General features: G+C 48.3%; 2 protein-coding genes and 1 long non-coding RNA gene across 10 annotated transcripts; 2 read left to right on the top strand and 1 right to left on the bottom strand.

Moving 5' to 3' along the window:
* The first annotated feature begins 29,361 nt into the window (after positions 1–29,361).
* Positions 29,362–38,781, top strand: ZNF687 (zinc finger protein 687). Of its 4 annotated transcripts, XM_078072448.1 has the most exons (10): positions 30,073–30,222; positions 32,748–32,856; positions 33,229–35,351; positions 35,497–35,675; positions 35,992–36,168; positions 36,257–36,419; positions 36,576–36,908; positions 37,002–37,114; positions 37,359–37,500; positions 37,646–38,781. In XM_078072448.1, the coding sequence occupies exons 3-10, from the start codon at positions 33,246–33,248 to the stop codon at positions 38,141–38,143; spliced, it is 3,711 nt and encodes a 1,236-aa protein (XP_077928574.1). In that variant the 5' UTR covers positions 30,073–30,222; positions 32,748–32,856; positions 33,229–33,245; the 3' UTR covers positions 38,144–38,781. The 4 variants fall into 4 exon arrangements, with proteins under 4 accessions (XP_035974610.1, XP_035974608.1, XP_077928574.1 ...); XM_036118717.2 differs by lacking the exons at positions 30,073–30,222; positions 32,748–32,856 and adding an exon at positions 29,362–29,550; XM_036118715.2 differs by lacking the exon at positions 32,748–32,856 and having other exon boundaries at positions 30,071–30,222.
* Positions 38,782–39,029: 248 nt separating this feature from the next.
* On the bottom strand, positions 39,030–64,681 carry PI4KB (phosphatidylinositol 4-kinase beta). 5 transcript variants are annotated; one of them, XM_036118720.2, is made up of 13 exons: positions 64,261–64,681; positions 56,182–57,118; positions 51,611–51,655; positions 48,984–49,211; positions 47,665–47,892; positions 45,997–46,106; positions 45,384–45,488; positions 45,039–45,162; positions 43,998–44,263; positions 41,352–41,484; positions 40,985–41,105; positions 40,273–40,335; positions 39,030–39,882 (listed from the first exon to the last, which is right to left on the bottom strand). In XM_036118720.2, exons 2-13 carry the CDS (start codon positions 57,088–57,090, stop codon positions 39,701–39,703), a joined length of 2,514 nt encoding a protein of 837 aa, XP_035974613.1. In that variant the 5' UTR covers positions 57,091–57,118; positions 64,261–64,681; the 3' UTR covers positions 39,030–39,700. The 5 variants fall into 5 exon arrangements, with proteins under 5 accessions (XP_035974613.1, XP_035974616.1, XP_035974617.1 ...); XM_036118723.2 differs by lacking the exon at positions 40,273–40,335 and having other exon boundaries at positions 64,261–64,677; XM_036118724.2 differs by lacking the exons at positions 40,273–40,335; positions 51,611–51,655 and having other exon boundaries at positions 64,261–64,675.
* Positions 64,682–64,737: 56 nt separating this feature from the next.
* On the top strand, positions 64,738–68,255 carry LOC118552351 (uncharacterized). The gene is made up of 3 exons (XR_004925490.2): positions 64,738–64,797; positions 65,144–65,338; positions 67,988–68,255. It is a non-coding gene; the product is annotated as an uncharacterized LOC118552351 (long non-coding RNA).
* Positions 68,256–70,037: the final 1,782 nt, after the last annotated feature.

Raw genomic sequence — 70,037 nt, 5'->3', positions numbered from 1 at the left:
ACTCCCCACTGAGGAGGGAGCCTGACGAGGAACTAGATCCCAGGACCCCAGGATAATGACCTGAGCCGAAGGCAAACGCTTAACCAACTGAGCTACCCAGGCACCTTAAAAGATTGTATTTTTAAGTAATCTCTACACCCAATGTGGGACTCCAATTTACAACCTCAAGATCAAGAGTCGCACGCTCTTGGGGTGCCTGGGTGGCACAGTTGGTTAAGCATCGGATTCTTGGTTTCCACTTAGGTTGTGATCTCAGGGTCATGAGATCAAGCCCTGAGTTGGGCTCTGCGCTCAGTGCAGAGTCTGCTTAAGACTCTCTCTCCCTGGGCGCCTGGGTGGCTCAGATGGTTAAGCGTCTGCCTTCGGCTCAGGTCATGATCCCAGGGTCCTGAGATCGAGTCCTGCATCGGGCTCCCTGCTCCTTGGGAGCCTGCTTCTCTCTGTCTCTCTCTCTGTCTCTCATGAATAAATAAATAAAATCTTAAAAAATAAATAAATAAAAGACTCTCTCTCCCTGAGAACCCTCCCTCAAAATCAATAAAAACAAGTCAACACCCCGACGTATATTAGTGAAACTTGCAAATCTCGGAGACAAAGAGAAAATCCTGAAAGCAGCTTGGGACAAGAGGTCAGTAACCTACAAGGGTAGAAACATTAGATTGACAACAGACCTATCCAAGAGACCTGGCAGGCCAGAAAGGACTGGCATGATATATTCAGGGTGTTAGTGAGAAAACTATGCAGCCAAGAATACTTTAGTCAGTTAAGATGTCATCCAAAATAGAAGGAAAGATTAAAAAAAAACTTCCAGGACAAACAGCAACTAAGAGAATTTGTGATCACCAAACCAGCCCTACAAGAAATATAAAAGGAATCCTTTAAGGGAAGAGAGGGTCCAAAAGTAACATAGACCAGAAAGGAACAGAACAATATACAGAAACAGTGACATTACAAGTAATACAATGGCACTAAATTCATATCTTTCAATAGTTACCCAGAATGTAAATGGGTTAATGCCCCAATCAAAAGACACAGGGTAGGGGCGCCTGGGTGGCTCAGTTGTTAAGTGTCTGCCTTCGGCTCAGGTCATGATCCCAGAGTCCTGGGATCGAGCCCCGCATTGGGCTCCCTGCTCCTCGGGAAGCCTGCTTCTTCCTCTTCCACTCCCCCTGCTTGTGTTCCCTCTCTTGCTGAACTCTCTCTGTCAAATAAATAAATAAAATCTTTAAAAACAACAACAACAACAACAACAACAACAAAACCCACAAAAGACACAGGGTATCAGATTGGATAAAAAAGCAAGACCCATCAATATGCTGTCTGCAAGAGACTCATTTTAGACCCAAAAGACACCTCCAGATTTAAAGCGAGGGGTGGAAAACCATTTACCATGCTAATGGACATCAAAAGAAAGCTGGGGTGACAATCCTTACATCAGACAAATTAGATTTTAAACCAAAGACTGTAATAAGAGATGAAGAAGTACAGTATATCATAATGAAAGGGTATATCCAACAAGAAGATCTAACAATTGTAAATATTTATGCCCCTAACATGGGAGCAGCCAATTATATAAGCCAATTAATAACAAAATTAAACACATCAATAATAATACAATAATAGTAGGGGACTTTAACACCACACTCACTGCAATGGACAGATCATCTAAGCAGATCAACAAGGAAACAAGGGCTTTGAATGACACACTGGACCAGATGGACTTCATAGATATATTCAGAGCATTACATCCTAAAGCAACAGAAAACACATTCTTCTCTAGCACACACGGAACATTCTCTGAATAGATCACATACTGGGTCACAAATCAGGTCTCAACTGGTACCAAGAGATTGGGATCATTCCCTGCATATTTTTAGACCACAATGCTTTGAAACTGGAACTCAATCACAAGAGGAAAGTAGGAAGGAACTCAAATACATGGAAGCTAAAGAGCATCCTACTAAAGAATGAATGGGTTGGGATGACTGGGTGGCTAAGTCGGTTAAGCAGATGCCTTCGGCCCGGGTCATGATGCCAGGGTCCTGGGATCGAGTCCCACATCAGGCTCCTTGCTCAGCAGGGAGCCTGCTTCTCCCTCTCTCTCCCTCTGCTTGTGCTCTGTCAAATAAATAAAATCTTAAAAAAAAAAAAAAGAATGAATGGGTCAACCAGGAAATTAAAGAAGAATTAAAACAATTCATGGAAACAAATAAAAATGAAAACATAACTGTTCAAAACGTTTGGGATACAGCAAAGGCGGTCCTAAGAGGGAAGTATATAGCAATACAAGCCTTTCTCAAGAAACAAGAAAGGTCTCAAATACACAACCTAACCTTACACCTAAAGGAACTGTATAGAAAGAACAGCAAATAAAGCCTAAACCCAGTAGAAGAAGAGAATTAATAAAGATCAGAGCAGAAATCAACGAAATAGAAACCAAAAGAACAGTAGAACAGATCAACAAAACTAGGCGCTGGTTCTTTGAAAGAATAAGATTGATAAACCCCTGGCCAGACTTATCAAAAAGAAAAGAGAAAGGACCCAAATAAATAAAATCATGAATGAAAGAGGAGAGATCACAACCAACACCAAAGAAATACAAACAATTATAAGAACATATTATGAGCAACTATATGCCAACAAATTAGGCAATCTGGAAGAAATGGCTGTATAAACTAGAGATGTATAAACTACCAAAACTGAAACAGGAAGAAATAGAAAACCTGAACAGACACATAACCACTAAGGAAATTGAAGCAGTAATAAAAAATCTTAACAAACAAGAGTCTAGGGCCAGATGGCTTCCCAGGGGAATTCTACCAAACACTTAAAGAAGAAATAATACCTATTCTTCTGAAGCTGTTTCAAAAGATAGAAATGGGAGGAAAACTTCCAAACTCTTTCTATGAGGCCAGCATCACCTTGATCCTAAAACCAGACAAAGAACCCACCAAAAAGGAGAATCACAGACCAATATCCCTGATGAACATGGATGCAAAAGTTCTCACCAAAATACTAGCCAATGGGATCCAACAATACATTAAAAGGATTATTCACCACGACCAAGTGGGATTTATTCCTGGGCTGCAAGGGTGGTTCAACATTTGGAAATCAATCAATGTGATACACCACATTAATAAAAGAAAGAATAAGAACTCTATGATCCTCTCAATAGATGCAGAAAAAGCATTTGACAAAGTACAGCATCTTTCTTGATTAAAACTCTCCACAGTGTACGGATAGAGGGAACATACCTCAATATCATAAAAGCCATCTATGAAAATCCCACAGTGAATATCATTCTCAATGGGGAAAAACTGAGAGCTTTCCCCTAAGGTCAGGAACATGACAGGGATGTCCACTCTCACCACTATTGTTCAACATAGTACTAGAAGTCCTAGCCTCAGCAATCAGATGACAAAAAGAAATAAAAGGGATCTGAATCAGCAAAGAAGTCAAACTCTCACTCTTTGCAGATGATATGATACTTTATGTGGAAAATCCAAAAAACTCCACCCCAAAACTGCTAGAACTCATACAGGAATTGAGTAAAGTGGCAGGATATAAAATCAATGCACAGAAATCAGTTACATTTCTATACACCAACAACGAGACAGAAGAAAAAGAAATTAAGGAGTCGATCCCATTTACAATAAAACAAGATGAAATCAGAGAGGGAGACAAACCACAAGAGATGCTTAATCATAGGAAACAAACTGATGGTCGCTGGAGGGGAGGGAGGTGGGGGGATGGGGTAACTGGGTGATGGACATTAAGGAGGGCAGGTGATGTAAGGAGCACTGGGTGTTATATAAGACTGAAGAATCACTGACCTTTACCTCTGAAACCAATAATACAGTGTATGTTACTTAATTGAATTTAAATAAAAAAAGAAAAAGAAAAAGAAATAAAAACAAAAACAAAAAAAAGACTCTCTCCCTCTCTCTCGGCCCCTCCCCCACCCTGCTCCCATGCTCTCTCTCTCAAATAAATAAATAAATCTTAAAAAAAAAAAAAAGAAAAAGACTTGCATGCTCGTCGGACTGAACCAGCCAGGCGCCCCAGTATTCTCAAAAAAAATTTTTTTTAAAGATTTTATTTATTGGGGCGCCTGGGTGGCTCAGTCGTTAAGCGTCTCTCTTCAGCTCAGATCATGATCCCAGGGTCCTGGATCGAGCCCCTCATCGGGCTCTCTGCTCCGTGGGAAGCCTGCTTCTCCCTCTCCCACTCCCCGGGCTTGTGTTCCATCTCTTGCTGTGTCTCTCTGTGTCTCTCTGTCAAATAAATAAAATCTTCAAAAATAAATAAAGGTTTTATTTATTTATTTGAGAGACAGAGAGAATTAAGTGGGGGGGGCATAGGGAGAGGGACAAACAGACTCCCTGCTGAGCAGGGGGCCCGACTTGGGGCTTGATCCCAGGACTCTGAGATCATGATGTGAGCCAAAGACAGACGCTTAACCAACTGAGCCACCCAGGTGCCCCTCAAAATTTTTGAGATGGATGAGGATACTAATTTTTTTCTACTGTATATCAGAATTGTATATTGTAATGTGCCAACATTTGAAATATCTGCATTACACATTGAACCAGTTTCCTCCAAATGATCTGTTTGAAATGCAATAAAAAGCAATGGATCCAAATATACGGATTACAAAGTTTATTGATATGGCCTCAGATTCTATGTTGCAACTAACATTTAAGAAACACTATGTGTCGGGATGCCTGGGTAGCTGTTGGTTAAGGGGCTGCCTTTTGCTCAGGTCATGATTCTGGGGTCCTGGGATCAAGTCCTGCATTGGGCTCCTTGCTCAGTGGGGAGCCTGCTTCTCTCTCTGCCTGTCGCTCCCCCTGCGTGTGCTCTGTCTGTCTCTCTCTCTGACAAATATATAAATAAAATCTTAAAAAAAAAAAAGAAACTACTATGTGTCAAGTTTTGGTATAGTATAAAAAAAGATCCACAGTTATCTGAAAAAGCTATTGAAATATGTCTTCATTGGGGCACCTGGGTGGCTCAGTCGTTGGGCGTCTGCCTTTGGCTCAGATCATGATCCCAGGGTCCTGGAATCAAGCCCCGCATCGGGCTCCCTGCTCCGCAGGAAGCCTGCTTCTCCCTCTCCCGCTCCCCCTGCTTGTGTTTCCTCTCTCGCTGTGTCTCTCTGTCAAATAAATAAAATCTTTAAAGAAAAAAAAAAGAAATATGTCTTCATTGAACCACTAAATTGTACACCTGAAACAATGCAACACTATATATCAACTAACTGGAATTAAAATAAAAACTAAAACTAAGATATATGTCTCCATTTTTTTCAACAGCATATTTGTGAGACCAGATTTTCTTTATATTCTAATCCAAAACAACATATTGCAACAGGTTGAGACTCCAGTTGTCTTCCTCTATTGAAGAGATTTGCAAAAATGTAGAAATGCACACCCATCTTGTTAAATGTTTGTTTTGGAAAATACAGTTATTATTTTTTTAATAAAAACTAAGGTAAAGGGGCTCCTGGGTGGCTCAGTCGTTAAGCGTCTGCCTTCGGCTCAGGTCATGATCCCAGGGTCCTGGGATCGAGCCCCACATCAGGCTCCCTGCTCTGCGGGAAGCCTGCTTCTCCCTCTCCCACTCCCCCTGCTTGTGTTCCCTCTCTCGCTGTCTCTCTCTCTGTGTCAAACAAATAAATAAAATCTTAAAAATAAATAAATAAATAAATAAATAAAAATAAAAACTAAGGTAGGTTAACATGTAATGTGTTTGTTGTGACTTTAAATGGATTAATATTTATTTTTTTCTGTTTTAATTCCTAATATAGTAAATATCTATATATATAATCTACATACACAAAAGCCTTCAGGGAATCTTCAATTTTTAAGAGTGGAAAGAGATCCTGAGACCAAAAAGTTTGAGAACCACTGCTCTACAGCTTGGAAGTGATGGAGCAGAGGACAGTACCCAGGAAGTTTGGCTGTAGAGTCCATGCTCTTTTTTTTCCTTTTTTAAGTTGGCTCCATGCCCAATGTGGGGCTGGAACTCATAACCCCAAGATCAAGAGTCACATGCTCTATGGACTAAGCCAGCCAGGAGCCCCTGTAGAGTCCATCTCTTAAATGTTTCATTATACCTATTGTTTCCCTCTTTTTACAATCACTGGCAAGAAATAAGAGAAAATGTCGTAGTATTTAATTTGTGGGGGATAGAAATTTGCAGTGCAGTAAAACATGTAAAAATAACTTCACTTCTTTGAAAATAACTTCCTTTATTTTCTTTTACTGTTAGCTTCTTCCTTCTTTGCTTCATCTCTAATGAGCAAAGAACTCAAAATCTATCATTTCAACCACCATCTTGGGCGCCTGGGTGGCTCAGTCAGTTAAGCATCTGCCTTCAGCTCTGGTCCTGGGATCGAGCCCCAAGTTGGGCCCCCTGCTCAGTGGGGAGTCTGCTTCTCCCTCTGCCTCTGCCTCTCCCCCTGCTTGTGCTCTCTCTCTCTCTCTCTCAAATAAATTAAATATTTAAAAGAAAAGAAAAATCAACAGAGTATCTACCAAAGAACAAAAAAGGGGAGCCTGGCTGGCTCAGTTGGTAGAACATGAGACTCTTGATCTTGGGGTCATGAGTTCAAGCACCACATTGGGCATAGAGCTTACTTAAAAAAATAAGTAAATAAATCTTGAAGAGAAAATATAAACAGGGTACCTGGGTGGCTCAGTCGTTAAGCGTCTGCCTTTGGCTCAGGTCATGATCCTGGGGTCCTGGGATCGAGTCCCACACCGAGCTCCCTGTTCTGCAGGAAGCCTGCTTTTCCCCCTGCCTCTGCCTCTCTCTGTCTCTGTCTCTCTGTCTCTCATGAATAAATAAATAAAAACTTAAAAAAAATAAACAGACTCACAACAGGCTTCTAATCAGCAACAATAGATTAAAAAAACACTGGAATTGTATATGAAGTCTTTTTTTTTTTTAAGATTTTATTTATTTGACAGAGAGAGACAGAGCGAGAGAGGGAACACAAATAGGGGGAGTGGGAAAAGGAGAAGCAGGCTTCCCCCAGTGCAGGGAGCCCGATGTGGGGCTCGATCCCAGGACCCTAGGATCATAACCTGAGCCTAAGGCAAACACCTAATGACTGAGCCACCCAGGCGCCCCTGTGTCTGAAGTCTTGAGGGAAGGGTGCCTGGGTGGCTCAGTGTGTTGAGTGACTGACTCTTGGTTTCAGCTCAGGTTGTGATCTCAGGGTCTTGAGATCAAGCCCTACATTGGGCTCTGTACTCAATGTGGAGTCTGCTTAAGATTCTATCTCTCCCTCTGCCCCTCCCCCTGCTCTCTCTCTCTTAAATAAATAAATAAAAATCTTTATAAAAAATAAAGCTTTGAGGGAAAATAAATGTCAGTTTTTTAAAGTATATTTTTTCCTCAGATTTTATTTTATACTCCATTGTCATATTTTATTTATTTATTTTAAAGATTTTATTTATTTATTTGAGAGAGAGAATGAGAGACAGAGAACACGAGAGGGAAGAGGGTCAGAGGGAGAAGCAGACCCCCCGCTGAGCAGGGACCCCCCCACCCCCGATGTGGGACTCAATCCCGGGACTCCAGGATCATGACCTGAGCCGATGGCAGTCGCTTAACCAACTGAACCACCCAGGTGCCCCTCCATTGTCATATTTTAATCAGTACTTGTGAGGTATTCTTCTATTGAACTTCCTGAGAATGAAATGGGGTTAGAAAATGAATAAACTACAAGGCCATTATCTGATAAGTAAGTATAGAAAAATTAGAGTAATATGAATACTAAGTTAAAACTATAATGATAAAACAACAGAATGAGATATTATTTGAAAGAATGATAGAATCAACAGTACCTCAGAGCTATGAGAGAAAAGTAACTTCCTATCCTGAGAGGATAAATTTAACGCAAAATAAATTATTGTAATTGAAAATACCTTAGTGTAATCCAAGATGTGTTTTTCTATTAGATTCCATTAGGACACCTAAAAATCAGTGGGGCATTCAGTCAGATGTCACTGCTGGATCTCAGAGACATACTGGTTCAGTACATCTTGGGCAGGGTAATTAATCTGCATTTTAAATCATCATCTCTGGTAAAACTGACATAAGATGTTTCAAAGATCACACTATTTTCATATTATATGAGAGAGGAATGGACAATATGTACACTTTTAATAGATACTTTAATGTACATAGAAACCTCTATGAAATGTTATAATAAATGTAGAATATTTCTGCATTTTTTAAAAGATTTTATTCATTTATTTGACAGAGAGAGAGACACAGCGAGAGAGGGAACACAAGCAGGGGGAGTGGGAGAGGGAGAAGCAGGCTTCCCGCGGAGCAGGGAGCCCGATGCGGGGTTTGATCCCAGAACCCTGGGATCATGACCTGAGCCAAAGGCAGACGCTTAACGACTGAGCCACCAGGTGCCCCAGTATTTATTTATTCTTTTAAAAAATATTTTATTTATTTATTTGATATATATATAGAGAGAGTATGAATGGGGGGAGGCGCAGAGGGAGAAGCAGACTGCCCACTGAGCCCCAACTCAGGGCTCTATCCCAGGACCCTGAGATCATGACCTGAGCCGAAGGCAGATGCTTAGCTGACAGCTGCCCAGGTGCCCATTATTTATTTTTATATGGTTATGACTATGTATATTTTGTTCACAGTTAAGCCAAATAATTATGATTAAATTTGCCTCATATAAATTTTTGTTTTTCCTGAAACTTCCCATTGCCTTGGGTTTTTTTGTTTGTTGGTTTTGTTTCATACACTGTCAGAAGTGTAAACCTCTTGGGGAGCCTGGGTGGCTCAGCTGGTTAAGTGTCAGACTCTTGGTTTTGACTCAGGTCATAATCTCATGGGTCCTGAGGTAGAGCCGGAGGCAAGCCCCTAGCCAGGTGGAGCCCTGAGTGGAGCCCTGCATTGAGCTCCAAGCTCAGCCAGAGAATCTGCTTGAGGATTCTCTCCCTCTGCCCCTCCCCCCCACGTGTGTGTGTGTGTGTGTGTGTGTGTGTGCGCGCGCGCGTGCGCGCGCGCACCTGCTCTCTCTCTCCCTCTCTCTCTCTCAAATAAATAAATCTTAAAGAAAAAAAAAAGAAGTGTAAAGCTCTCAAGTTGGTCAAACACAGTAGGTAACCTGTTGACTTCATGTGATATCAAGCTGGTCTGGTGGCAGGAGGCCTGTTGCAAAGCTGTCCTGGCTCTTCCCTACACTTTCATCCAGGGAATCCCTTTGTTTCTCTTCTGTGTGGATCAACTGGTAATTTCCGGGATACCGTGTGTTGATTTTCCCTGGCTTCATGCTCTGTTTTAGTACTTCATCATCCACTAGCTTCCTGAGGAAGGGAGCACAGAAAGAAAATTTCCTGTCTTTGCATGCCTGGAAACACCTTAGAGGAAGGAGTATAGGATTCTAGATTAAAAATAATATTCATTTAGAATTTTGAGGGCATTGTCCTCATCATTTTATAGTTTTCAGGAGTATTATTAAATCCAATGCCATTCTGTGTATGCAACTGAGTATCCCTTGTATGCAACCTGATTTTCTCTCTCAAAGCCTTTAAACAGTTTTTTTTCTTTTTTGAGAGAGAGAGAGAGTATGCGCATGAGATGAGCAGGGGGAGGGAGAGAGGAAGAGGGAGGGAGAAAATCTTTATAGGCTTTGCCCCCAGTGATCATGACCCAAGCCAAAATCAAGAGTCTGACGCTTAACCAACTGAGCCATCCGGGCGCCCCTCTCTAGAAGCCTTTAAGAGTTTCATTTAATATTTACTATGAAATTTCATAATGAAATACCCTTGGGTGTTTGATTTTCAAAAAAATGTTGTTTCTTTGTTTTTTAAATTTACTGTGTTAGACCCTTTCAATCTGGAAACTCATGTCCTTCAGTTCAGGAACATGTTCTTGAATTATTTCTTTAATAATTTTCCAGCAACTACTCAATTTTTTCTCTTTCCAAAATTCTTATTTTTTAAGATTTTTTATTTACTTATTTTTGCGAGGGAGAGAGAGAGAGAGAGCATGAGAAGGGGGAGGGGCAGAGGGAGAAGAAGATTCCCCACTGAGCAGGGAGCCTGATGTGGGACTCAATCCCAGGACCCTGGGATCATGACCTGAGCCAAAGGCAGATGCTTAACTGACTGAGCCACCCAGGCGCCCTCCAAAACTCTTATTAATCAGATATTCTGTCTCCTAGATTAAGCCTCTAATTCTTTTTTTTTTTTTAAGATTTTATTTATTTATTTGAGAGAGGGAGAGAGAGAGAGCTCAAGCAGGGGGAGTGGGTGGCAGATGGAGAGGGACAAACAGACTCCCGGCTGAGCAGAGATCCCGATTCGGGGCTCAATCCCAGGAGCCTGGGATCCTGACCTGAGCTGAAACCAAGAGTCGGACACTTAACCAACTGCTGAGCCACCCAGGTACCCCTCTGAAGATATTTTTTTTAAAAGATTTTATTTATTTATTTGACAGAGAGAGACACAGGGAGAGAGGGAACACAAGCAGAGAGAGTGGGAGAGGAAGAAGCAGGCTTCCCACAGAGCAGGGAGCCTGATGCGGGGCTCGATCCCAGGACGCTGGGATCATGACCTGAGCCGAAGGCAGACGCTTAACGACTGAGCCACCCAGGCGCCCCCCCTCTGAAGATATTAATTGAAGTTTTTTGTAATTGTCTTCTGACCCCTTCATTATCCGTTACCCTCTTGGTTCCTTTTCTTGTCTTTCATGTTTGAGGTTGCCATCAGCTTTCTGTTGATCCTTGACTATCTGTTCTGACTTAAGCTGAGGTCAAAAAGAGAAATGGAAAGTTCATAGAAGGTCCAGAAAAAGTCAGCTGGTGGGCCTCATTGTGTGGTGGGTGAGGGAGGGACCAGTCCTTGAGCTCCTGTAAACTTTTTCTCCTGGGTCAGTCATTGTCCCCAAAAAGGAATTTTCCAATCCTCCTGACCCTGCTTTCAAAAGACTAAGGCCTTCTGATTTTTGAAGTCTTTACAAGTTCTAAGACTCCAATTATCTTACATCGTTTTGGATTGCAACTCCACACCTCATGAGTAGAATGGAAAATATTCAAACTTAAGGATTTAAAACCACACATACGACTTTCCATTTTTCAAAATTATCTCTCTCATTTGCTCCAGTCTTCTCTCTCTTTGTCTTTGTGGTTTTCTGTTGTTTTTTTTTTTAATTTCTTACTCTCATTTTTTTTTTTTTTTTTTTTTTTAAGTAGGCTCCATGCCCAGTGTGGAGCCCAACACGAGGCCTGAACTCAAGACCCCAAGATCAAGACCTGGGCTGAGATCAAGAGTTGGACGCTTAACTGACTGACCCACCCCGGCACGCCTCCTTACTCTCATTTTGATATGGTTTCTGGAGGGAACAGAGATAAATGTGTATGCTCAATTCACCATATTTAACCAGAAGCTTCTTCCTCAAGTCTCAGTTATGTCATTTCTCTAACTCCTAAGGTGGTTGTGAAAATTAAAGATAGTAGTGCATATGTAACAGGATGTTGAAAGAGATTTTTCCTGTTGCCTTGGAATTTGAGCTGAGTCCTCAAGGAGAGAAGAAGAGCATGTAGGTACTCCACATAGTAAGGAAAGACTACTGGACAGACTAAAGAGAACAACTCCTCCAACACTGATGGTCCTTATCCTCAGCTTCATCCTATAGAGGATGAGAAATTTGACGAGGGAATGAAGGTATGGAGATAGAATAGTTGGGCTATTTTGGAGTACTTTATTTTTCCCCTTTTCTCATTGTGAGGGAGGTGAGCAGAGGCTATACACCAAGTAAGGAGAGTATCTAGAGACTGGGGGTACTTGCAAGAAACAGAGGTGGGCATCTCACTTCTTGGGTGGTAGAGTTATTGTCCCAATGCTGCCAAAGAGTACAACAGAGCACAAGTTCCAGAAGAACTTGACAAGAGTTTTCTGGCATTTGGGAAATGCATATGAACATAAGGATAAGTATCTGCTGATGGTTTGGTTGGCTGGAGCCAGGACCTGGAATGCCAGTCCTAGGGGGCAGCCTGCATTTCCAGCATTTGGCATGGTAAGAATGTGGGAGTTTCCCATGAACCAAGAAGACACCATGGAAAGTACTTGGGCTTGAACCATCTAGATGGGACCAGATGCCAGAGCCCAATGCCAGGCTCAAACTCACGACCCTGAGATCAAGACCGTGAGATCAAGACCTGAGCTGAGATCAAGAGTCAGACACCCAACTGAGCACCCAGTTGTCCCTTAAGTTTTTATTTTATTTTATTTATTTTTTTAAAAGATTTTATTTATTCATTTGACACAGAGAGAGACAGGGAGAGAGGGAACATAAGCAGGGGTAGTGGGAGAGGGAGAAGCAGGCTTCCTGCTGAGCAGGGGGCCCGATGCGGGACTCAATCCCAGGACCCTGAGATCATAACCTGAGCCGAAGGCAGACGCTTAATGACTGAGCCACCCAGGCGCCCCTAAGTTTTTATTTTAATACCCACTGCTCATCATGACAAGTGCATTCCTTAATTTCCTTCACCTATTTCACCCATCCCCCACCCCTCTCTCCTCTGGTAACCATCAGTTTTTTCTTTATATTTAAGAGTCTGTTTCTTGGTTTGTCTCTCCCTTTTTTCCCTTTGATCATTTGTTGTGTTTCTTAAATTCCACATATAAGTGAAATCATATAGTATTTGTCATTCTCTGATTGACTTATTTCACTTAGCATTATACTCTCTAACTTCATCCATGTCATTGCAATTGGCAACATTTCATTCTTTTTTATGGCTGAATAATATTCCATTATATATATATCATGTCTTTTTTATCCATTCATCCATTGATGGGACACTTGGGCTGCTTCCGTATCTTGGCTATTGTAAATAATGCTGCCATAAACATAGGGGTGTATGCATCCCTTTGAATTAGTGTTTTTGTATTCTTTGGGTAAATACCCAGTAGTGTGGAGTATGGAGTTTAGATAGGTGACTACTAGACTCTGCAGCAGTACATCCCTCAGCTACTCAATATCTCTCATGTGGCTATTTGTGTTCCAGCAACCTATACTTGTTTAAGTAATCTTGGCACCACGTGGGGCTTGAACTCATGACTCCAAGATCAAGAGTCACATACTCTACTAACTGAGCCAGGTGGCCCTAGCAACCTATGAACTAAGACAAATTATCAACTGCCAATGCACCGTATGTACATTGGTGGAATAGGAAAAGTCAATCACAAGCAAAGCTCTCTCTTTTTCAGGACAGCATAGGGAACACCCAGCAGTGGTTAGTCCCTGGTCCATAGACCACTGAGTGGCACGCCTATGTTCTCATCCCTTGAACCTGGATGGGCCAGTGTCTGGTCGACCGATGGAGGAGAGCAGAAGTGATGCTTTGTAACCTCTAAGGCCAGGTCCCGAAAGGCAATGCAGCTTTTGACTAGTTTGTTGGAACACTGATGCTAGGACCCCCTAAGTTAGCACTCCAACTGCCTGGAGGCCACCATCTTGTGAGGAAGCCCAAAGTGGCCTACACAGAGAGCCCTTGGGAAGCCCTGAGAATAGAAAAGAGAGTGAGATGCCTCGCTCCTCCAGCTCCAGCCGTATAACTCCTACCACACAAGACACCCTGAGCCAGGGTGCCCAGCAAAACCCTTTGGAGCCACAGACGCTGTGGGGATAATAAATGATTGCTATTTTTAAGTTTTGGAGTGATGTGTTTCACAGCAATAGATATGTAGAACAACAGGGTATATCAAATCTGGGAGGGACCAAGGACCATGTGCCCTGATGGAAGAGGAAGTTCCTTAGTCGGTCTATCTGGCTTACCCTCGTTCTGCCCCTTGGGAAAATCTCCACTGCTCTCCCTGGCCTCTTGCTCTGCCCTCAGGGAAGTTGTTCTTTGTCCACCATCCCTCATGGCCCATCTGAAGAGTCCTCTGTGGGGGATACTCTCTTCAAGGACTACACAGTTTGGGCAGCCGCCTCTAGAGGGGGCCACTTCTGAGTTGTGGATCCAGGATGTTTTAGTTTATAGCCATAGGCTGTGACAGGCCAGGTGCGGATTTTTGTTTGTTTGTTTTTGTTTTTGTTAACATAGTTTCATGAAAGAATTAGTAGGCTTCCAGTCAACTCTTAAACATGAGTTACTGTGGCCAAGATATCATACTGAGGCGAGGCTAGAAACTCATATTTTGCATATTGGCCACTGTGTCCTCCCCGCACTCCCGCCCAGCCTCCCCCACCCCGACCCTGCCAATTGTTGGAGGCCTGAAGGGGAAGATGAACTGTTAGTCTGATCTTTGCTGGGAGTCTTGCACTATAGTCAGGCACAGAACTCTTTGTTTTGTTTTGTTTTTTTTTTTAAGATCTTATTTGGGGCGCCTGGGTGGCTGGGTCGTTAAGCGTCTGCCTTAGGCTCGGGTCGTGATCGCAAGGTCCTGGGATCGAGCCCCGCATCGGGGTCCCTGCTCCGTGGGAAGCCTGCTTCTCCCTCTCCCTCTCCCCCGCTTGTGTTCCCTCTCTCGCTGTGTCTCTCTCTGTCAAATAAATAAATAAAAAATCTTTAAAAAAAAAATCTTATTTATTTATTTGACAGAGAGGGACAGTGAGAGAGAGAGAGAGAGAGAGGGAACACAAGCAGGGGGAGTGGGAGAGGGAGAAGTAGGCTCCCTGCTCAGCAGGGAGCCCGATGCAGGGCTCGATCCCAGGACCCTGGGATCATGACCCCAGCCGAAGGCAGACACTTAACGACTGAGCCACCCAGGCACCCCCAGGCACAGAACTCTTAAGCAAAGATGCTTGAAAAGGTTTGGGGCCACAGTGCTATCTCCTGGCGGGTGACTGTTTAGCAGCTGCTATTCTGAACTGCTTCAGTTTGGGATAGAGAAGCCTCCATGTAATGAGACTCTCCATCAACTTTTATATTCCTGATTGTGTGTGTGTGTGTGTAGAGAGAGAGAGTGCTTTCCTTAGCCGTGTTATTTTCGTTTCTTTTCTTTTTTTATGCTTATAGACTGGTTCAAGGGTAACTTCATGTCTCATCCAGAATTTTGCTAAAAGCAGCACGAACAAACAAGAACATGAAACCCATTCTCAGTGGCTTTCTAAGGTACAACAATAAGTGGTTTGCAAGTACTAGGGGCTGCTAGCTTTCCAGCCTGCAGTGGAGTGGATCCTCCGTAAACGATTGGCCAACATGCTTCCCCTAAGCAAATGCCACATTTTAGATACTCCACTTCCATCAGTTTGGAACTGCATTTATGTTTGTAACTGAGACTGGAAATAGCAAAGATTTAAACAAGCGGAAGTTAATTTTTCTCTCAAGGTAATGAGGTCCGGATGTAGATAGCCCAGGGCCTACATGGTTTCGGGGGTTCCTCAGCTTCCCTGTTTACCACCCTTTTTTTTTTTTTTTAAAGATTTTATTTATTTATTTGACAGAGAGAGACACAGCAAGAGAGGGAACACAAGCGGGGGGGGGGGGGGTGGGAGAGGGAGAAGCAGGCTTCCCGCTGAGCAGGGAGCCCGATGGGGGCCTTGATCCCAGGACCCTGGGATCATGACCTGAGCCAAAGGCAGTCGCTTAACGACTGAGCCACCCAGGCACCCCCCCTATTTACCATCCTTAGCCTGTGTTTTCTATCCGCAACGTGCCTCCAGATCACAAGATCCTTCAGTCATCAAGTCTGTGCTCCAAACAGGAAGAGAAAGTGGGGAGAAGGGGAAAAGGATCAAAAGGATTAAAGATTAAAGGATTAAAAAAGGATATATGTCAGCTTTCTGCCCCTTCTTTAAGGAGCATTTCCGGAAGATCCATCCAGTAAACACCACTCACGTCTTTTTTGTGTTTATATACGTAGAATGTAGTCACATGGTCACAAGTAGCTGTAAGAGGTGGAAAATGTAGTCTTTCAACCAGTTACGTTGCCACCCAAGATAACAGGTTCATGAGCAAACTTTTGGGATTGATGAATATGTTCATCTTCTTGACGGTGGTGATGGTTTTATGCATGTGTACTAAGTTGAAACTTATCAAATTGTACATTTTAAATATATGCAGCTTATGTATGTCAGGTATACCTTAATAAATTTGTTTAAAATGTTGTATGTGTTCGAGAAAAAAATATGTATTCTCTAGTAATTGGCTGCAGGGTTTTATATAAATTCATTAGGTCAAACCTTCGGTTGTGTTGCTCAAATCTTCTATATTCTTTTTTTTTTTTAATTTTATTTATTTATTTGACAGAGAGAGCAGCAGAGGGAGAGGGAGAAGCAGACTCCCTCCCGAGCAGGGAGCCCGATGTGGGACTCGATCCCAAGACCTTGGGATCATGACCCGAGCTGAAGGCAGATGCTTAACCGCTTAACCAACTGAGCCACCCAGGCTTCCCTCAAATCTTCTATATTCTTGATGAAAAACATACACACATATATATTTTTTCTGTTTTCTTGATCCATCAGTTAACTGAGAGATCTATGTTAAGATTTCCCACAACTGTGGTGGATTTATCCATTTCTCTTGGGTGTTCTGTCAATTTTTTCTTGATAAAATTGAAGCTGTATTATTAAAAACATAGGTTTATAATGATCATGTCTTCGTAGTGAATTGAAACTTATATCAACATAGTAGCTCTTTTTACCTGTGGGTGCTTTTGTCATAAATTTTATTTCATTTTATCTGGTATTAATATATCTACACTAGCTTTCTTTTGGTTGTATTTGCCTGGCACATATATATTTTCTATTCTTCTAGTTTTAGCCTTCATATTTCTTATGTTTTAGGTATGTATCTTGTAATCAATATATAAACCTGGATATTAATGTTTATTTAGTTTAATAAATAAAAACTGCCTTTTAACTGGAGATTTCACTTTATTTACATTGATTGTGATTGGGATATCATTGGATTCATTTCTAGCAAATGTTTTTTGGTGGTTTTTATCCATCCAGAATTTTCTTTTTTTTTTTTTTTTTTTTAAAGATTTTATTTATTTATTCATGAGAGACAGAGAGAGAGAGAGAAAGAGGCAGAGGGAGAAGCAGGCTCCCAAGGAGCAGGGAGCCCGATGCGGGACTCGATCCCAGGACGCTGGGATCATGACCTGAGCCGAAGGCAGACGCTTAACCATCTGAGCCACCCAGGCGCCCCATCCAGAATTTTCTAAGTCTTTTATTTTTCTCCTTTCTTGTCTTCTTTTGGGCTATTTGAATCCCCCTCCATTCCTTTTTTCCTCCCTATCTACTTGGAAATTATATACTCTGCTTCTCTTCTACTAATATTTAAATGAAAATTTTTATTTTATTTTTTATTTTTCTTGTTAAAGATTTTATTTATTTATTTATTTTTGAAGATTTTATTTATTTATTTATTTGACAGAGAGAGACACAGCGAGAGAGGGAACACAAGCAGGGGAAGTGGGAGAGGGAGAAGCAGGCTCTCCGCTGAGCAGAGAGCCGGACATGGGGCTCGATCCCAGGACCCCGGGATCATGACCTGAGCGGAAGGCAGACGCTTAATGACTGAGCCACCCAGGCGCCCCAAAGATTTTATTTTTAAGTAATCTCTACACCCAGTGTGGGGCTTGAACTCACAACCCCGAGATCAAGAGTCGCACACTCCACCGACTAAGCCAGCCAGGTGCCCCTAAATGAAAAATTTTAACATGAACATTTAATTTAACAATCAAAATTAAAACCTTAGAGTGACTTTAATCAACCCCTCCCAACCAATATGCAATTAAGCTCAAGATTTTAGTTCTATCTTTTCTAGTTTTAGTTTTGGGTTTTTAAGTTACAATTTGGAGGTAAACAGTACAATACTTGTTATGAACAACACATCCCAGCCCACTCTCCCCGTCTCCCCCTACCTAGAAGCAACCACTTTCAACCCCTGTGCAGGGTAGTTTAGCAGTTATCTCCATATCCCTAAATAACATCTTATATGGTGAATACTTGATTTTTTACTTTATAATATTATGCATGGATTTCTAAAATGGAAGATGAGGACTCAGATCTTCCATAGCCTCACCCTCTCTCCCCCACTTCCTCCATATGATTATATAACAACTTTGGTTAAAGGACTATTCAGAATTTTCATTACTTTGACTATGTAAATGTTATTCACAGATGTGTCATGAGGATACTTTTCCTTCCTTGGAGTGTTTTTTGTCTTCTACTTATTACTAACTGACCCTAAACTCTTCTCCAACTGTCTACATTTCCTCTGAAGGCCCTCAGTCAATCTCACCTTCCCACTGAAGTCTTTCCTGGGGGCTCCTGGGCCGAACCTCTCTGACCTCTTTGCCCTCTCCCCTGTGACCCGCCCCTCACTCTCCTCCTGCAATTCTCCTTGCTTCTTGCCTGTGTCAGATCCTATTTCCCACAATCCACTGGACTTCATTCTTGGTTTACTCTCTCGCTTTGGTGGACCAAAGCCTCCAGTTTTCTTTGAAAGAGTTGTCCAAGCCCAACCAGCCAACAGCCAGCATGGGCCTATGGGCCTGTGGCGCAGTGTGGGAATCCACAGACCAAAGGAATCATAGGTATCTCACCAAACAAAGGAAGAGATACATGGACTACAGGCCTTGGGGCAAGGGTGAAGCTTAGGTGAAATTTATTTTTTATTTTTTTAAAGATTTTCTTTATTTATTTGACAGAGAGAGGGAACACAAGCAGAGGGAGTGGGAGAGGGAGAAGCAGACTTCCTGCTGAGCAGGGAGCCCGATGCGGGGCTCGATCCCAGGACCCTGGGATCATGACCTGAGCCGAAGGCAGACGCTTAACAACTGAGCCACCCAGGCGCCCTGGCTTTGGTGAAATTTAAATGAAGCAGTGTTCTAATAGGCTCAAGGTAAACAGGGATCCATGTAAAGCGGTTAATATCAGGGCTGGATTGAGAAGTAAACATAGGTGTGAAATACTATGTCCAGAAACCCTTTATCTGAAGCTCTGCACCTGGGTTGTAAATCAGGACTGCTTCTCTATCTCAAGATGACTTGGATCCTTCAGGCCAAAGGAGAATGATTCATTCTTACTGATAGGCTTTCGAATAGCAATGTTTCTTATGGCCCATGAGTTCAGAGAACAAAGTTTCTCAGTGAGTGAGAAAGCAGTAGTTACAGCAGGGAGACCTTATGAACTTTATTGCTACATACCTTGGGAGAAAGAGTGTTTTTTGTTAACTTTGCTGGCTTTCTGTGTCTCTTAGCCTCATGAATGGCAGGGCAGGATTTTACCTTCTCTGTCTAAGATTTACTTTCTCGGTGTGTGGGAGACAATATTTTTGAGCCTTGGCAGGGAGCTGTTAGCTGTAAGGTTCTTTCTAGCATGATCTGGCCAGACATTTTCCTGGGGGAATCCCTGAGGTCAGTATCTTTAAATCAGATTCTTTGAAGCAAGCATATTCCAGTCTCTTTCTTGGAAAGAATGGTTCTAATTGCTAGCATTCTGGGTCCTGAGTTTGGGGAAAGGGCTGGGGTTCTCAGAATTCAGGATGTAAATGTTCTTTTGGTCCTCTTGTTTTTAGCATCCTATTCCTGCCCTCTCTGGAGCGTAAGACTCCACTTTTCTGCCATGGTGGAGGAGGGAGTCACAGAGTATGCATGGAATGCATCAGGGGAGGGGCGCCTGGGTGGCTCAGCTGGTTGGGCATCTGCCTTCAGCTCCTGTCATGATCCCAGGGTCCTGGGATCAAGCCCCGCATTGGGCTCCCTGCTCAGCGGGGAGCCTGCTTCTCCCTCTCCCTTGGCTGCTCCCCCTGCTTGTGCTCTCTCTCTCTGTCAAATAAATAAATAAAATCTTAAAAAAAAAAAAAAAAAAGGAATGCGTCAGGGGACCTGGGTTACAACCCTCCTTAGACAGATTTTCAAATAGTTTCCCTGTTTTTCACCGCATCTTTATCATCCCTGTCAGAAGTAGCTGGTGCTGCTGACTCCTGATAGTCAAGGGCTTCTGCACCTGCAGTCTAACCAACTTGCCTCCCAGCTTTGCCCACTGACTTAGAATTCAGTTTTCCTTGGTCCATGCCGTCAGTTACACACATTCACCCGCTTTCTAGCTTCCCAAATTTCACTTTTCCGTTCTCTTTGTCTTTGTGAGCTTATGTCTTTTAAAAAATGCCTTTATTATCATTCCAGTAGATTTTTGGAAGGAGCAAAAATAAATGAGTGTCTATAATATACCCTCTATGCCCAGAAGTCTGTCTTGCTTTTGAACCACATAAATTAGATATGATTATTATTGTCATATACAAGCAGTGTTGATTTAGCTTTATCCCCAAGTTTACTAATTTTTTTTTCTCACTGATTTTTTTGCTTCATAGACCTTCTCTCTGGGATAGTTTATACTCTCCCAGAAGGCAATCCTGTAAGAGTTCTTACAGTTAAGATACGCTGGTGGTAAACTCTGTTTCTGTTGGTGTAAAAATGTCTTTATTTCACCCTCATATGTGCCAAAAATGTCTTTATCTCACCCTTGTATGATGAGCTTGGACTTCATCATGCGGGCATTTGAGAGAATGAGGGGTTTTAAGCATCTGAATATGATTAGTTTTGTTTTATAGGAAAACATTCTCAGTGGGGGTGGGGCAAGGATAAGGAATCTGTTGCAAACATTAGATATGATGGTGGCTGGAACAAGGGTTGTGATGATGGGCCTGGGGGGTGGACTGGAGAGATATTAAGGATTTAGAATTGATAGGCCTTTGTCATCACGGGTGATGAGGAGGAGGAATGAGTGGAAGATGCCTCCCAGGTTTCTGTGTGTGGGTCAGCAGTGCTAATTTTCCCTGAGATGCAGATCCAGGGACGAGAGAATGTTTGGTAGAAAGTGGTGAATTTGGTTCTCATCATGGGGCCTTGGAAGTGTCTGTGGCATTTCTGGGTGGCGCTCTGTACTCAGGTGCGAGTGAGTGGCACCCATGCAAAGCTGTCAGGCCAAGGTGACGGCTGCTTGTGGATGAGGCACTCAGGGAGACGCTGTGGACTGATGAGGGGATCTGGGGGCCCGGGGCTGTGAGAACTTCCAGCGTCTGAAAGCTGCGTCTACCTGCATGACTGCTGCGGCGTGAGGGGATGAGGCTGAGCAAGCCTGGGTCGCACTCTCACACTCAGGGTCATTTCAGCAGCTCACTTTTCCCTCAGGGGGCAACAGTCTAAAATAGACCACAGGAAGGCTTTTCCCTTCTTTGTTACCACAGTCCCACCGGCCCTATAACAAGGTAGCTGCTGGGGCAATTAGACAAATTGAAGCTCCAGGCAACAATATATGCACCAGCAGCACCAGAGACAAGCCCGATGAGTGGTATACACAGTGTGAGCGCTTGACTGGTCCGGGCTCCGTACAAAAAATGAAATCCAATACTAAGAAAAAAGGAATTCAATTTATTGCATTAGGTATTTGCAAAGTACTTGGAAGGGCTGCAAGGGAGGGTGCTAGCTCGGCTTCTGGGAATGATTCTCAGAAAATGGCAGAACTAGTCTGCCAGGGAAACTGCTATTTTTGCCATGATTAGGAAGTTGGGAGGATCTCAGGAAGCTACTGGTTACTACCGGAACTATTCATTTCAAGAACACAATACTATTGCATTGCAATTTGGTGGGGGGAAAGGATGGTCTTTTCAGTAAATAGTGAATATCCATATGGGGGAGAATCCCCAAACTCACAGTGTATGCAAACATTAATTCACAATAGATCATGAACCTAAATGTGAAAAGTAAAACAAATAAAGCTTTTAGAAAAACAAACAAACAAACAAACAAACAAAACTTCTTGACCTTAACCAGGACACAAAAGCACTAACCATAAATGAAAGGGTTTTTTTTTAATTAAATTAAATTTAATTTAAAAACAATTTTTTTTAAAGATTTTATTTATTTATTTGAGAAAGAGAGAGAGCACAGAGGGAGAGTGAGAGGGAGAAGCAGACTTCCAGCTGAGCAGGGAGGCTGACATGAGGCTTGATCCCAGGCCCTGAGATCACGACCTGAGCCGTAGGCAGATGCTTAACGAACTGAGCCACCCAGGCACCCCAATGAAAGGTTTGATAAATTAGACTTTATTAAAATTAAGAACTTCTTGGATGAGTTTTAAAAACATTCTGCTAAGTGAAAGAAGCCAGACATAAAAGGTCATATATTGTAGGATTCCATTTATGAAATATCCAGATAGGTAAATTCACAGAACAATACAGATTGCTGGTTTTCAGGGGTTGGGAGGGTGGGGAATGGGAGTGACTACTTAAAGGGTATGGGGTGAAAGGAAAGGATGAAAATGTTTGGAGTTAGACAGATGTGGTTTTACACAACATCGTGGTTATACTAAATGCTGATCAATTGTTCACTTTAAAATGTTAATTTTATGTTATGTGAATTTCAGCACAATAAAAAGAAAGGATTTATGTTTACCAAAAAATAGCATTAAGAGAGTGGAAAGGCACCACACAGACTGGGAGAAAATAACTGGAATTAACATACTTGACAAAGCACTTGTGTCCAGAATATATAAAAAACTACAAATTGATGAGCAAAAAACCCGCAATAAAATCATGGGCAAAGACTTGAACAAGCACTTTACAAAAGATAAGCTATAAATGGCCAATAAGAATAACGAAAAGTTGCTTAATCTCATTTTGCATCAGGGAAATACAAATTAAAACCATAATGAAATACTTCAACATAACCACCAAAATACTTAAAGCTAAAAGGACTGACAATACCAAATGTCGGTGAGGACACTGTACACGTGTACATTGCCTGGAGGAGTATAAACTGGAATATTTAGATACTATCTACTAAAGCTAAACATACACATCCCCTATGGCCCAGCTACATACTCAAGAAAAATTAGTGCACCTGTGCATGAAAATACAGGTACAAGAATGTCATAGGAGTTTTATTCAGGATAGCCAAAAACTGGATATAACCAAAATGTCCATTAACAGCAGAATGGATAAATTGTGGGTTTGTCAATAAAACGAAATACTACATAGCAAAAAAAAAAAAACCAAAACTATTGCCACAACATTAGATTTCACAACCAAAATGTTGACAGAAACTAGATACACAAAAATTATATATTGTATGCTCTCAATTTATATGATGTTCAAGAACACGCAAAATCAATCAATGGTGATAGAAGCAGATAGTAATCGGGGCACCTGGGTGGCTCAGTCAGTTAAGTGTCCGACTCTTGATTTTGGCTCAGGTCATGATCTCAGGGTCATAAGATCAAGCCCTGCATTGGGCCTGGCACCTGCTTGGGATTCTCTCTCTCCCTCTCCTCTGCCCCTCCTCCTCTTCTCTCTACCTTAAAAAAAAAAAAAGAAAAGAAAGAAGCAGAAATAATTATTGTCTGGGAAGGAGCCTTTGGGGAGCTAGTAATGTACACACACACACACACACACACACACACACACACACCACACAGCAGTAGCTTCTCATTAAACCAGGACCACCTCTCCTTGTTGCAGGCATCTGCTGCTCGCACCCCACCCTGTCCCTCTCTCCTGCACTATTCCTGTCCTAATGCTTGATTCCACTGTCTTGTAAACGAGCCTTCCAACCTCGATCTGCTCCTAAATGCCTATATCCTACCTTCCCTCTCCTCAAACCTCCAGCTCCTCCGTCATCCTCACTCTTAGGGGATGGTTTTGTTTCTTACACCCCAGCAACAGAAGCAACTGGAGAGATTTTTACAGCTTCCTTGCCATGCCCACTTACTCTGCCTTCTCTCCTGTTATTATAGGTGAACGATCCTTGGCCTTCCGCTTGCGAACTAGACCCCACCTCTCATCTTTTTAACCATTTGGCTCCAGGAACTCTCTTCTATCTCTGCTGCAACCCCAGATTTTCGTCAGTACAGGATCTTTCCCCTCAGTGTACTAACATACTGCAATTCCTTCAACTTTTTTTTTTTTAAGATTTTATTTATTTATTTGTGTGTGTGAGAGAGAGAGAGAGAGAGAGAGAGAGAGCGCACAGGGGGAGGGGCAGGCAGACGGACAAGCGGGCTCCCTGCTCAGCAAGGAGCCTGCCGCGGGGCTCCCAGGATCTGGGATCCTGACCTGAGCCCAGGTGTCCCTGCAATTCCTTCATCTTGAAATAGTCCCTTCCTCACCTCTGTTTCCCCTCTAGTTACCACCCCATTTCTCTCCTTCCTTCTTGGAAAGAACTGTCTATAATCACTCTTTCCCACCCACTATCATTCTTTTGAACCCACTACATACAAGCTCTTCTGCCCACCAGGCCACCTAATCTGTCTTTCTCATGCTTGCCCATAATCTCCATTTTGCTTAATCCACTGGTCATTCCCTGGCTTCATCTTATTTGATCTTTCAGTGGCATCTGACAATTTACCATTCTTTTCTCCTCCTCCTTGAAACACTTTCTTAAAAACAAACAAACAAAAAGAAACTCTTTTTTTTTTTTTTAAAGATTTTATTTATTTATTTGACAAAGAGAGACATAGCGAGAGGGAACACAAGCAGAGGGAGTGGGAGAGGGAGAAGCAGGCTTCCCGCGGAGCAGGGATCCCAACCAGGGGCTCGATCCCAGGACTCTGGGATCATGACCTGAGCCGAAGGCAGACGCTTAACGACTGAGCCACCCAGGCGCCCCCAAAAAGAAACTCTTTATGTGGCTTCAAGGACACAACGTTCTCCTGGTTCTCCCCCCCCTTTTTTTTTTTTAAGTTTTTGTTTCTAAGTAATCTCTACACCCAACGTGGGGCTTGAATTTACAACCCCGAGATCAAGACTCCCACGCTCCTGATCTCAGGGTTGTGAGATCGAGCCCAGCATAGGGCTTTGCGCTCAGGTGGGAGCCTGCTTAAGACTGTCTCTCCCTGGGGCGCCTGGGTGGCTCAGTGAAGCGTCTGCCTTCGACTCAGGTCATGATCCCAGGGTCCTGGGACTGAGCCCCACATTGGGCTCCCTATGCTTCTCCCTCTTACCCCTGCTTATTCTCTCTTGCTATCTGTCTCTCTCAAAGAAATAAATAAAAATCTTTAAAAAAAAAAGACTCTGCCCCCCCTCTGTTCCGCCCCTCACTCCTCACAAGTAAATAATCTTAAAAAAAAAAAAAAAAAAAGCTACATGCTCCACCTACTGAGTCAGCCAGGTGCCCCTCTCTTTCTTTTCTTTCCAGTTTTTCTCAGTCCCATTTACTGGTTCCCTTATTGCCCTGACCTTCAAACTCTGGAGTTCCCCATGGTTCAGTCCTTGGACTTTTTCTCTTTTCTATCTTCATGCATTCCCTTGGTGATCTCATCCATTCTGACTGGGATTTTAAATACTATCTATAAGCTGATGACACCCAAATTTATATCTCCACTTGGAAGAGTCATATGACTGACCATGACTGAAATCAAGCTGCTGACCTTGCCCTGGAATGTGCTTCTCCTGGTAGAATTCCCAGCTCAAGAAATGGCAACATCAGGTGTGCCTGGCTGGCTCAGTCAGTAGAGCATGTGACTCTTAGGGTTGTGAGTTCAAGCCCCATGTTGGTGTGGAGCCTACTTAAAAAAAAAAGGCAACATCATTGTACTTCCTCAGGCCTCAAGGTTTTGAATTTCTTTTTCTCATACCCCACATCCAACTTTTTTTTTTTTTTTTTAAGATTTTATTTATTTATTTGACAGAGAGAGAACACAAGCAGGGGGAGTGGGAGAGGGAGAAGCAGGCTTCCCGCTGAGCAGGGAGCCCGATGCGGGGCTCGATCCCAGGACCCTGGGATCATGACCTGAGCCGAAGGCAGCCGCTTAACTGACTGAGCTACCCAGGCGCCCCCCCACATCCAACTTTTTAAAAAAATGATGTTTTATGGAATGCCTAGGTGGCTCAGTCGTTAAGCGTCTGCCTTCAGCTCAGGTCATGATCCCAGGGTCCTGGGATCCAGTCCTGCATCGGGCTCCTTGCTCAGCGGGGAGTCTGCTTCTCCCTCTGCCTGCCTCTCTCTCTCTCTCTGACAAATAAATAAAATCTTTTTTTTTAAATAAAATCTTTTTTAAAAATGATGTTTTATTTACTCATTTAGATAGATTTTTCTTCTTTAAAATTTTCATTGCAAAAAAATTTTTAATTCCAGTGTAATTAACATACAGTGTTATATTAGTTTCAGGTGTACAATATAGTGATTTGACACTTCCATATATTACTTGGCGCTCATCACGATGAGGGTACTCTTAATCCCCATCACCTATCTCACCCATCCCTCCACCCACCTCCCTTCTGTTAACCATCAGTTTGTTCTCTGTAGTTAAGAGTCTGGTTTTTGGTTTGTCTCCTTTTCCCATCTCTCTGCTCATTTGTTTTGTTTCTTAAATTTCACGTATGAGGGAAATCATATGGTATTTTTCTTTCTCTGACTGACTTACTTCATTTTTTTAAAAAAGATTTTATTTATTTTTTTGACAGAGAGAGACACAGCGAGAGAGGGAACACAAGCAGGGGGAGTGGGAGAGGGAGAAGCAGGCTTCCTGCAGAGCAGGGAGCCCAATGCGGGGCTCGATCCCAGGACCCTGGGATCATAACCTGAGCCGAAGGCAGACGCTTAACGACTGAGCCACCCAGCGCCCCTGACTTACTTCATCTAGCATTATCCTCTCTAGATCCATTGATGTCATTGCAAATAGCAAGATTTCATTCTTTTTTATGGCTGAATAATATTCCATTATATGTATATGCCACATCTTCTTTATCCATTCCTCTATCAATGGATACTTAAGTTGCTTCCATAATTTGGCTATTGTAAATAATGCTACAATAAACATAGGGCGCTTATATCCCTTTGAATTAGTGTTTTTATATCCTTTGGGTAAATACCCCGTAGTGTGATTACTGGATCATAGGGTAGTCTCCACAGTCATTGCACCAGTCTGCATTCCCACCAACACTGCATGAGGGTTCCTATTTCTCCACATCTGCATGAGGACTCGTTTCTTGTGTTTTTTATTTTAGCCATTCTGACAGGTGTAAGGTGATATCTCATTGTGGTTTTGATTTGCATTTCCCTGCACATCCAACCCAAAAGTAAGTCAGGCCACTATGTCATGTCTCCTTCCTATCTCACTCTGAGAAAACACCAAAGTCCCTCCAATAGCCCCCAAAGCATCCCATGACCTGATCCATTCCTCCCACCCCCTTACCCCTCTGGAACACACTCCCACCTCAAGATCTAGTATTTACTCTCTTTCTGGAATGGTCTCACAGGTAGCTATGCAGATCGCTGCACGGCTCACTCACCAACTTTCAGCCTTTACTTAAATGCCACCTTCTCAGAAAGGCCTTTACTGTCTGTGCTATCTAAAATTGCAACCCTTCCAGACTTCCTGTCCTCCTTCCCTCTTTATTTTTCAGATTAAAAACAGATTAATAGCATAATTCTTAGAGCAGTTTTAGGTTTATGGAAAAACTGAATAGAAATTACAGTTACTGTATACTTCCTTATCCCTAGTTTTCCCTTATTAACATCTTGTACTAGTGTGGTACATTTGTTGCAATTAAAGAACCAATACTGATATATTATTATTAACTAAAGTCCATAGTTTACAGTAGGGCTTTTGACAAATGTATAATGTCATGTATCCACTATGACAGTATCATAGAGAATAGTTTCACTGCCTAAAAATCCACTGTGCTCCACCAATTCATCCCTCCCTCCATCTGAACACTTTGCAACCACTGATCTTTTTACTGCTCCCACAGTTTTGCTCTTTCCAGGATGTCATATAGTTGGAATCCTACAGTATACAGACTTTCCAGTTCGCTTCTTTCACTTAGCAATATGCATTTAAACTTCCTGCATTTCTTTTCATGGCTTAATAGTCTTGCTTCATTTTTCTCCTGGCAATTATCGATTTTAACATGCTTCTATTTATCTTACTTATTTACCATATTTATTGTTTGTCTTCTCTGTATGTTTCATGAGGACAGATATTCTTGTCAGCTTTGTTCACTGCTGTATCCTCAGTGCCTACAACAGTATTTTACCTATAGACGGTGCTCAAGTATTGGTTTGAATTAAAATATTTCTTAGGTGAGTGAATAGTGCATCTAACTGAAGAACAAACTTCTATTCAGAACTCTCTGGGCAAAAGAATCTGTGAAACCTGTTTAGCTTTCTAGACCCTTAGAATTTCAACTCCACTGCTTCTGACCTTGCTTAATACCTAACCTAACCTGTCTGTGCCACAGTTTCCTCCCCAGTAAAATGGAGATAATAATAGTACCTCCCTCATGCGGTTGTGGTAAGGATTATGTAAGTTAATATACATGAAATTCTTATAATAGGTCCCACACACAGTACGTGTGCATCAGTAGTGACTATTATTCCATGCAGGAAGACGCAGAGGAGGTGGGAACGGAATGCCGGTTGGCTACATCCACGCTGTGAGCTGTGTGAGCTGGAGTAACTGCAGGCAAACCTGGAACAAGAAGGCGGCAGACAGGGAGGCACTAATTCCATTTGCCCATCACTTTACAGAGAACCTTACGTTCTAAACGCATTTATTTTTTTTTAATTTAAAAATATGTTTATCTATTTATTTGAGAGAGAGAGCACAAGCGGGGAGGAGGGGCAGAGAGAAAGGGAGAAGCAGGCTCCCCGCTGAGCGGAGAACCCACGCGGGACTCGATCCCAGGACCCTGGGATTACCACCCAAGTTGAAGGCAGACGCTCAACCCACCGAGCCACCCAGGTGCACTAAATGCGTTTGATCCTCACAAAAACAATCATGTCGGTTGGTATTATAACCCCAATTTTATCCATGAGAAAACCGGTTCAGGGAGGTCGAGCGACCTGCCCGATGGAACCATAGATTTCCCAAGATTTCCACCCAGAGGCTCGGATTCACATCTCAATACAGTCGCTATTACTCATGCAAACTCTCAGGGTACGCCGGAGAGTCCTAGATCCAGAGGTCTAGAGGTCCAGTGACCCCTGCGCAGGGTAACAAAACCACTTTTAAAATAACCACATCCCGGTGATGAACGTCTTCGTGCGCCGCAAGCTGCGGAGGTTCGCAGGCCGGTGAGCCTGTGCTCTGCAGGGCACGCGAGGCTTGCATATGTATTGTGAGTACCACCGCAACTTGGTTGCGGAACATCCCCTCCCCTTCCCCCGCCTCCAGGGGGCGTGGCAACAAAGCGCGGGAAAACCGGCTTCGACTCCACCCCCAGCCCGTGCTGGGGGCGGGGAAAAGGAGAGCTCTTAAATGGGAAATGGAAGCGACAGCCGGCTCACACCCCATCCCCGTGCTTAGGAAGCCTACCAGCATACCGCTTTAAGATCCCTTTGGAAATGGCCCAGGCCACGCCAGCACTCTAACGTCACCTCTCCTCCACTTCCGGTCTGCAGGGCTGTCCCGGGCTCCAGGTGCCGGTTCCTTCCACACTCCTAATCCCGCCCCTACTGCACGCCCTCCTGCAGAGGGAGAAGGGACGGGTGACGCCATCGCCCAGGAGCTGGCCCGCGCGAGAACCCCATCCATCCAGACTATATGACGATTTAGACAGTGGGAAAACGGCAAGGAACTGGTCAACCAGATGACGTAATGTTTTGGGTAACGTCCCATTTTGTGACTTCTGCACAGCATGACTGACACTGGGGTTTAGTTTGAGAAAACAGAGCGAAAGGATCTACGCATCCGGGCTTCTCTCAGAGTCGACGAGGTTTTCCTCAAAGTGCCCACCAAATAGAAGCTGAGAGTTCTTTTAATTTGCATAAGTGAACTGCGGGCTTCAAAGATTGCGGCCAATAGGGAGTGAGGGGGCGGAGACGCACCTGGGACAGTCACCACCTCCAGAGGGAAAGCAGGGGATCAGATTGGCTTCTTTCTAAGCGACAGTAGCGGAAGCCAGTCATTTTTGAGATGCCCAGATGGGGCAGGTGGGCCCGGCGCAACCAATGGGGAGAGGCATTTTCAGAAGGCCTAGGCTCCTTGCCCAATGAGGCTGGGAGGACTGTGAGGGGCTAGTTCCGAGCGGCAGTACTTAGGGCCAACCCAGTGCGGGCCTGGGAGGGGCGCAGTGCTGAACGACGGGGGTGTTGGCCAATGGCGAGTGCGGAAGCGGGCAGCCCAGACCTGGAACGCGGAGGGAGCTGAAGGAGGGGGAGGCTGAACGGGAGAGAAGCAGGAAGTAGCGGCGGCCTCGGGGAGGGCGGCGGCGGTGGCGGTGGCGGTGGGAGCAGGGTAGAGACCGCCGGGTCTCGGCCCGCACTTGGAGCGGAACAAGTAAGCATGCCTGGGGTAATACCCGCCCTTGGCCCCGCCCCCTGGGGGGGCGGGTAAATACCCCCGCCCCTCCCCCACTTGGTCAACTACCCCCTTCTCCGCGCCGCCCCCCTGGGGCGGCTTCTAGGAAGGCCCCGCCGCCGCCTCCATCCCTTGAGGCTGATGGGCGAAACTCCCAGCCTGTTGAAAGCACAGCCCCTAGCCGGGTAAACGTGGAGGGAGGGTAGGGGTCCCCAAGTCCTGGCGCCCCGATCCCAAGAGGCGTCCGAAGCACGGCCCGGTGACTGGTGGCTGCGGGATGTCGCGACCTAAAATGGTGTCCGTGTTCGGGGGCGGGGGCGGGGGAGCTGGGCCAGGCCGGAGCGGAGCCTGCACCCCGACTGGGCGCGGGTCAGCGTCCGGGCCCGGGCCGGACTCAGGCTCGTGCCCCGGGCCGCCGCGCGCCTTCGGATCACTCCTCAGTCTCGAGGGAGCCGCGGGAGTCTGCGGGAGGAGGAGGCTGTGCCGCGCCGGGACGGGAGGGGAGGAGGTGGGAGTTGGGACGGACCCCGGCCGGAGAGCTGCGAGTCACGCAAAGACCGTCCCCTCCCCACTCCTCTCTTTCCACGCGCCTCCCCTACTCCGGTGAAGTCCTGGGCCGGGAGGTGCTGCGCGGCAGCTCCCCAAGGGCCTGGCCTGGCCGGGGCCGGTCCTTCCCTTCTCACGGTGGGAGCGAGAGAAGCGCGGTGCGCCTCAGTTTCCCCAGTGGCTTCTCCTCTGTACACCCCGCCCCCTCCCCGCAACCCCGGACATGCTCGCGGCGCCGGCCCTCGGCAGATGGCAGGGACTTAATTCCGCCCGCTGCCCAGCTTGGCGGCAGCCTAATCGCCCCCGGCCGCCGGCCCCTCGCCCTGCTCTGCAGGCCCCGGGCCAGGCAAAGAGCAGTGGAACCCCCTGCCGACCCAGGCCAGTTCACCCTCTTCCTGTTCAGCCCCTTCCTTTGGCTTTTGGGGAAGAACAAGAGGGAAAGGGGGGAGGGCCGGAGCCCAAGAGTCCGGGCACAGCAGCCGCAGAAAGGCCTCGGCTGTGGGGTGGGGGAAGCCTCTTTGGCCTTGAGCTCCCGCTGCTTGGTGGACCGTCGGCTCCTGGCTATCGCATGACCTCTAAGTCACTTGGACGCCAAAGGGGGAGTTGCTTGGGGAGGGCGAGTGGGCAGATGTTTTCTCCTAGTCGCCACTGATCTGTGCTCCACCAGCCCACTTTTCTGAGGGCCGGCGTGGAAGGTAGCTCGGGTTTCTCCTGGTGGGGAGAGAAGCAGGCAGAGGAGGGAGGGCCCTAGCTCTCCATCAGGGCAGAGGCAAAGGGTGGAGGGCTTTGTTTAAATCCAGAGACTGCAGAATTAAGTAGGGGGTGGTGGTGAGGGGAAACTTCCTTTTCTTCCTCTTGTTGGTCCCCTGTTCCTCCACCCTACCTTGGTCCCACCATTGCCAGCTACCACCTGCTGGGACCATCTCCAGTTTCAGTCTAAAGGCTGGCAGGAGGTGAGGGAATTGGCCCTGAGAAATGGCTTGCATCCTGGGCAGAGAATGTGTAGTGACAGAGACTTTTTCAGTTTCTTCTTCCTAGATCTAGAAACACTTGTGGGGAGAAACTGGTGAGGAACAGATCCGGGTCCCCCCCAAGCTTCAGGCTGGCCATGTTGGTTTAGTGCCACATGTGTCTTGTGGGATTTTGTGTGTGTGTGTGTGCACGTGCGCACGTGCGTGTGCGCATGCACACTCACTGGGCCAGGTTGGGGTTGGGCAAGACTTCCTGGACTGGTGTTGCCAAGGGAAAATGAAAAGGGTGAGGAGTGTGAATTAGGAGTTCAGAGCAGGAATGACAGGGGTAAGGGGGCTTGGCTTTTCCCCTATGTGGCGGTTGTGCTGGATGTTACCCTGGAGTTTGGCCCTGAGAGAGCAAGATGGGGAGGGAGGGAGAGAGGAGGGGCTGGCCCCGGGAGGGCAGAGGCACTCTGGGGAAGGTAGGTGAGCTAGCGGCAGGTGTTTGTGACAGGAGAGGCCTAGGCTGGGGCCCTTGTGACCAGGCTGCCGTCACGGTTTTCCCCTGTCTTTTGTCTTTGTCTCTTTCTGTTCCTGTGTCTTATTCTGTCCATCTTGGTCTCTTGGGTGATTTCCCTGAGTCCACTTCTCCTTGTTAACCAAGCTAGATCTCCAGGTGCCAGTGGTCTCCCCAAGTCCCTAGACTTGACCCCTGACTCTTGTCTCTGACCCCAGCCCCAGATTCCCAGTGCTTTCTCCTTCCCAGTTCCTCCTTGACCTGACATGTCCTTTTTTGTCCCAGCTGTAATAATAAATCCTATTCTGGGTTCTGACTCTCAGGGTTATGATTCATATTGTGCTCAGAATCACCCTGTGATGTATGGGTTACTTGCCTCCCCTTTCAAAAGTAAGGCAGTGGACATCAGGCCATTGATAAAGCTGGAACTAGAATCATTTCTTCATCTTGGCTTAAGTCACTGTCCCTTTGTACACATGGCCTTTCAGATCTCTGTGGACCCCCAGAAGATCCATGAAGAATTATGAATGGATCCCATGCTGCCATGAATGAGCCCTTAGACCCAGAGCGTCCTGTACATCTTCCTCCTTAATAGTGGTATTGATTAATTGATGGGTTTTGTGCTGGGCACAGGAGGGGCTGAGGTGGTTTCAACCAAGATCTTCACTGAACTCCCTCTGTCTCTGTTATCCTTGTCTCTCAGCTGTATTTCTGAGAAGTTCCTTTTCTTCTGCTTTCTCTCGATCTTGGTGTCTTCCCTGGAATGTGCACATAACCTACCTTTCAGTTTTAGGGTTTGGCAAACCAGGTACCTCCACCAGCTGTAGGATTTGCGCTGTGGTAAAAGTGTACCCAAGTCAGACTGTGCATGGTCCCGAGAGGATAAATATGGAGATCCCAAGGGAGGTGGGCCAGGGTACCTGCCTCCTGAAGGCTAAGTTTCTTGCTCTTTTTTTCTGTTTTCATCAGGTCTGGGACCTGCTGCCATGGGGGACATGAAGACCCCTGATTTTGATGACCTCCTTGCTGCATTTGACATCCCCGATATTGACGCAAATGAAGCCATCCACTCTGGGCCAGAAGAAAACGAAGGGCCTGGTGGCTCAGGAAAGCCAGAACCCAGTGTAGGAGGTGACTCTGGAGAAGCAACGGCAGCAGCTTCCAGGGATGGCCCCGAGGTTCCAGCCCAGGCCTCTGATCATGGCCTGCCGCCGCCAGACATCTCAGCAGTCAGCGTCATTGTCAAGAACACTGTGTGTCCTGAGCAGCCTGAGTCCCCGGCTGGGAGTTCAGGAGGGGAAGGGGCCCGGGCTGGGGGGGTGACTAAGGAAGGGCCTGTGGGGCCTCGTCTGATGCAGAATGGTTTTGGGGGCCCTGAGTCATCCCTTCCAGGTACACCCCACTCTCCAGCTCCTCCCAGTGGAGGTACCTGGAAAGAAAAAGCCATGGAAGGCAAAGCTCCTTTGGACCTCTTTGCTCATTTTGGGCCTGAGCCAGGGGAGCACCCTGATCCCCTCCCTCCCTCTGCACCTTCCCCGCCTCGGGAAGGGGCCATGACCCCACCTCCTTTCCCCTCTCCCTTTGAGCTGTCCCGGGAGAATGGCCCCGCCTTGCTGCCACCTGGTTCTCCCCCACCGCTGGGGACCATGAAGCAGGACAGCTGCAGCCCCCTTCATCCTCAGGGCCTAGCCGGGCTAGGCTCTGGCTCGAGCCCCGAGGCCACGGGCGTTTCTGCCAGCGCCTCGCCTCCCGGGGTTGCTGGGTTGCCCTTCTTCAAGCAGTCTCCCGGGCATCAGAGCCCTGCTGCCTCCCCCAAAGTGCCCCGCTGTCAGCCCCTGAAGGAAGAAGAGGAGGAGGGGCCGGTGGATAAGCCTTCGCCCGAAAGTCCCCAGAGTCCCTCTAGTGGAGCCGAGGCTGCAGATGAGGACAGCAATGACTCCCCTGCCTCTTCCAGCTCCTCAAGGCCTCTCAAGGTGCGGATCAAGACCATTAAAACATCCTGCGGGAATATCACAAGGACGGTAACCCGGGTCCCCTCAGACCCTGATCCTCCTGCCCCCTTGGCTGAGGGGACCCTCCTGGCTGAGGCTGGCCTCCTGAAGCTGTCCCCTGCAACCTCGACCCCGGAGGGTCCAAAGGTGGTGAGCGTCCAGCTGGGTGACGGCACAAGGCTAAAGGGCACCGTGCTGCCCGTGGCCACCATCCAGAACGCAAGCACTGCCATGCTGATGGCGGCCAGCGTGGCCCGCAAAGCTGTCGTTCTGCCCGGGGGCGCTGCCACCAGCCCTAAGACGCTGGCTAAGAATGTGCTAGGGCTGGTGCCCCAAGCCCTGCCCAAGGTGGAGGGGCGGGCAGGGCTGGGGACCGGGGGGCAGAAGGTGAACGGTGCCTCGGTGGTGATGGTGCAGCCTTCCAAGGCGGCCACCGGGCCAGGTGCAGGGGGTGGCACGGTGATCTCGCGGACCCAGTCCAGCCTGGTGGAGGCCTTCAACAAGATCCTCAACAGCAAGAACCTGCTGCCTGCCTACCGGCCCAACCTGAGCCCACCGGCCGAGGCCGGGCTGGCCCTGCCTCCGACAGGCTACCGCTGCCTCGAGTGTGGGGATGCCTTCTCGCTGGAGAAGAGCCTGGCGCGGCACTATGACCGCCGGAGCATGCGCATCGAGGTCACCTGCAACCACTGCGCGCGCCGCCTGGTCTTTTTCAACAAGTGCAGCCTGCTGCTGCACGCCCGAGAGCACAAGGACAAAGGGCTCGTCATGCAGTGCTCACACCTGGTCATGAGGCCCGTCGCCCTGGACCAGATGGTGGGGCAGCCGGACATCACGCCCCTGCTGGCTGTCCCGCCCGCCCTCGGACCTCCAGCCTTGCCTGCCTTGGGCAAGGGTGACGGGGCCATCACCGCCGCCATTACCGCCGTTGCCGCCGAGGCCCCTGTGCTGCCGCTCTCGTCTGAGCCGCCTGCTGCCCCTGCCACCTCGGCCTACACGTGCTTTCGCTGCCTGGAGTGCAAGGAGCAGTGCCGGGACAAGGCTGGCATGGCTGCCCACTTCCAGCAGCTCGGGCCCCCTGCCCCCGGGGCCAGCAGCACTGTGAGTTCCCTTTCGCGGTGCTTCCCGGGGTAGAGGCCGCCGCCATGGGAGTAGGATCTGGGAAGGTGGTGGGGGCTCGGTCAGGAGAAGTCATGGGGGACAGGCCACTCCTCACCGACTTCCCTTCTTTCCGCCCCCTCGACAGGTGTGCCCAACCTGCCCCATGATGCTCCCCAATCGCTGCAGCTTCAGTGCCCACCAGCGCATGCATAAGAACCGGCCTCCCCATGTCTGCCCGGAGTGTGGGGGCAACTTCCTGCAAGCCAATTTTCAGACCCATCTTCGGGAGGCCTGTCTACATCTGTCTCGCCGTGTGGGCTACAGGTGCCTCCTGCCTCTCCTCCCCACAGTCTGGCCACTGCCCCCCCTGGACCCCCCCGGCACTTTACGGCCTCCGGTGTCCCAGCACCAGCCTTTTAGCTGGCCTGTCAGGGAGCGCCGCATCTCTCGTGCTGAACCCCTCAGGCCGAGATCTGTCTGTCTCTGCCCCGGTTCGGCCTCCGCGGGCCTCCTCTCCCCGCCTTGCTCGTGCCCCCCCGCGGCCGCCGTGGACCTCTGAGTCCAGCAGTTCCCAGGGGTGAGCGGGCTGGGGCACGGGCTGGAGACAGCCTGCCTCACCTCCGCGCCCCCTGCCGCCTAGGTGCCCCAGCTGTGCGGTGGTGTTCGGGGGCGTGAACTCCATCAAGTCCCACATCCAGACGTCGCACTGCGAGGTTTTCCACAAGTGCCCCATCTGCCCCATGGCCTTCAAGTCCGCGCCCAGCGCCCACGCCCACCTATACACCCAGCACCCCAGCTTCCACACGCAGCAGGCCAAGTGAGACCCGGCAGGGAGCGGGGTGGGCCAGAGCGGGATTGGGGCCCCGGTGGGCACGGTGTCTGCACTGTCCTCTCCGCCCACACAGGATGATCTACAAGTGCGCCATGTGTGACACGGTCTTCACTCACAAACCCCTCCTCTCCTCACACTTCGACCAGCACCTGCTGCCCCAGCGTGTCAGCGTCTTTAAGTGCCCATCTTGTCCTCTGCTTTTTGCTCAGAAAAGGACCATGCTGGAACATCTTAAGGTAGAGGAGTTGAGGGACAGGGGCGGGGCGCTTGGCTGTGCTGACCTGGGGCTAGGGTAACATAACCCTCAGGAAGTGGGCGTGGGGGAGCAGCGAGGCCTCTGGCAAAGCCAGGCCCTCCCCCACGGTGGCCACCCCCTTGTCTCCCTGTCACAGAACACCCATCAGTCCGGGCGCCCGGGGGAGGAGACTGCTGGGAAAGGGGCTGCGGGTGCCCTTATGACCCCCAAGGCTGAGCCCGAGGACTTGGCTGTGGCTCGGGGAGGAGCAGCTGCCCCTACTGAGGACTCGTCTTCATCCTCAGAAGAAGAAGAACTACCCAGCTCTCCTGAGCCCCCTCGCCCAACCAAACGGCCCCGACGGGAACTAGGGAACAAAGGCATCAAGGGTGGGGGTGGGGGCCCTGGAGGCTGGACCTGTGGCCTTTGTCACTCCTGGTTTCCTGAGCGAGACGAGTATGTGGCTCACATGAAGAAGGAGCACGGCAAGGTGAGTGGGCCTTCCCCCTGGGACTGGGCTGTGCGGCTGTGCGGAGGGGTCTTAGAGCCTGGCTCTGAGGTTCCCTACCCTCTGCTCTCCCAGTCAGTGAAAAAGTTTCCCTGTCGCCTGTGTGAGCGCTCCTTCTGTTCCGCCCCCAGCCTGAGGCGCCACGTCAGGGTCAATCACGAGGGTATCAAGCGAGTTTACCCATGCAGGTAACCCTTGCCACCTCATCCGCAACACCCCCCCAGCCCCTTACCCTTTCTGAGCAGCAAGTGACCTGCCCACCCCATGCCCCCAGCCCCACTAAGTACCTTCCAGCCATGACTCGAGAGTGGACCAAAGGTTGAGACCTCCCTCTGCTCTGGGAACGTCCCCCCCCCCCCCCCCCCCCCAGCCACAGGCCTTGGTGTTTGGGCTAGTCTCCTGGCACCCACGTGACCCACTCTTCCCCTGCAGGTATTGCACAGAGGGAAAACGCACCTTCAGCAGCCGCCTGATCCTGGAGAAACACGTCCAGGTCCGGCATGGCTTGCCGCTCGGGGCCCAGTCCCCCGGCCGGGGGGGCACCCTGGCTCGGGGCCCCGGAGCCAGAGCCCAGGTAGGCAGAGGCCCAGCCTGCTCTTTCGGGGCTGTGGGACTGGGAAACTGCAGGGTTCTAGGCCCTGGCCTCAGGAAGCTAGGCGGGGGTGGCAGGGTCGGTGTGGGGTGATAGGGAGGCCTAATTTCTTCCCTCGCTTCGCCAGGGGCCGGGACGGAAGCGCCGCCAGTCCTCTGACTCTTGCAGTGAGGAGCCTGACAGCACAACACCTCCAGCCAAGTCCCCCAGGGGCGGGCCCGGCTCGGGAGGCCACGGCCCCCTGCGCTACCGGAGCAGCGGCTCGGTGGAGCAGAGCCTCATGGTGGGCTTGAGGGTGGATGGCGGTGCCCAGCAGTGCCTCGACTGTGGTCTGTGCTTCGCCTCCCCTGGCTCTCTGAGCAGGCACCGCTTCATCAGCCACAAGAAGAAACGGGGTGCGGGGAGCGCCAGTGCCCTGGGCCTGGGTGATGGGGAAGAAGAGGCCCCTCCTCCACTGAGGTCTGACCCAGAGGGCGGAGAGTCTCCCTTGTCGGCTTCTGGAGGCCCGCTGACCTGTAAGGTCTGTGGCAAGAGCTGTGACAGCCCTCTCAACCTCAAGACCCATTTCCGCACACACGGCATGGCGTTCATCAGGGCTCGGCAAGGGGGCAGTGGGGACAACTAGGCCCAGGCCTGGACTGACCGGCCTTCTCTCCCTCTTCGGCGGGAGCCTGGGTCACTGCTGCTGTCTTGTCCCTGGGCTAGGGATTTCATTCTAATTCACGTTTTGTTCAGCTCCTCTCCCCCAGCCCCCAAACACAACAGGCTTTTGAGGATATAGTGATTTGCAGTCCCCCCTTTGGGTCTGGCCCTTGGGTCCTAGTAGAGTGGGCCCTCCATTCCTCCTTTCTGAGCCCAACACTAATTATCCTCCTGCTGCAGACCCCGAGTGGGTTGGGGTGGGAGGAGGGACTTTCCTAGGCCTGTTAGTGGGGCCCAGGGAAGGCCCCCCCCCCCCGCCACTGGGGCCCTCAGGAAGCTTCTCAACCCTCAAGGGCCTGGCCCTGCCCCTGCACCACCCCTCAGACTCCCTGGCACTTGAGCCCCACCCCCACCCCTGCAGTGCCTTTCACTTTTTTTTTTTTTTTACCCAGAAATCCAGGGGGGTTGGTAGGGACGAGTCCTGTCAAGGGGGGCCCAAGGGAGAGGAGGGGACAGGCTCTCAGGAATCCTTTATTCTTGTAGTAATAATAATACTAACAGTGGGGAAATAATAGGAGGGAGAAAACCAGACCATTAAAACTGCTCGTGGTTTAATCCCCATTCACGCTCCTCTTTTTATGTGACCTGGACATTGTGGACTTGGCGGGGAGGGGGAGAGAGTCAAAGTTGGGGAGGCCTTTCCCAGGACAAGGACACACTGACCAAGACAGGCAGGGAAAGAGCAGTCTTCCTCCACTCAGTTCTTTGTGGTGCCTTTGGCATCCAGGACACGCGTCTGCTCATACTCAACTACCCCCCCCCCCGCCCCAACCCCTGAAAAAAAAAAATTACAATCCAGAAATGACACAGATGGCTAACTAAGGACTTTATTTCAAACAAAAATTAAAAATAAAAAGTTGAGCGCTATTTCCCTGGGTGTGGGGAAGGGATCAGGCCAAGGAATTCCCTGTGACTAGGCTGATACCCGCATCCACAGGAGGGGTCGTGGCCCTTCCCCTCCCCACCCCTGGGATGGGGACCCTATGCCAGAGTCCACCCAGCAAGGGGAACTCGGCCTGGGCCAGTCGCTGGGAGGGGACAGAGTTGGGCAGCAGCACGGCCAAAGGCCAACCACAGGATCAAGTCCTAAGTACCAAGAACCTACTCCCCCCCCACCCCCCCTCAGGACCCAGAACAGAGTAAGGATGGCCTGTGGAAAGAACCTCTTGAACCCTGGTGAGAAGAAAGGCCCCAGTGCCCCTCACGTCTATCACCTCTGTTCTCTGGAGGGCTGCGAGTCCTGCAGTCTGTCAGATGGTAACAATGACACCGCTAGGGGCAGGGAAGCCCCGGCAAGTCTGGGCCCCACAGCTGGCTCTCCCACCCCCGGCAAGCTCTACAGTTACCACATGATCCTCTGTATTTCTTGCCTTCCATTTCCCGTGGGTGGGGTTTCCTGCTTTGGGGTTTCTCCGACAAGGGCTCTCCCAGGGAGAGTCCTCTGAATTCCCCACCACTCCGGGGCCTGAGAAGGAGGGTGTCACATGATGCCGTTGGTGAGGTACTGGAAGCCGTCATAGAGTTTGGTGGTGATAGACCGCATGCTGCCGTCCACCATCTGCTCCACCAGCAGCTGGAGCTGCTCCTCAGTCATGCTCATGTGGAACCGCTCTTTGAGGTTGCGGATGGTGCTGGAGCCATGGAAGCAAGGAAGCTGAGAACCTGGGGAAAGCGGTGAGGGCACAGGGTCACGGATGGCAAGGGGGGGGGGGCAGTGGTAACAGCCACAGCAGGAAATACAGAGCCAGGGGTAGCTGAAGCGCCCCTTCCCTCCCATATCAGAGAGCTCCCTGACTGTGGATGCAGTTCTGCCTGGGAAGAGATGGGGGCGTTGGGGGGACCCTGTCTTGAGCCCATCTTCATCCCACACTCTTAAGCCCCTCTAGATGAGGGTAGAGGGGGAGATGGCCGGCACCACATCGCCCCCAGTACGGGCGGAGGGAGCAGTCTCAGGACCCAGAGGGAAGGCTGGGAAGAGGGTCTGGGGAATGGGCCCTGAGCTGGGCACTTATCTGGTTGCAGGCCTCTGCCTATGCTACGTCTGACACTCACAGATGACCTGGGCCACCGTCATCACGGGGCCAGACGGGGATGCTCCCGAGCAACGGCGACAACCTGTGGGGTGGGGGCAGGGATGGGAAGGAGGAGGAGACTGGCAGCTCAGCCCAAGCGTATGCGGCAGCCTTGAGGAGGGGGATGGAGACTAGGGCCCAGAAGAGCTGGCAGAGAGACTCCAGGTGGCAAAGCAATGAGGGAATGGCTCAGGGGGGGTAGATCAAGAAGAGCGGATAGGAAATACTTTCCGCTCACCAGGAGGAGTGAGTGTTGCGACAGGGAAGGGGCCTGGGGACAGGGCAGTCAGTGGTCAAGGGCCAACAGGGAGGAAGATGGTGACCGGAAACACCTGGGCTGGCAAAGAGCCGAGCCAGAGGGATGGAAGGAAATAAAAAATCAGGGGGCCAAGGGATGGGGAGACGGGGAGGGACCAGGAGGCTGGAGACGGGGCTCTTCTCTCCCTGAGGATGCCTAAGGGGTAGTTTCTGCAGTCTGTACCCCCCCCACTCCCTCCCATCCCTGGGACCCAGCTCCATCAGAAGCAATGTCCCAAAGGACAAATGGCACCCTCTGGGAAACCGTGCCCCCAGTCTTGAGGTGGAATCCACTTTTTGGAAGTTCTATGCCCCGGGGCCCCAACATTAAGTGGACCCCTGAAGCACTATGGGCACTGTCCTGTCCCCAAACACACGGCCTCTTCCCAGCCCACCTTGCTGCATGATCTCCACGATCTGCACCACTTTATCCATGTGCTTCCGAGCAGCAATCAGTCCCTGCAGCATCAACATCTTGTAGTAGTTGAACATGTCGCCATCCAGGCCCCCCATCACCTGCGAAGGAAGACTTGTGTGTGCACGGGGGCTCACAAGCCAGCCAGGACTTCCTCCATCAGGGCAAGCATGCCAAACTCCGTGACTTCCCCGCTCTCTTATCGGGCAGGAAGCCTCCCAGGACATCTAGCCTCACCCTGACTCGCTGCCATTTCTGTTCTGTTGGTCCCTAATTTGGGGGGAGCCCACAGCTCCCTCTCCCATGACAGAAAGAACACAGTGAGGCACCTCTCCTTCCTGACTCACGTCCACAAACTCTGTGGTCAGCTTAAAGGCTGACGTCTCAAAGCCCAGGTTTCGGGGTGAGCTGGACAGGATGAAGCCAAAGTCGATGTGGATGATGTGGCCTTCTGCATCCAAAAGGATGTTTCCATTGTGTCTGAGGAGGGGGCAGAGGAGAGAAAGAGGCAGTCGTAAGTCTGACTGAGGCAGGAGCCTCAAGCTGCAACACCCTGGCCATGTGATACCAGGTTAGGGGAGCCTCCTGCCAAGTTTGTTGCTGCCTAGAACTCTGGGCCCAACCTCTTATGACCTAAAGCTAATCAGAGGAAAGAAGGGAAATCAGAAAAGTAAACTGCTGTCAAAGGCTCTGGGGTCCGAAATTGCCATCATGATGATTTTTTTTTAAATTGCTATTATTAACAGCTTGAAAACAGTTTAAGAATATCCCCATTTTCCAAAAATCATTCTTCTAGCACCCAAACGGATCCCAACTGAGTAGAGAAGCTGGAAGCAAGGAAAGGTCTCTGCAGCTCCAGCCAACTGTCTTAGAGGCCAAGCCCTTGGCGCGGTGGGAGGCCTCCAGTCAGAACCTACTTACCTGAGTTTTGTTGGTAATTCCTGTCAGCCCACTGCAGAGCAGAGCCCCACCACAAGAGAGCGGGCTGAGGGGAGTTTAAATGTTAAATACTGTGTGGGGGCTCTGAGGAGCAGAGGAGTAGGTTTTAACCATTCGGTAAGAACACTTACGTAAAAACACCTCAGGAAGCAATTACTAGGGGCTAGCTGCAGGAAGAAGAGTTAGAGGGAGATAAATCCCAGGTCTTTGTGATTCCCACATGAATGGCCAGCAGAAGGAGGAACAATTAACATGCTAAGCATGTGAGCCTGGCCCATTCAGCATAACCGACCCCCTCCGTGTCAATAGAGGCTTTGTTAGGCTAAAAGCTCCGGGTCTGAAGCCACCTTCTCTAGGTTTGGTCAGACTGGCCAAAAGAGGGGGATGGAGGGAGAACCAGTCCCACCTCAGTCCTTTCCCCTTGGGGAAAGCATTACAATTTTACCAGCACAGGCACAATCTTGGGAGCGAGAAAGGTTCTAGATGTCCTTGTTCAACCTCTCATTTTACAGGTGAGCAAACAGGCCCGGAGAGGAAAAGTGACTTTCGTGCACAAGGCCCCCAGGCTACTGAGGGGCAGCTTATCTCCTAACTGCCAGAGTCCGCTCCAGCTGCAAGGCAGTTCGGGGGCTCATTCTGAAGCAGTGAAGATCTCGTGCACCTGATTCCAGTCTGGGGCCCGTTCACTGTTGCCACTTCTTTCCAGTGGCTGATTCCATTCCTGGCTTCACCACATCCATTCCTTTTTCGAGTTATTAGAAAAGGTTTATCAGCTGCCTGCCCCCTCCCCCTCTTTAAAGTCTTCCAAACATACTAGTTTTCTACAGGAAAGCCCAGAGGCCTGACTAGCCCCTGCCTCCCTGCCACCCACTTACTCAATCTGGGGCTCAGGACTAGGCTCCCTGGGCCCTGGGCTCAAAATCCTGCCTCTTCAGGGACAGTCTAAAGCTTGCAACCAAACTCCTTACAAATAGTTACATTTCCCATCAGCCTGCACACGCAGAGCCTCTGCCGGGCTCACTTACAGGGCTGTCAGGGTAGAATAAGTAGTGGTCCTGAAAGCTCCCTGACCCTTATTTCCCTCACAAGGAGATGCCTGCCTGACAGGGTTTTCATATAAGAACGGCAAGCACTTAATAGATATTAGATTTCTGACAAGCAGCCCTGTTGAGTTAGATCTTCATGTGCTGCCATGTCACTGGGAACCCAAGGAGCAAAGGCCATCGCATCTCAGCCTTTTCAGGGCGCTGCCCCCTGCCCGGTGAAAGGCACAACTTATGGGAGCGTTCTGGGTGCTGACCCTGAGTCACTGTCTGGAGACAGTCTTAGAAAGCAAGACCCCAGGTGGTGTAATTATCTGTCCGACATGCTTGCCTATACGTGAAGCCGGACCTCACAAAGGTCCATGTGATATTGGAAGAAATGACAGCTCTCAGCAAAACAAGAGATACTTAAAAGTTTTGAAATTCACATGTTGGAACAAGAAGGAGAGTGCGGCACTGGGAGTTGCAACTGTACATCCACCACGTTCCTCATACCCATCTTCTCTTTTCTGCTCTCGGTGGCCCCCACTACCCTCGCCCAGGCCTCAGGACCTCCTGCTTTATGGAAGACCCAGTTACATCCACCCTCACTCTCTGCGTCCTGGGGGCAGTCACTAAACACAGACTGGATCTTGTCACTCCTCTGCCTGCAAAATAAAGCCCTTCTGACCTGACCTCCGCTTACCTATGAAGCCACCGCCCACCACCCTGCCAGGCAGCACACTGCGCTGTCTCCTCACCTGGAGCGTCCTCCCCCCACAGCTTTCTCGGTCCTCACTGCCTTTGTCCCTGAAGACCCTGCTCGCTCAAACCCTTGCTCCTCCCAGAAGTCTTCCACTTCTTTGCCCCTGTACCCTAGCACTAATCAGTCTGCCTCCCTGCTTAATGGCACACGAACATGTCTCTGCTTAAAACGTGTTGTTCATTCCACTGTTACATCTAGGCCACGGCAGGTGATGAAGAGTGAGAACTCTCAAGAAGGGACAAGGTTAGGATAAGGAGTTCACCCACCTGTCCTTCACTTGCAGTAGGTAGCAGACCAAGCAATAGCCAGCACAACTTTGTACAAAATTGCGCTGCGCACTGAGGAATGCCTCAGTGGTGTAACTGCCATGCTCCTGCAGGAAGTAATCGAGCAAGGAGAGCTGTGACTGCTTCTTCACCTGGTGAATGGACACAGCGTTGACCACTGGTTCAATCATGCCACTGTCAGCAGAAATCACAAGGATCTTGTATGGCTTGATCCACAGGGGCACTCGCTCCTGCTCCCAAATGGACTGTGGGGAGACACAGAGGCATGCAACTATCATCTTTCCAAACCAGGGGAGGAGGCTAAAATCCACCCCCTGCCCCCAGAGCCCAACCTCGGACAGTTCCCATCTTTGTGGCCTTGGATTCTAGGCCATCAAGTGAGTAAAACCCACTGATTCCCCCTGAGGACCAGGGAGTTCTGAAAGAAGTCCAGGGCTCGACAAGATACGGGGAAGTATATGAGAAAAGGCAGCGTGTAGGTTGAAAGCCCCAAAAAGGCAGGGAGGATGGGAAACCACACTGACACCTCACAGACACAGAGAATGTGAGCCATTAATCCAAATTCAAATAATAGGGAGAAGACAGGAAAGGATTTAGGTCCAGAGAAAGCCTCTTAAGAAAATGACAATATTTATAGAAAGAATAGGATTAACAGGTAAAGTTGCTTGCAGGTGACCAATCCAAAGGTTCAGGGGATCGACATCTCGGCACACTGCAAACCAGCTGCCACAGACCAGTTAGGAGACTAAAGGACAAATCCAGCCTCCCGAGTTCAGAGATCACAGCAGGTGCAGGTCACAAACGGGCCACGAGGGGTCGCCGTGGAGCTGTTCCTGTGGCTGTACTTCCTGGGGAAGTACCCTGGGGAAGGAGCACCAGCTTTCGAGGGAGCTGCATCCAGTTTAGACCTGGGCAGGAAGCTGGTCCCCAGCAGAGCTCCCTGTGGAACCACCTGCGTAACAACCTGTGTGCTCACCTCAGCTGGGCTGAGTTCCCCTTCTTCCTCCCTCCCTCTCTTACCTGCAGTTGCTTCAACACCTGGAAGGCCAGGAGCTCCTGCCGAAGGTCATCGCCACACTTGACAATGACCGACAGGAGGCGCCAATTGGGGAGGTGGCCATAGGGGGAGCCCTCTCTGATTCGCCTGTGAAGAAAGAAGCAAAAGGTGTCAAAGGGTTGACGACAGGAGAGGACAGACATCGCTTCTGCCTGAAGTCCAAACCAAACTCTCCACAAGGCAAGGACTCGGATGCCTGGGAGCCTGATAGTTTGGGAGACTGGCGGACAATACAGATGCCACGGTGAGTACCTGAGGCCACCTCCAAGCTTTGGGAGGGGCCCAGGGACCACAGCCACCCGACTCACCTTACTTTCTCCTGCCAGGGCTCTTTGAGAGCAACTGCAGAAGGGTCTTCCGGGTCTCGTCTGAAGGCTGTGGGGGTGTGAGCCAGCTGCTCCGAGAGCCGCCGTCTAGCAGGAAGAAACTATATCATTTGCTTGGAGGAGTTACCCCAGAGCCTCATGTCCCTGTCTATGCCGGCATTTCCTGCACTCTTTCCTTGATTCTGGGCACACAGAGATAGAAACCTGGGCTGAGAGTTTTGCTAACCTGGTGGTCTGCAATCATGTTGCAATGCAGGTTACTAGGCCCTCCCCATTTCTTGACTGAGACTCTGATTCAGATCAGGTGTGGCTCCAGCATCTGCATTTCCAGCAAGCTCTCCTCCCTCTCCCTTGGTTTTGACACGTGTAGTCCTCAGACCCATTCCAAGAAATGCTGCTCTTAAATGTAACTTCCTTCCATGGTAGCCCAGTAATTTCTCAACCTGTACCTTCACTGCCTCAAGTTTGGCGGCCTCAGGACAACGATGGAGTAAGGAGAGAGAAGAGGGAAAGAGAGGCTGACAGACAGGAAAGGACAGAGACAGGCAGTGCCTGAGAGGGAGGAAGAACGTGGGGCAGGGTGGTCTGGCCATACCGGATGTCCCCTGCTGCTATGAACACAGGCTCCTTGCTCTCCTGGCTGGTTATGCTGTCCACAGAGAACTGGGAGATGTTGTCACAGCTGTTGGTGTGCACTTCAGGGAGCTGGGAGAGCAGGGGACCACAGGTCAGAAGCGCCAAACACAGGCCTCACTTCTGTCACCTGCTCCTCCAGTCACTCTACACGCTTGCCGCCTCTGCGTCATGATCGCTCCCCCACTTCTGGACTCTGTTCCAGAAAGCCTGCCCTGCTTCCACGCCACCCTCGCCACTTGGACCCCAAACGCCTGGGCACTCACATGGGCCTTACAGCAATGTTTCCCTAAGTGCGAACTACCTCATCAGAATCACCTGGAATGCTGCTAAAATGCAGACTGCCATATCCCACCATCGATCTGAAGTAGAATTACTGGGAATGGGATCTGGAAGCCTGCATTTTTAACAAGTTCTCCAGAAGACCCCAGTGTGATCAGGTTTGCACACCACCGCCACGACCGCCAGAGAAGGCTGGACTTTGGCCCTTTACTAGGAGTTCTCCCCGGCTACAGCCGCATTCTCCTGTGGCATCCAGAACTAGGCCCCTCTGACCATTTCTTCAGTCTCAGCCATTCAGTCTAATCTCCCCATCTCTCTCAAATACAAAATATTCCACCAGACCCCAACTCCACTCAGCACTTACTGCACACTGCCTTGTTGCATATCCTATAAATAGATTTCTTCCCCTTAAATGTCTGCGTCCAATCTCCTAATTGGACTGTAAGCTCAAGGACAGAGAGTCTGTCTTCACAAAGTGACATCTGGTTGTGTCACAGTCCTACATAAAATGCGGCTCTGGCTCTTCACAAGCCCAGCACAGAGTCCAAGTTTCCTTCCACAGTTGATAGGATCTCTCCTACAATGTGGCTCATGCCAACCTCTCCAGCCTCCTTCACCACTTCCACCCACACAGCACGTCACAGCCACACATAACGTCCTTCAGTTCCTCAACTGAGCCCAGCTGTCTCGTCCTCCAGTCTGCACATTTGCTATTCCCTCTGCTGGGAATGGTCTGTCCAGTGAGTCCAGTGACCCATCTTCAGGGCCCCACTGACATATTTCCTCCTCAGGAAATCATGTGGGGTGTGCCCAGGCCCAAGTCTGGAGTAAGTCCTACCCCCACCCTCAGGGGCTGCCTAACGCCCCGCTCCCTGCAGCACAACCTGGATCTCACCATACTATAGCTACCTGCTGACTGGTTTTGTTCCCTCTCTTTTTAGGTCATAAACTCCTTGTGGGCAGGGGCCATCTTGTTCACTAGTCCACAGTACTCTAGGCTGGCACAAACAAGGCTCTCCATAAATACTTCTTGAAGGAATGAATGTATGACTTATTATTCTCTACTTCCCTAAGACAACTTTATATAGCAGATGTTCAATAAATATTTTAAGTTTCCCTCACTCCCTTGGGCTTAGAAGTTCATCCCTATACTTAACCTAAATTCCTTCTGCAGGAAAACGAGCTCCACCTGAACAGTCCAGACTAGTGGTGTTCAGGGCTTTCACCCTCATCCCCATGGGCACCTGCCTCAGCCTGCCTCAGGGTGTGTGGCCTTGTCTCAAATACAATGAAAGCTCCCGAAGAACGGGTGCTGGGCCCCAGTACCACCTCCTGGGAGCTCCCTCACCTCCACCTGCAGCTCGCCTATGTCATCCACCGACCAGGCCTCATCATCATTGTCATAGTTGGGCACAGTGCTGAAGCTGCCTGCCCGCTGCTCATGGGTGATACCACATTCGGGCAGGTTCTCCACAGACCGTGTGCTCCGAATTCGGTTCTCGGGTATCCGGGCAGGAACGCTGGTGGTGTCGAAGTTTTCACATTCAAGGACTTCCACATAGATCAGGTAGGGAGCCTGGAGGGGAGGTGTGTGTGTGAGAACAGTATTTCCAACTTCCCTCCACCACCGTCCCCCGAATCTCAACTCTGCTAACACAGTCCTTCCAGCTGCCCACTCCTAGCTCCAACCCTCACCTGTCAGTCCCTTGACACTATGAATGCCATATTCAGGGCAGGAACTTGTCCTGTGAACACGCATTTCAAGAATTTGGGTGAAAGAGTGCACAGGTCTTTAAAATGTTTCAGCTGATGGGCACCTGGGTGGCTCAGTCTGTTAAGCGTCTGCCTTTGGCTCAGGTCATGATCCCAGGGTCCTGGGATCGAGCCCCACATTGGGCTCCGTGCTCTGCAGGAAGTCTGTTCTCCCTCTGCCCCTCCTCCCACTCATTCTCTCAATCTCTCTCTCTCTCTCCAATATATAAATAAATAAAATCTTAAAAATAAAAAATGTTTCAGCTGAGCTCCAACATGTACAGATGATACACTTGGGCAAAACTATCAATTACCACCTTCAGAGAGGCCTAGAAGCCTATCTGGGGGCTTGTCCTAAAGACAGACAGAGACTGGGGAAAAATCAGGCACTGCTCCAAGCAGGGTCCTAATCCTCAACACTTCTTCTGAAAAAGAATCTGAACCATTAGGACTCATTCCAATCAGCAGACAGCTAAGGCTCTCCAACATGAGTCCGGCATCCTTCTCTCCTTCTACCTTCCCACTCTGATCAGAAAAGGTCTTAGAAACAAGAGATTTATTTCTCTACTCCCACTGTCACTGTAGCTGGAAAGCCTAAGGGTTATGGAAGGGCTAGGGAAGAGCTACCAAAGGGCTGGAACGAGACTGGTGAGCAACTCTCTCCTGAGACATGGGAAGGAAGAGGCAAGCTGAAAAGATTAGGCCTCTTTGGTCCAAAAAAACAAGGCCCAAGAAGGGGGACAAGAGGGCCCTCAGAATCACAACAGCACTGAGATAAAGTCAAGATTGACACATGCGCATGAACCGTGGAGGCCAGGATGTTGGTGGGGCATCCCTGAGTGTATACACGGGAACCTGGACAACCATGGGAGAAGAGTCAAATAGGGGGTAGGGTTTGGGCCAGAGCCCACCTACCTTGTCCTTGGAGTTGAGGACAACAGCCTGGGTGTGGGGCACGCGGACCACGTGGTGGTCAAAGCCAGCAGTGGGCAGCCAGACTCGGGCAGGGAGCTTATGGTTGAGCAGGGAGAGCTCTGAGATCAGCCGCTGTGTTTTCTGCTCCTTGGTGGGGAGCGTGGCCAGCCGCTTGCCAATTGCCATCAGGGACTTGATGAATTCTCGCTCAGGAGCCAGTCTGACGGGCTACAGGGGATTGGGTCAAAGTAAAAGACGGTAAAGAAACCATAGAAAAAAGTGGCCCACCCACTTAATCACTCCTGGCCATGGATCCCAATGTCTGGAGAACTCCAGGGAAGGAGCTACCTTTCAGCACTGGTGGGAGGTCCCACCACTCCACCCCTGACAGCTTCAGCTGGGAATAGGTAGAAAAGCCAGCACACTCCTCCACAGGCTGATTCTTGAGGGTGAAGGGGGTGTGAATCTGTGTCACTGGGAGGTACCTCTCTTCTCTTGGACCTGAGTTTGTTACGAACTGTCCCAAGGCTTCGAGACGGGTGGAGGGACAACATCCAGAGAGAAGAGCTGCTTATACCTGACACGCTTCACTTATCTCCAGGTCCTTGGGCTGAGTCTCTGCTAAGGGGCTCTGCCAGTGGCCCACAAGGCTAGGGAGGGGCGTTCTGAGTCACTATGTCTCCTTTCAAGGACTTACTCCATTCAAATGACTTTTGTTACCTTTCATAGCATCCCCCTGTCCACCCCACAATCTCTTACAAGGGGTCAGTGCACATGCACGGGATGTGAAGGGGATGAACAGACTTTGCATTAATGAGGGAACAATCAACAGGGACAGAAAAAGCAGATGGAGGGAGGGAGGTGTGGGGAGTGGGTGGAGAAAGCAATAGCTCCTTTCTGCCCTTGACAAGGGCCCTGAGGGTCTGTCTCTTTCAGTGATTCCTCCTTAGGTCCTCTTCCCCTACCTCTCAGGGACAGGCTCCCTATATTAACTCCCTGCTGTGAGCCTGGCTCCTCAGGCTGGGCACTTCATCATTCCCAGAAAGGTCCATCTGGGCAGTGAGATGAGGGTGGGGGAAAAGATGGATACAAAGAAGGGCTCTTTTCCCAGCCTAAGTCCTTCTACCATTAGGAGTACTTTATCAAGGTGGCCACAGCCAGCATCCCCATCCCAGCTCCCCTCAGCTAGATAAGAACAGTATTTCTTCTTCTTATAGAAACAGTATTTCACTCACCAGGCCTTTCTCTCCCTCTCTGTGGGTCCTGTTTAGTTTCCTGAGAACTGAGAATTTCTACCCTCACTCCCTCACACTGCAAAAAGAGCTTCTTTTGAAAGCTGGGTAGTACCAGGCCCATCTCTGCATGTGCAAAGAGCCACAGTTCAAAGGAATAGCTCATCTCTCAGCCTCTGCCCCACTGGAGGCTGGCTCAGGGTCCCATATAATAATGAAACAGGATGTCGGAATCAATCGGGGATGCTCTGGGAGACCGGGTTGAAAAGAGATCAAGACAGGAAGACAGTAGAACTGGGCTTCTGTGGTCCCTGGAAATATCCCAGGGGCCTCATGGAGAAAGCAAAAGAAAGGAAGAGGAAATCTGGAAACTCACTCCTTCATTCATTCTGATCCCCTAATCCATCCAATCAGGTGGCAAACGGTCACTGTTCCAAGGACCCTCCACCCCAACCAATTCAGTCATCTCAGATTAGAAAAGGCAGAATTCCTTCCCATCCTCAAATCAGCATTTGGGTTGGGGGTCCCTACGTTCCTTCAGCATGTTGGAGATGCGACCCCAGGCCTCGAGAGAGGCTCTGCCACATGGGAGGAGATAGGAATCATGATTGAAAGGGGATCAGCACAGAACGGAGAAAACTGATTGGGTAGACAAATCAAAAAGAAAATGTAAAAAAATCATCCAAACTCCCAGAGGGTCCAGCATTTCCTCTCACGTCTCTGCCCAGCAACAAGGTCTGAGACCCTGTGGGACCAGAGGGTCAGGGGTTAGTCCAGAGGGAACAAGAAAGGAGAATGCGGATTAAGGAACCTCCTGGGCAGTGAGCTGGGAAAGGGAAGAACTCAGACCTGGAAGAAAGATGGTTGAAGCTAAAAAAGAAAACCGGCTTTTGGGAGGTAAAACTTTCCTTCAAGCCAAATCCTGTTTGTGTTTGGGGTCTGCTCCCCCAGCACAGGGCCTAGCATTTAGAAGAACCGAATAAATATTTGATGGTCTGATGGCAGAAGCCATGGGGAAAGGGTTCTGGGTGGGAGAAATAGGATCCTGGGGGTTTCTGCCAAGAAGTTCTTGGCTCCAATCCAGGGGTAAATTCTACCTCTCTCCCAGCTGTTTGCTCTAGAGACCCAGGAACTGGGGGCTGAGTCGCACTGCATCCCAGCTACGTCTGGGAGAAGGATAGAGCACGACTAAGCCTGGGCTCAGGGCACTGGTGACAAAGGGCAGGAGACTCCTCCAGGCTGGGGAGCCCTGGGAGGGAGGGGCTGATCTCCCAGGAAGAAAAGGGATCTTTTAACTCAAGCCTTGGCCTGGGGACTCAGAAGACCTGGGGACGGAGAGGAAATGCGGCCACAGGGGGGGAGCCTGCCACCCAGTCCCAGCCTGGCCCCACTTACGGAACTGAATGAATTATCAATACTCTCGGTGCTGGAGGAGAGCTCCTGGGAAAGGGCCAGAGGGCAAGGGGAGGAGGAGGGGCAGGGAGGGAGGGGAGAGAGACAAAGGCAAAGAATTTAGCTCCAACTTGGATCATAACTGCTTCTCTCATGTATCTCTACCTGGCTGCTTTAATGACAGAAACACCCAGAAACACCACTTGCCCAAATTCTTGACCCTTGTAGGAGACAATGGAGAGCTGGCTCAGACTGTGAGGTCAGAAGAAGGGCTGAAGAGACAGAAGGCCTTGGCTTTTCACTTTGTCCCCTTCTCTCCTTGCCTGCACCAAGCTCTCCCTCTAGGGCAGACCCTACAGCTGGGTGCCTCAGGGCGGTAACTGCACTGCCAAGCTGCCTGCTTTCTCTTCAGCCACTCACATGCTCCTACCCAAACCCTTCTCTGTGGAAACCACCACAAAGGAACTGAATTTAACAAGCTGCATGGCCCCCATACTGGAAAGCCTGCTTTCCTCCAGCTTCTTGCAAATGTCAGGGAGGAAGCAGAAGAACTAAACTTTCAGTGCCAGGGGTGTCTCCTTTCCAATCAGCCTCATTATCATCCTGGGATGGCCAGTCCCAACCTTGAGCCATGTGATGAGGGACACCCCAGAGCCATGAGCATGACACCTCTGGGCTAGATGCTGCTGGGCATAAAGGATGGATGACTCTCCTCCTATCTACTCAACCTCCGCAGGCTTCCAATCAGGCTATTTCATGCCACACTCAGTAAATTACAATTTTTGGACCTCAGTTGGGGAGCTGGTCCTAGCTGCATCCACCTGTGAAAGCTGAGCAGCTGAGCAGAAGCTGTCCAGGTCCCAGCCTAGGAGATTTATCTAAATCTCACCCCATGCCTGTGTCTTACTGGTGTCCGTGAGCAAAAACAGGGGAAAGGGCTGGTGGTCAAACTCGCCTTCAGCAGTTCTACTGCAGCTCATGCACGGGCCCATCCTGGGTTCTGTCCACCAAGGTCTCCCAGGGCAGGGAGAAGGGTGCACAAACATGCAGGAGGGCAGGGGCCTGGACTTAGAGACAAAGTCCTGAGAGCTTCCAAAGCAGGAGGACATTAGTCACTGAGCTTCTACTCTGCAATCAGTATTTCAAGCACCTACTTAATTCCATTCCATGGTTTACATTCTCTTCTAGCTGGAGGTCCTATAGTCAGGTCATTCCTTGATGAATCTGAGGAGAGGGGCACTTGGAGGGAGAAGGCAGGTCAAATACTCTCCCAAGGCAACAACTCCTCTGCTTTGGGTAGAGGTGGACAGAACTGAGGCAGTGAGGATGCCAGAGCCTATTCTGACTTAGGGGTTCAATCTCTATCCATGAGCTGGTTGGGGAAGGAACAGCAGGGAGGGTACCGCTCCGTGAGCAATGCTCCAGCTGATTCTTCCACAGACAGGTCCCGTCTGACTCATTAGTAGCCTTGGGGGAAGGGAGGTATATCATGATCTGTTCCTCTCTCCTACTCTGTAGGCTTGAGTCACTCATACTGAGTCAGCTCCAGGAGAAAAGCTGAGGCCAAGAAGCTGACATCACACCACATCAGGCTGGAAGGCCCACTGGGGCTTCCAGTGTGACATGCAGCAGATTTCTCTGTACAAAGGTTATAGTCCTTAAAAGACAAAGCTGATCTACTACGAGTGTCATTATGTGGGGCAGGGTGTGGGGTGGGGGCGGTACCTAAATCATCTCTGTTCCCTGGGCCCCCATTCTAGGCCAAAATGTTTACCATTTGGTTACTAATGGGAAGAAAGACTACCTGAGCAGAGTCCTCCAATTAGGCTGACAAAAACTGCTTTGAAGCGGCAGGCTTCGGGGGCGGAAATGGTGGGGGCTGGGAGAAATCCATGCTAGAGTCCTTGGCTTATAGTGGAGAGTGTGAAAGATCCATCATTAAGAGAAAACAGAACCCCGTGTGAGATCTGGGCAGAAAAGGACTGTGCAGGGAGACTCCGGGCAGGAAGAGAACTGCACGGGCAGCCGGGGCCTCTGCTCTGTGGCCTCACTTTACCCTCCAGAGCTTCTCTTTAGATAATTATGTGCTTTATTTAGTAAGCTGTAGACTTCCTCCTTACATGCAGGAAACAGCTTCTCAAGAGAGTCACAAACTCCACCAAAAAACTGTTAGAACTGATAAATTCAGTAAAGTTTCAGTATACAAAATTGAGAGTCACATACTAAGCGGACTCTTAGATAATGGGGTCTCCACATTACAAGTTCTTGGAGGGAAGAGCCACACTTTATCCTTCATCCTTCACTGCCTCTGGCAAGGGCTGTGCACGCGGTACAAGCTCATTTGCTGAGTGAATGAATGTTGCATAACAGGGGAGGAGGAGGAGCAGAAGGAGGAAAACCAATTCCCTTGGTATTTGGGGAACAAAAGCCTTGACAGACGTATCCTCAAATTGCCAAAGGGGTTTAGACAGACCTCTGTGCCGAAGACTCCAATGCTGAGACCCCTAGAGATATTCATATTTATTCTCTCACTCCTGCTTTCACGTTTCCTAAGGTTGCACAGTGGATTCGGGTGTCTCATTCTGCCAGCATCAGATAACCTAGGAATGCCTAGGGATCTGGTATCTCCTTCCTTTCCTGGATCTAATAACCCATGATAAGGAGCCAGGTTGGGAAGAATGGCAGCCAGAGAAGCCACTCCAGAGGATTTAAGCTCTCACAGAATACCTGTGTCTCAGAGTCACCCATAATCCCATCCTGGGAAGGAGTTAGATCCAAGGAAGAGGGACCAAGGACCAGCACAGAGTAGGCCTGAGGCCTCAGCTTTTCTGGTCCTAAGATGACAACTACCAAATGTATATAGAGAAAAGCCATGCCTGACAGGAGGCACAAGGGGTGCATTTGCAGCTGCTCACACACATACTGCTACAGGCTTGACCCCAAGAGAAGGAGCTCCCAAACCCTTCAGGGCCTTAGTCCCACCAGATGTGGATGATTCTTCTTGTTCTGCAACGACCTCTGTTCATGACTTTGAACTTCCCTGCAAGCTCAACCAGAAAAGAAAATGGTGCATTTTGGTTCTGAGAACCATTGGGCTCTTCTGCCTGTGCATGGAATTGCGGAAACCTAGATGGCTAGGGCCTAGGCGATTCTTCCCCAAGCAGACTCTGACAGCTGAGGGCCTGGGAATGCAGATGCTGAGAAATAAGCAAGATGGCTCAGCTGAATGATTAAAAGCACCAGCTGTGATCTGAGGCCTAGCTGAGGGACCCTGCGCAAATCACCTCACCTCTCTAAGCTTGTCTCTTCAATGGTAAAATAATCCCTGTCTCTTAGGACTGTTGAGGATGAAACGTAAAGTACTTGGCACAATGCTTGGCATCTAATAAGTGCCCAACAAATGTTAGCTCTTTTAGCTTCACTATTATTATCATAACAAAACCCCAAATTTCCAGAAAGCAGGCTCTGTAGTCTCCCTCCGTCCTGCCTTTTCCCTTCCCTAGTCACTCTGATTGAAAGAAGCTGAAAAGAAGTCCCATTGTATCAAAACTGTGGGTGAGTTATGTGCCCCACAGGGGCAGATGCCAGCACCATGGCTATATGCATTTTCCAACAAGTGCAAATTCCTTGCTCTTTTCTCCCTTCTTTCCTAGGCTGGGCTGGCAGCCAGGATGAGAGCTGGGCCAGTGGTGAGTCACAGGGGGGGACTGGGGCATCATTGTCTGGCTGGGACCAGGTCACTGACACTTAGTTGTCCAGTGGCAACTTCCCAAGCTATCTGTCCAGACATGGAATGGAAGGTGGGCATAACCTACTGATGTGCTTATCTCCTCCCTGCTCTGGACACCCCAACTGCTCCTGCAGCCTGCTCTTCTTTCCAGCCTTCAGGTCTCTGACTAGACTCTGGGCATGCCCAACATTTACTCTACAGCAAGACCACTTCCCTCTTCCCTTCGTGCTTCTCCCAAATGCTAAGATATCCCTTCCCCTGAGGAAAGGCGGGCACGAGGGCATTCTGCAGATACCTCAGTGACAGGGAATGAACCTTACTCTTAAGTCAACAAAAAGCAGGATATTTGGAGAGTGGGGCAGAGGGATTATGAGGAGGAGTGACCAGGAGAATGAAGTTAAGGCTCTATTTAATACCCCTCCCCCCAGCACACACACTATCCCTTTTCCTCCCTGATGGCTGCTACTCTGAGAGGTTCTGGTAGATATCCCAGGTCTCAAGTCAGGGTGGGGAGGGTCTCTGCCACAGTTCTCAGTAAGTAAGTAGTTAATGGAATGGCAGTGAAGTTGAGTAAAAACAACTGGACAGAGTCAGGAGTGTCAGCCTTGCTATTAGCTACATGACCTGAGGCAAGTCACTTCTATCTCTCTAGGTCTCTGAGTTCTTCCTTTGTAAAATGAGACAGTTGGAATACATGAATTCTAAGGTCTTTTTCCACTCTGACATCCCATGCTTTTATCAGTGAAATGAAACAGAGGGAAGGAGAGAAAAGGACAGAGGAACTATATATCAGACATCCTGTCTCCATGCCGTCTTGCCCCACTGCCCCTCCCAGGCATTTTACCTCATCCTCATTTTCCACTTTAGGGTTGCTGGCCGTTCGTTTCAGGTTGCTGCTGAGACTTATGCTGGCGGTAGCATCGGACTTAGAGCGCTGGTGAGTCCTCTTAGAGGGAGACAGCCCCATGTCAGGGGCTGGGCTCAAGGAAGGCAGCTCCCTCTTCCGGTGAGCTGGCTTTAGCTCATCTGAGAGGATCAGCTTCCGGAGCTTGGTCCCACGGGAGTGTCGCTGAGTGGAAATGTGCATGTCTGAAGAGTAGGCCCCAAGCAACAGGGCGCACTGGAGGGAAAAGTTAATGCTCTGGCGGCAGCGATGGACTATGTAGGGCTTGATGGCATCACCCACGTCCTCATCCATGTGGATGTACATGTTAAGCAACTGGGGCAGATAGAAATCCACATCCTCGTTGCGAAAGCAGAAGAGCCGGTTGCCGATGTAGGCTTGTACTCCAGGCTCCTTGGAGTTGTACAGGTATGAAATGGCCATGGAGATGTCAAATAGTTTTGACTCAAATAGCCTCAGCAGCCAGGACTGTTTGGCTGAGTTGTTCTGCCGCCGCCTCCTTGCTCCCTTGCCTGTGCCCGAGGCCACAGTGGCCCCCATTTCATCTTCCTCCTCCCTTATCTGGGCAGGTGGATCATCCAGGCAACGGATTGCACTGTCCAAAACATCCCCATTGACCAGCTCCAGTGGGGTGTCTGTGCTAGATACAGCCATACCTCCATGCAAGAGCTTGACTTGCTCCAGCACCTCCTGGCAGGCCTTCTGGGCCACCTCACGGTCAATCACTGATAGTTCCCCGACCCCCTCTGTGATGACGCCTAGCAAGGAACCCCCATTATTCCCTGGCGGGCCAGGAGTGGGCTCAGAAGTTGGCTTCAGGGGGGCAGGTTCCACCACCATGTCTCCCATGGCCACAGCCAGACTTCGAGCTTCCAAGCTACAGGAGGAAGGAGGGAGAAAGGAACAGAAAGGGAGACACATACACACACTGGTTAGTGGTGCCATCCTCAGGTCTTCCTTTCGTCCACCACGAAACCTTCCCAGGCCCCTCCTCTCTTTTGTCTTCCTGGACTCCTTCAAAATCAGATGAGAAGTCATCTCCCACGAAGCCTTCCCTGACTAGCTCCACTGCTGATCGCATTACTCTTCCTTCCTTCTGCACTTAGCTATCAGCTTAGCCTCTGTTCCTACCTTGCATTTGCAAAATGCTGCTTTATACGTTTTGTTTACATAGGTTTACAAATCTTCAGGTAGACTGGGAAGCAATTCTGGTCTTATTTCCTTGTCCCTAACTCTTCACTATCTTGTGTTCTTCTTGTGTCTCCCTTGACACGCCTGCCAATAACCTTTCTCTTTTCCTCTTTAAATTGTATTTCCTTACTCATATAATACTCCAGACACAGGTCCTAAGCATCTCACCTCCATTTAGTATCAAAGTCTATTTTTTTTTAAGTTTTATTTTTATTTAAGTAATCTCTACACCCAATGTGGGGCTCGATCGAACTCAAGACCCTGAGATCAAGAGTCCCACGCTCTTCCGACTGAACCAGCCTGACACCTCCCAGTATCCAAGTCCTGATATGTCCCTCTAGTCACCTTCCCTTCAGACTCAAAGTTCCCAAGGAATAAGGGCCAGCAAATACCATCCAGGCTTCACTGAGAAGAAAACAGCTCTAAAACAACCATCAACAATCCTGCTGAAGTGTGCCATTTCTCTGCTTGTCTGACTTCATGACATCATTCCCTCTTTCTCTAGTGCCGTAGTAGTTAAGTATAGTGGAAAGACTGCTGAACTTGGAGTCAAATGGGCTGAGATTCAAGATCCTGGCTCTGCCATTATGAGATGTGTAAACTTATGCAAACCACATATCTTCTGAGTTTCAGTTTCCTCCACTGCAAAATGGGAAAAACACATCTACTTCTCACTGTTGCTGTGTGGGAAAACATCATGAGTATAGAAGGATCTAGCACAGTCCTTGGCACACAGTAGGACTCAATAAATATTAGGTGAATCCTAATCACCTAACAAGTTAGTAAACAGTGTATATCCGTACGAGTGTGTGCGCACACACATATACTGTTTATAAGGAAAGTGAATTAGCATTACATTTGTTGTCTAAGAATCTCCCAAAACATTTATAACAGCCCTCTCCTACGCCAACACTACTTTCTCCATTATCATACACATAGCCCAAGAACTGGAAAGGCTGGGAGAAGGCAAAAAGAATTTAGCTAGAGCTCATGGGTCTATAACATCCAAAGAACAAGGAGGAACAGGAATCACATCACCAAGAGTCCCTCTCTGGAGTGAGAGAACATTGCTGACAAAAGCCACTGCTCTCCTAGGATGATTCTTCCGAGCCCCACCAAATTTGGATCAGAATAGTGTAGAACGGAAGGAAATTTCAAAGCAAGGACTGGGAGAGGCACACTGTGAATGTCAGATCTACCCAACTCCAGAGTCCGACTGTAGTCAACAACGGGCTCAGAGGCCTCTTCACAAAAACACAAGAAACGAGTCTAAGATAAACTCAAGAGCATGAGCAAGAGGAAGGCAGGATCTACTGTAGAGTGGAAACGCAGGTAGTTTGCAACCATTAGTGACACTGCCTTTGATGCTAGTGAATCTGGGTGCATATCACTTTGGGTAGGTGAAAGGAGGCTTCCGATACAAATTCTCTATAATCACTCTGGGAAGCCCCATTTTCCACCGCCATCCTTCCGGCGCCTCTTCTTGCACCTCTGAAATGTTAAGAGTCAGTTACTCTGCTCTGCCCTATACTGTAAGCCTAGCTCCCTCCCCCCCAGCAGTCACCACTAAGTCTTGCAGGAAGACAGATGGGGAACTCTTCTGTTCTCAGAGATCACCAAAAAAGGCTAGTTTATCTTTCTCCCAACTCTGTCAAACAAGAAGTTCCCATCCCTGAATTTAATTTCTCTGATGCAGTTTGAGCTTGGTACCAGTAAAAATTTGGCAACTCGTTCATCATGCTCTCTCCTAAAATTAGGCAGAGCCCTCTGAGTAGTAGAACCAGCATGGCTGCCTATGTGGATCTGTCTCTACTCGCAACTTTAGGCTACACAGAAATAATAAGAAAGCTTTAATCACTCCTTGCCACACCTTTGCAGGGCACTCTGCCCCAGAGGGTCATTCTAATTCAACTGAGACCACCACCTTTTAGGTCTGGTGAAAAACTCACATGATAGCCTCAATCATTTTATACAACCAACTTTTATTTTTCCCTCAATCTCTCTATGCTTGGCAAATCTTTCCCCTTCCCTCTACTCCAGAGACTTCCAAGTTATCAAAAGCTCCTAAAATCCACTTTTCAAAACTTCCAAGGGACATGAAGTACAGACATCCTCCCATATATAGCACCTCAGACCTCACTAGGATACTCAGCAGATGCCTGCCCCAGGTGATCACAGTTGGGATTATTACTGGCACCAGGAGGGGAGGGAAGGATGCCGTTATTGATTTTTTTATCCCAGGGCTCAGCGAGGAATCCCGCATCACAGTACTCAGGGGACTTTTCCACCAAACAGATCCCCCATCTCAGTCTTTATTCCCCAGGGAACCAGATGGTGTCAAGAGATGCAGGAAAAACTGGACTCCTCTCTAGTGGCTCTGCCACTAGAAACTACCAAATTGGAGCTGGACCTCCCTCGCCTCCCTGAGCCTCAAGGATTGCCTGCATCTGAAACAAGTCATGGGGGGGAGGAGGTACTGAGTTGCCAATTTAGACAGTAAGAAATAGGAAAGGGATTCTCCAAAACCTAAGTCCTAATACAGTCTTCAACATCAGTTCATTCATTTTCAAAAGCAAAGACAATATAACTTTGGTAAGTAACAATTCTAAAAAAAGTGAAAGGACTAGAAAGCAAAGGAAAAAAGGAAGAGGTCCTATATTAATCACCTGTCGCCTTGTAAGAGAATAGGAAAAAAGAAAATCCAAACCTTTAATATCAAATGGCTCCTATGCTCTCAAGGACGTTCAAACAACTGAGGCTCCACATTTCACACTGGGAGCCTAAACTGGCCTTCCAATTAGATGATGAAGGAACTGAAGAGGCCTCCCCCACCCCAGCCTAGCAGCTGGCTTCTAGGCACTGGGTAGGAGTGGAGGAGTGTTAACAACTGATTGGGCTCCATAGCTAATTGTCTGGGCAATGCAGGGAATCCTCATCTAAGCATCAGGGGGTTGTTCAGGGCTGAGCACAGCAGTGGCTATAGAGGACAAAGAGGGTGTACATGTTTGTATTCTGTATGACCTAGCATTTAAGTAAATGTCTGCAAAAACTCTAGGGGGAGGGGATGTTTAACCTGGCTTCCTGCTTCTCATCACAAGATTCCAGGCAAAGAACCTTCCAACCCCCTACTGATCTTCATTAAAGGATTTCCTGGATTGGTCTCTGCTAGGACAGGACAGTAGAAAGCCCCAAATCAATCCCCTCACCCAGTTAATGACCATTCCCTTCTTGGGGGACTAGAAAAATATGGATTTGTTCAGGAAAATCCTCATGTTTTTATAGGTTCCTGTATTTTCATGGAACTGTCTTAAGAGCTCATCTGATTTCCAAGCAGGTAGGCAAGCTCAATTTTCCTCCCTTTGAGATGGATCATGTGAGTTGGAAAAAAGGGTAATGAAGCCACTATCTTCATCCTACAAGGTGGGTAGTTAAGTGACTGTTACAAGTTCATGGAAAAGAAAGGGAAGTTCATGGAAAAGAAAGGGAAGTTCACATATGTTATTTACAATTACAGAGGCTTCTAGTAAATAAAAATGACACCTATATAAACAAGAAGTGTAAATCCTCTAAAGTTCAATGCTCTTTTGTAACAATTAATAAACCAAGAAATAGAGGCACAAGCATTTTATTCAATGCTATGGTGATAACCTTCAAAAATAAACATTGAGATAATTAAGATGTTAACTCTAAAGGAGGAGTGGGAAGAATGGAAAGGGACTGTTGATTTCATCATAAACTTTTTTTTTTTTTTAATTTATTTCACAGAGAGAGACACAGCGAGAGAGGGAACACAAGCAGGGGGAGTGGAGAGGGAGAAGCAGGCTTCCCGCTGAGCAGAGAGCCTGATGTGGGGCTCGATCCCAGGACTCTGGGATCATGACCTGAGCCGAAGGCAGACACTTAATGACTGAGCTACCCAGGAGCCCCTTCATCATAAACTCTTAAGTACCACTGGATTTATTACCAAGTGCATGTTTGCCTTTGATAATAATTTTCTTTTAAAGATTTTATTTTTTTAAGTAATCTCTACACTCAACGTGGGATTGAACTTACAAGTCAGAGATCAAGAGTTGTGTGCTCCACCAACTAAGCCAGCCAGGCGCCCCGCCTTTGATAATAATTTTTAAAAAGAAGCTGCTCTTCCAAAGAGACTCCGCATAACCCTAGGCTGCTTGTTCTGCTGTTGAGAAGTTCCTCCTCATATCCTCAAGTCTAACTCAAACCTTTCGTTAAAAAGGCCTCAGCTCATCTTTCTCCCTGGACCTCAATGGACAAAGTAGAGATTAAGTGCTACTTTTCTTTCCTCATAGAAACCCAGGGACGAACAGTGAGTAGGCTCAGACCCTAGCAGGAATCACGTAAATGTTTCCCCCAAGGCCCCAATGGGGGATTGGCATCAGGGAAGAGGGCATTCTTGAGCTAGCAGCAGAAAGGCAGGGAAGGCAGTGGTCTCAGGGTAGCTAAGCCAATATTGAATCAGGCTGAGAAGTCTCTGTGCAGGGCCATGGGAGCTGGTATAAGCAGATTCCAGTCAGACAGCCCAAGCCAGCTCTGGGAGCCCCTGCTGAAACAGACAGATGGCAAAGAAAGTAACCTGTGCACTCACCTCTCTCTGAACTGTTCCTCCCTGCTGCAAGCCCAAATGCGCTTGGCCTAGGCCCTCTCTTGTCTCATGCCAATTACTGAAAGGTTCCTCCCAAACTTCTTCCCCAAATCAAAGAATCTCAATTTGCTGCTTTGGATGGCATTCAGCAAACACGTTCTCATGCAGCGTGGACCCAGCTCTGAGAATGAAGCAGGGAAACTAGGGGAAATATGATTTCTCTTTGGGGGTGTTTCCAAGGAGTGAAACTACTCCTAAAAAGGAGGATGAGGAGACTGCACTCTGGCTAACAATGAAGAGGGAGACAAGGGAGAAGTGGGAAGAGGAAGCATGATTACTTTCAAAAAGACTTAGAGTTGGAAGAAAAATGCAACTTCACATGCCCTCTTCACTATCACAGGCCAAGAGAGACATGGCATACAAGGGAGCAACTAGTTTCCCAAGTCCCACTTCACTCCAAGTTCTCTTTCCCAGCCATCTTCCTCAAAGGGCTTTCCCACAAACATACTTTCCATCTACAGAATCTGGAGTTATGGATCAAGTCCGAGAGGAACAGCACAGGTGGTCAGCAACTTCATGTAGTGGAGAAAAAAGGCAAGGCAGACAAAGGAAGCAGGCCTGGAGCTTGTCTTTCAAATGGACTTACTGCCACAGCTGTCGACTAGAAAGACCCAATAGAGAGATCACAATGAAGGAAAACTCTCAGGTCAGCTAAACCACTACTAAGAAATGCCTTTTGTCTGTGAAACCCAGAATGTTTTGTAAACTAATAAACCAAGTCTAATTTTTCCCCCAACCCACATGTTACAAGTAGCCTATTACTGCACTGATGCCCACAGAGTGGGCCATTCTCCCAAAAAGGTCACTCTAGAGGTCAAGTGAGGAAGTCACATACTGAATCCAGAAGTCCTGATTCTGAATATCCACGTTCTCTCTAATGTCTCATGTTCCTTTTCTCAGTTACCCCCAACCCCACCCTAGGCCTAAGCCTTACGGAATCAACCAAAACTATCCCAGTAAGCCACAGGCAATAAATTGACTCCTTCTGGATCTGGAAGACACTCTAATCAGTGATCCCTTAAGGACAAGCCTAAAATTAAGTAACCCAAAACAAAATTTCTCACAATCTCACACAGTTTCCAGGCAGGCCTGTTCATCCCTCCTAGCGGCTGATTCTGGGTAGTCAACAAAGTGTAATCTGATAGGAACTTCTTCAAAACTTACTCCATCCTTCAGAAACACCCTTCTGTCCAGAAAAGCCTGAGTGAGACAGCTGAGGCTCCCCCCACCAACACATTTTCTTCTTAGTTCAAGATTTAGCTGATCCTGAAATAAGTGGTATGTAGAGATAAAGAATGTGACAGAAAACACAGAAAGACCACAGGGAAAACAGAACCAAGGGTCACACGGATCAGCAAAATCCTTGAAACGAGAGAGAGAGGTGTCAGAGATGGAAATCCTGAATGGGAAGGGGCACTGTTAGATCTTTTCTATAGGAACAAACCTCCAGAGGTTGGGGTATTGAGGAGTGGGAAAAGGGAAGCTAAAGAAAGTTACAGGGATCATAAAGCTCTCTAGAGAAGGGTAAGGATTAAGGCCAAAGTACAATGCAAATAGTACTTTGGGAATGACGATGAGGGCCTGAGATTTCTTAAGGGGAGGGGAATAGGCAATTCTTGGAAGCCAGGAGCTGGGTGGGTGGCGGTGAGGTAATGGAATCAGAAACAGAGGAATAGAGGGCCACAGGGAAGAGAGAGCTCAGGGAAATGGGAACCCAGTGCTGGGGTTGCACGGAGACATCGGAGGAAAGGGGCAAAAATAGGAAAAGGGGATGAAGGCGGAGGCTGTGGGAAAGGTTTGGGGCGGAACACAGCTGACGAGGAAGGGCAAACAAGAATGGACATTACAAGAGGTACCCTGATGTGGAAAGGGTTCGTGACTTAGGAGAAAATAATTCGGGACGGAGGCAACTGGGATGGGGGGGGCCGGGGGGGGGGATCCCCGGGCGGAGGGAGGAGCTAAACAGAAGAGGAAGCCAAAAAAGCAGAGAAGGACCCCAGACTTGAAGGGAAAGGGTGAAGGCACCCGGGGTGCAGCTGCCACCCGGAGGGCAGTTCTGTAGTCAAACCCAGGTGTGGGGGCGGGGGGAGGCTGTGCGGGACAGGGTGGGAGAGGGACCCCCCACGCACAGGGCCAGGGGGACTCCCAGGGTAGGAGTCGCTTACCTCCTGGGGACCCCCGCGGAGGGGGTGCGGGCGGTCGGGGTCGGGCTGCCGACACCGCCGCCTCAGCAGCAGCGGCCGCTCCCGGGTTCCATTGGCCGCCTGCGCTTCCCTGACAGCGGCCGCGGCGGCTGAGCCAGGCCCCGGCTTAGGGGCTGCCCTCGGCGCCGCCTGAGGGGGCCTTCGCACTGCCTCAAGTTCGACCGGGCCGCACAGCCTCCTCGCCTTCCCTCCGCAAAAGCAAGACGAAAATAAAAAATCCCAGTAGGGCTCAATTCTTCTTGTGAGTCCCAGCAACCCTTCTTGGGATATGCCTTCCGGCTTCTCCGACGCTCAGGACCCTACCAATCCCATAGCAATCTAAGGAGTCGGGTGAGCTGCCTGGAACATGCCTGCTCAGAAATAGAAAAGGGGGCGGGGAAGACGCATTTGGAAGCTGGGGAGGGAGGAGAGGACGAAGGGAGGAGCCTACGGGTGGGAGGAGGGGCCAATCTTCCGGAGGCTCAGAGGTAGCGTTTGCGAGGCTAGAGAACCGAGAAGGTAGTAAAATTTACTGGATAAGGGACAGGGCCTCCTGGCCTAGAGCAGAGAGAGGCAGGCCGGCAGGCGGTTGTGGGTGCCCTATTAAAGAAAGGAAGTACAGACACATTGGGTACTTCCATAAGTACCTGAACATGCAAATTATATGTAAATGAGTCCGTTTGTGTTAGCAACGGAGTTACCGTAATTGCTATCAGTGGCTTTTCCCCCTCCCCTATTCCACAAGACTCTCTTGGTAAACTAGGCCGTGGAATGGACGCGGGGGGCCCGGCGGGGAGTGGAGAAAGAGAAAGGGCGGGCGGGGAAGATAGTCACCCTCACCACCCTTCTCCTATTCATCTTTAAGGACGCTGCCAAGATTATGCCCCTTATCGCTTCGGGAATGGCGCGGTCCAACCGCGTCAATCTTTCGCCGTTAGCGGCGCGACTCGAGGCCGTGGTTCTGCCTCCGAGGTCACCACCTGCCTGGGTAGCCTTTGGCCTCCAGCCTCCGGCCGTCGATCCCTCCAGGGAGGGGCTGGACAGGGCCAGGTCGGGAGAGGTGAGTGATCATAACCCCGTCTTCCAAACAAAACCAAACCAAATACAACTAAACAAATAAACAAAAACATGCCCTGCAGCTGGACCTCTGGTTTTGCTTTTGTGTATTTGCCAGTATTACTGATTGGGAGCCCTCTCCCTCAGAACCTCTGTCCCAACCCTCATAGGGCCTTACTTAATATTTGTTGTTGAGGCTAGATTTCTGAGGCTAGCCCAGATCTTGGATGCCACCTTCCCTGCCACTTAAAGTCTGTTTGATTTGGGAGGACTGGAGTAACCTCTTTGAACCTCAGTTTCTAGGTCTGCAAAATGGACCCAGGAATATTAACACTTTACAGGGTTTTGTGAGGATTAAAAGAGAGTACAGATTACTACCATAGCACTACATTACTATTATTGGGACAATAATATAGGATGATGAAAGAAAAGGGTCACTGCTTCTGTGTTTAATGGGGAGGCAGAATAGAATGATTTTCCAGAATAATCAGGAAATTAAAGAAGAAATTTTAAAAATACATGGAAGCAAATGGGGAGGCAGAATAAAAAGTAGTAGCTTGAAAATACCTATGTAAAACATGCAGTATGTACAAAAGTAACAAATGGGGTACCCAACTGCTGAAGGAATAGAGAGGAATATGTTTAATTAATACAGAAGGCCTTGGGGCGCCTGGGTGGCTCAGTCGTTAAGCGTCTGCCTTCGGCTCAGGTCATGATCCCAGGGTCCTGGGATCAAGCCCCGCATCGGGCTCCCCGCTCCGCGGGAGGCCTGCTTCTCCCTCTCCCACTCCCCCTGCTTGTGTTCCCTCTCTCGCTGTGTCTCTCTCTGTCAAATAAATAAATAAAATCTTTAAAAAAAAAAAAAATTAATACAGAAGGCCTAGCCACCAAGTATATGGCAAATGAATGAATGGAAGACCTCTCAAAAATACTGTAAGCCAGGTATTAGAAGAGATATTGGGCAGGATCCAGCAGAACAAAAAAGAGGAGAGAGCATTCTGAAGACTAAAAAATTGTATGTTGAAGAAAAGAAATGGGAATTTGCTTGAATCATGAGGAGAGGGCAAGCTGATAAACTAGGTTAAAGTGGGAGTACAGTAAAGACAGATGAGCAGAGAAAGAAGCCAAGAGTGCCAAAGATAGTTTGAATTTGTCACCGCTGCTCTGGAGGGGGGAATCACCAGTCCACCTGTCAGGTCCTGTAACTCCTGGCCAGCTCCCAATCAGTTGTCAGGCAAGGGTCAAGAGGCAATGATCCTCCTTTAACCTAGAGTTTAAAGTGTCACACATCCCTCCCTTCCAGGGGTAGGATTCCCAAGGGCCTTAAGGCCCCCCCGCCCTTCTTTTTAAGATTTTATTTATTTAGAGACACCTGGATGGCTCAGTTGGTCAAGCAACTACCTTCAGCTCAGGTCATGATCCCAGGGTCCTGGGATCGAATCCTGTATCGGGCTCCCTGTTCAGTGGGGAGCCTGCTTCTGCCTCTGTCTGCCGCTCCCTCTGCTTGTACTCTCTCTCACTCTGACAAATAAATAAAATCTTAAAAAAAAAAAAGATTTTATTTATTTGAGAGAAAGGATGAGTGGGGGGTGGGGCAGTGCAGAGGGAGAAGTAGACTCCCTGCTGAGTGCAGAGCTGGACATGGGGCTAGATCCCAGGACCCCAAGACCATGACCCCAGTGGAAGTCAGACACTTAACGGGCTGAGCCACCCAGGTGCCGCCTTAGGGCCAGTTTTTGGAACATTGTGAAAAGGGATGTGAAAGCCTTACTTTTTATAGTAGGAAGTTTTTTATTTTCCAACAACAAAACAAGATTTCAGGAACATCTCTGCTCAATCTTTAAGTAGGAACTTTTTATAGCCACTGACAGTTATTAAGTCCTTTATTATTTTTTTAGAGGGGAAGGGGGATGTTGGAGGGGCAGAGGGAGAGGGAGAGAAAAAATCTTAAGCAGGCTCCATGCCCAGTGCAGAGCCCTATGCAGACTCGATCTCACAACCCTGAGATCATGACCCGAGCTGAAATCAAGAGTTGGATGCTTAACCTCATGAAGCACCCAGGTGCCCCTATTAAGACCTTTATTAACCAAGTGAGACCTCCTCCCCTTGCCCTCCCCTCACAAACACAATATTAAGCAGAAGAGTGTTGAGTTTTCTGTGTTTATAGCTCTAAGGGCTCAAGTGTGAATTTCTTTGCATCTCTGTATGACTTGGTCTTTCTGACTTTTTCTGGAGATTGATTTATTTATTTATTCACTCACTAATTTATTTATTTATTTGACACACTCACTCACTCTCTCTCTCTCTCTTTCCACAAGTCTCCAAACCTCTCTGGTCTGAACTCAAGGCAGGGGAGGATTCATCTTTGTATTCTAGCCATATCCTTAGTTTCTACCACATGGAGAAAAAATTATGTTTGTTGATATAGCAACAGATGGAATGCAGAAGCAGATATGAGAATCCAGTCAGGCATTAAAGGGATTTCCAAAAATGTAAAACAATGCCAACTGTCTTACTGATTTTTTTTTTTTGGTTTGTGAAAAGTTATTTTTCATAAATGAATTAATAAATTAAAAATATTAACAAGTAAATATTTGACTAAACTAGTTTTTCTTCTTCCTATTTCCTTTTCTTTTCTTTTTTTTTTTTAAAGATTTTATTTATTTGACAGAGAGAGCACAAGCAGACGGAGAGAGAGGGAGAAGCAGGTTCCCTGCTGAGCAAGGAGCCTGATGTGGGACTCGATCCCAGGACCCTGGGATCATGACCTGGGCCGAAGGCAGCCGCTTAACCGACTGAGCCACCCAGGCGTCCCTCCTTTTCTTTTCTTCTTGATCTCAGTTGTCAAATTATAAAACTGAATGCTATTCTTTGTTTCCTATATTAAATTAAAGCATGACATGATATTCTCTAAAATTCCTTACCACGCTGAACCTATTTTTATTTTATTTATTTATTTTTTTAAGATTTTATTTATTTGAGAGAGAAAGAATGAGAGACAGCATGAGAGGAAAGAGGATCAGAGGGAGAAGCAGACTCCCTGCTGAGCAGGGAGCCTGATGTGGGACTCGATCCTGGGACTCCAGGATCATGACCTGAGCTGAAGGGAGTCGCTTAACCAACTGAGCCACCCAGGCGCCCCTGGGGTTTTTTTTTCAGAGAAAAGATAAAGAAGCCAGCAGTTACTGCCCAAGCCACTACTGTATATGAAAACAAACATTACTTCTTTATTCCTCATTACAATCCCGTGAAAGAGGTATTATACCATTTTATGGAAACTGAGCTTCAGAATGGTCATTTTTTTCAAGGTTTTTTTTATTTCAACCCACAATAAAAAATACATTTTATTCTCATGATCACTGAAGAACACACAAATGTGTCTTCATTGACATAAAGGTTTCATGAAATAATACCCTAACTATATGCAATGCATTCTGATATTTTCTATTCTATTTCCCTTTTTGAAAATACTGTTTTGCATCCTGCTAAATCAGTCTCACAACCCATGAATGGGTTGCAATCTGTAGTTTGGAAAACTTTACTAAATAAATGTTCAAAATCACAAGTGGTAAAGCTAGATGTGAACTGAATTCATGCTCTTTCCAGCAAACAAATACCTTCTCATGAACATTTCTTAAAAAATGCATTATATATATGTTGTGCTTAGCTTTATCTCATTGTATGAAGCCAGCAGGACAATCCTAGGCAAAGAAGGGATAGGCCTACTGAGGAAACATAACGTGAGATTAAATATTTAGACAAATATATAATGACATTAGTCCCCCTGTTTAGTATGTGAGTGAATGTGGCATTTGCTTTCATTTCTGAAGAAAGTTGCTTAGTATCCACAAAAATAAACAATAAATTTGGGGCCATAGACTAGACATGTAGAGCTTGTCTTGGAGTGCTAGTAAATTATTATTTCAAGTTTTAGTGAATTATAAATTATCTTCAACTTATGATTGGGCTAAAATGAAAAAATATGATGTTTGGTGGGTGAGGTCATGGGAGTGCAGAGTGGGGTGCTGGGGAGGGAGTAGGAATGGTGGGGAGGAAGCAGTAGGCAGTCCTCAAACCTTTACTCCAATAAACTGAAGATTGCCTAAACTACAATAACTTGTTTCATTTTAGATTTTAAGTTTTATTTATTTAAGTAATCTCTACACCCAATGTGGGGCTTGAACTCACGACCCCAAGGTCAAGAGTTGCATACTTTTCCAATTGAGCCAGGCTGGGTGGCTCAGTCGTTAAGCGTCTGCCTTCAGCTCAGGTCATGATCCCAGGGTCCTGGGATCAAGCCCCGCATCGGGCTCCCTGCTCAGCGGGAAGCCTGCTTCTCCCTCTCCCACTCCCCCTGCTTGTGTTCCTGTGTCTCTCTCTGTCAAATAAATAAATAAAATCTTTTAAAAATAGGCTACTTAAAAACCCCTGGTGGGGGGGCAGGTACTGGCTGGCTCAGTCAGAAGAGCATGCGGCTCTTGATCTTGGGGTCATGAGTTCTAGACCCACATTGGGTGTAGAGATTACTAAAAAAATTAAAAATAAACTTAAAAAAAACCAAAAACACACATAAATCTCAAAATCCTCACGTGGGCTGGTCTCCCAGAATGAACGGATATATCCCCAGGCCCAACCAAGGTAAGGACAGTGTTTCCTTGGATGCTTCCATCTATTCTAACACCAGTGGTTTATTTTTCCATATG

The sequence above is a fragment of the Halichoerus grypus genome, chromosome 5 (assembly GCF_964656455.1).
Source record: "Halichoerus grypus chromosome 5, mHalGry1.hap1.1, whole genome shotgun sequence".
NCBI classification, from domain to species: Eukaryota; Metazoa; Chordata; class Mammalia; order Carnivora; family Phocidae; genus Halichoerus; species Halichoerus grypus.
This window is presented reverse-complemented; position numbering and strand designations above follow the sequence as displayed.

Coding starts and splice junctions, on each gene's coding strand:
- ZNF687 (XM_036118717.2), top strand. CDS start 33,246: ATGGGGGACATGAAGACCCCTGATTTTGATGACCTCCTTGCTGCATTT. Junction 35,352..35,496: donor CCCCCGGGGCCAGCAGCACT/GTGAGTTCCCTT, acceptor CCCCCTCGACAG/GTGTGCCCAACCTGCCCCAT. Junction 36,169..36,256: donor TTCCACACGCAGCAGGCCAA/GTGAGACCCGGC, acceptor CCGCCCACACAG/GATGATCTACAAGTGCGCCA.
- PI4KB (XM_036118720.2), bottom strand. CDS start 57,090: ATGGGAGACATGGTGGTGGAACCTGCCCCCCTGAAGCCAACTTCTGAG. Junction 44,264..45,038: donor AGGTGTTGAAGCAACTGCAG/GTAAGAGAGGGA, acceptor GTCTCCCCACAG/TCCATTTGGGAGCAGGAGCG. Junction 41,485..43,997: donor CTACTGCAAGTGAAGGACAG/GTGGGTGAACTC, acceptor CCCCCTCCTCAG/ACACAATGGAAACATCCTTT.